Source organism: Leptonychotes weddellii, chromosome 9 (assembly GCF_054177405.1).
Source record: "Leptonychotes weddellii isolate Sample4059 chromosome 9, ASM5417740v2, whole genome shotgun sequence".
Classification (NCBI taxonomy): Eukaryota; Metazoa; Chordata; class Mammalia; order Carnivora; family Phocidae; genus Leptonychotes; species Leptonychotes weddellii.
In genome coordinates, this window is record NC_138377.1 from 22,219,186 (window position 1) to 22,289,610 (window position 70,425).

The 70,425-nt window shown below is 49.2% G+C and overlaps 2 protein-coding genes across 6 annotated transcripts; one reads left to right on the plus strand and one right to left on the minus strand.

The window, feature by feature from the left end:
* Positions 1-13,203: 13,203 nt before the first annotated feature.
* ZDHHC22 (zDHHC palmitoyltransferase 22) lies at positions 13,204-24,271 on the plus strand. Of its 2 annotated transcripts, none has more exons than XM_006750569.3 (3): positions 13,204-13,712; positions 15,573-16,112; positions 21,356-24,271. In XM_006750569.3, exons 2-3 carry the CDS (start codon positions 15,587-15,589, stop codon positions 21,619-21,621), a joined length of 792 nt encoding a protein of 263 aa, XP_006750632.1. In that variant the 5' UTR covers positions 13,204-13,712; positions 15,573-15,586; the 3' UTR covers positions 21,622-24,271. The 2 variants fall into 2 exon arrangements, with proteins under 2 accessions (XP_006750632.1, XP_030877725.1); XM_031021865.2 differs by lacking the exon at positions 13,204-13,712 and adding an exon at positions 14,228-14,774.
* A 13,706-nt stretch (positions 24,272-37,977) lies between these two features.
* On the minus strand, positions 37,978-57,173 carry CIPC (CLOCK interacting pacemaker). Of its 4 annotated transcripts, XM_081830168.1 has the most exons (5): positions 57,049-57,156; positions 55,424-55,499; positions 50,920-51,107; positions 45,031-45,200; positions 37,978-41,533 (listed from the first exon to the last, which is right to left on the minus strand). In XM_081830168.1, the coding sequence occupies exons 3-5, from the start codon at positions 51,053-51,055 to the stop codon at positions 40,664-40,666; spliced, it is 1,176 nt and encodes a 391-aa protein (XP_081686294.1). In that variant the 5' UTR covers positions 51,056-51,107; positions 55,424-55,499; positions 57,049-57,156; the 3' UTR covers positions 37,978-40,663. The 4 variants fall into 4 exon arrangements, with proteins under 4 accessions (XP_081686294.1, XP_081686293.1, XP_081686295.1 ...); XM_081830167.1 differs by lacking the exon at positions 55,424-55,499 and having other exon boundaries at positions 57,049-57,173; XM_081830169.1 differs by lacking the exons at positions 55,424-55,499; positions 57,049-57,156 and adding an exon at positions 56,904-56,985.
* Positions 57,174-70,425: the final 13,252 nt, after the last annotated feature.

Sequence of the window (70,425 nt, forward strand, 5' to 3'; positions counted from 1 at the left end):
TTCTTAGGGTTTCTCAATAACCGTTTTCTTCTTTCCCCCTTTAGGAATTGGACGCATCTGAAATAAAGACCATTTCCTAGCCTTCTTTGCATCTAGATATGATCATGTGACTGAGTTCTAACCAATGGGAGATAAATGGAAATATCATGAATAACTTCCAGGGAATGTTCTTAGGCAGTTGTCTTTCCTAATTTCCACTGGTGGAATGTTGACTAGATGGCTGGAGCTTGAGCAGCCATTTTGGACCATGAAGTAGAAGCTGCATGCTAAGAATGGTGGGAAAGGTTATAGAGGGGGCCTGGGTCCTGATATCATAAAGGGTTTTGCCAGCCCTAAAATGCCACCTCCACCATGAGGATGAGGACTACACCTGACAGATGACAGAACAGGGTACTGGGAAGAGCTTGAGTCCTTCCTAACACTGTACCATGTTAGCTCTGGACTGCCTGCCTCTAGACTTCATCCATATGTGAGGGCAATGCATATGTCTCATTTAAGCTATTGCTACTTTGGGTTTCTTGTCTCTTCACAGCCAAACCAAATTGAAGTGAAACTCAGAGTGAATTTGTTTGCTTCCTCAACCTTGCCCCAGTATGAGCAGGGCAGAGAAGACCCAGCTAAGCCTCTCTTGGTCTGGACCTTGGAGGCCATTTATCGTGGTTGGGGCCAAAGTCATATCTACAGTGTCCAGTCATGAAGTGGCCTAGGAACTAGAAAGGGAGAGAATGAGCAAGGATTCTTTCTTCTTGGAGGCCCAGAGGAATGGGATAGGGCCTGATGACTCAGAAACAAGATGGCAACTATGCTCATTTTATTGCCCCCCATGAGACCGTAAGTGAGTAGAAGGTAGAGACTGGCTCAGAGCCCAGCACATAGTAGATGCTCAATAAATATTTGTTCACTGGCTGACTGACTGTACTGTACTGAGGAATTTGGAGCGGAGACTGAAGTGGCCAAAGTCCCTGAAGGGGGATGGAGTGGTGGTGGAGACCAGGAGAGAGATCCCTGAGGAGAAGGTGACTGGAGGTGTGTGTGACAAAACTGGAGGCTCGTGGTCCACAGCACACCCCTGCCCCAATAGTGCAGCAGATCCTTCCAGGGTCATTGGGGAGAGTCCTGCATTTTATGAATGCAGGATACTTCTGGGCAGAGGTGTTTACAGCTAGTGAGGCCCGGCCATGTTCAGGGTAGCCTTTGTTCCTCACAACCTCGAGGGCAGGGATATTACTGCACTCTTTGTAGAAGAGAAAACGAGGTCCCAGAACTGCAAGGTCACTGGCCCAAGATCACTCTCTAGGAGACGCGGGAGCTGGGACTTGAACCCAGGGCTTCCAGTCACAAACATTACCTTCTTTGGAGCAAAGGATGCAGGTGGGGATTTCTGACTCTAATGTTTCTTTCCCCTAAGTTCCCAGGCCAACACTAAGGCCTTGGGTGTGGTTTATAAAACCGTGAATTGAAGAGGAGGTGGGACAAGGCTGGAACAGGGTGTCAGGCAACTTCTCAGCAGACTGGAGGGCTGGTAGACAGATGCACCCAGCGCCGCAGATAGTCCAAACAGTGCATTTGCACAAATAGAAAAAAAAGTGCTCTTAACTTAAGATACTTTACTGCCATCTGCTGGAGAATTGTCACAACAACCATACAAATCTATGTTGACCGAAGTGTGAAAAACGATGCCCTGGAATTGTAAAGTGCAGAACCTGAACAACTGCACAGGGCAGCCCTAGATGTATCTTCTCTTGCCCGAGAGAATGAAAAATACGGAGTCCCTGCTACCATGATAGTTCAAGTTCTGCCCTCTTCTTTCTTGCTTGGGGGTCCCTGGTTCAAATAATCAATAGTGGTCTGCCTCCCACAGGTTCTCCACCCAGACTCCTTCTTTCTATTCTGCTAGTCTATGCACATGTCCTGAACATATACCCCTAGGCCAGCTTCCATGCTGGGCACTGTGGGTACCTAGTCTCTACCCTTCCTAAGCTCACGGTCCAACGGAGGACAATCAACCAAGCTGTTCAAACTTGGTGTGATATGGTGGTAAAAGGACAGGTGTTGATCGGACTTGGAGGCTTAGGGAAGGTTTCCTGGAGAAAGTGACAGCTATGCGAGGCCTGAAGGATGAGTACAATTAGGCGGGCAGAGGGGCAGGAAGTGTGTTCCAGGTGGGGCCACAGCCCGTGCAAAGGTCTGAAGGCTCAGTGAGTGTGTAGCCTACAAGGCTTTGGGGGAATCCTGGCGCATCCCCGATGGGGACTTGGAGTTCCAGGAGTCCCCAGATTCTGCCCAGGGCAGGCTCCCTGTACAGGTGGGCACTGGAGACAGTGAGTCGGGCGCTGGCTTCTGACTGAGGTGACAATGGGGCGGAGACTTTACTCACTCAATCTTAAAACTGCTGACAAAGAATGATTATTGTGCCCACACTCTATGGCTTAAACTGAGGCTCAGAGAGGCTAAGTAACTTGCTCAAGGTCACATAACTGGAGAGTGACTGAGTCACATTGGACCCCGATCTGTGTGACTCTGGGATCTGGCAGCAATACCCCAGGAGCTGTGTGTGTCTCTGCTGACGGATGCCAGGGAGAAGAGCAGCCCAGCTCCTTCCTCACCGGCTCTAGGCGTTCAGGTCTCACCTCCCCAGTTCCAGATGTGGAAAAGAGAAGGAGGGAGGGGCAGGTCCTCACAGGAGAGGACAACACTCCACGGCCACCACCCACACAGCCCAGGCTAGAAGGTCGGTGCCCAGCACCTTCCCCAGGCCGTCTACCCTCGCGTGCCCCCCTCAACTCAGGCACAGTGCATTCTCCCCCTGCCTGCTCATGTCACAGAATCCTGTGGGGTTCTGCAGGCTCCTTGTTTCTTTCTCAAGGCTTCAGACTCGTACAAGGGTACAGAAATGTACTGAAGTATGTTTTCCCGTCTGGGTGTGCATCTCTCCTGGACTATTTGGGTCCTTCACCATTTACTAACGGTGACCTCTGGAACATTTTCCTAAGCCTCTGGCTCCACTCCAGTAAGATGTGGACGATATCTCACCAGGCAGTTTGAGACCTATATGAGATCACATATATCAAGTCCCTGGCATGTGATCACTATTTACCCCGTCCCCCGTAGTGGTCAGCTGTCACCTGCTGATGAGCGGGTGATGGAGGACTCAGTGGCCAACAATCTTGACCTGCTCCTGGCGCTGTTAGAGTCTGTTATTACACACACACACACACACACACACACACACGTGTGCACCAGGCGGAGGGACAGCTCACTCTGGGAAGGCAGAGGCTCTGACAACAGCGACCAAGAAGCAATGGACACGAATGCACGTAAAGCACCTAACACAGAGCTGAGCCCCAAGCAGAGGAGGGGTCCGTAAGCACTGCCTTTCGCCTTTCTTCCACCTTCAAGCCCTGGCTGGAAATGGATGCAGCCGAGGAGGACATGGGGGCCCCTCTAGCTCATGCCACGTTGAACAGTTGGAGTAACAGGGATTGGACCTTACGGGTTTCATTTACCTGCAAGAGAAGGCTTTCAGGCTATTCCTTGGCCAGGCCTCTGAAAACTTCCATTAGGGCCTGGAGCAGGGCCACCCAACCCTTGAGCTTCAGTTTCCTTATCTGTAAATTTAGGCCAGTAATATTTACTTTGCATCATCATTGTGAGGATTAAAATGCAAGAAGTACCTAAATTGTCTACCACGATTCCAGAAAGAAGATAAACACAAAACAAATTATAGCTGCAATCACAAGGATGGGACCCAGAAGGGTTTGGAGCTCTCTGAAGGATGCTAGTCTCAACCACCCCACTGCCAACCATTGTGGGAGGTTGCAAATGTGAGTGCCATAGCTGATGAGGAGCCAGGATACAATCTCTCCCTACTCCACTCCTCTCGTGGGAGGGAAGCTGGTACAAACTTTTAGGAGGGTAGTTTGGCAATAGGAATCTTTTTGACCCAGCCACTCTCCTACTAGGATTTCAGCCAAGGAAATAATCACAGAGCCCCACGGAGTTGTTTGTGCTAGGACATTGCAATGTTGCTAATAATAGGGAGAAATTGGAAATAATCTAAAGTTAGAGATGCACTCATATACACTTTGGCTGAACGCCAGGTGGCCAAGTGTTAAGATCAGTATGCAGCTGAAGTCTAGGCCAATGTCTACTATCACCTTCATGGAGCAAATGTTTTTGATAAAGGAATACATCTAAAATTGTAATTGAGATTATTCCTGATGATAATTTCATTGTTAATGAATTGCATTGTCGGTGCTGAGCAAGGTAACATGGCAGATACAGGAACAACACTCTCCTAGCCCCGGCAGTGGCTGGCTTGCTCCTGGACTATATATTATGCACGTTTGTGTTAACAAATCAATGCTTCCTTTTGATTGATGATGGTGGAGGAGCGTGATCCTCACTTTTTCCGATAATATTTTCTTCTCTTTATATTCTTTTCCATGTTGGGTCAAATATGATTCACCATGGATATTGTTACATATGATAGAGATTTTCTTCCTCATGAAACTGGGAGGTTGATTGACATCCAGTTTATCTTTACAAGATGAATCGTAAAGATATTCACAATTGGGCTTTTTTATTAAAGCCTTATGGTCTAAAAAGAATAAAGTAACTAAAAAACTGACATTTTTAAAGATTATTTTGTTTAACGTTACTGAATGCTAGTATCCCAAACAATTCTACAAAGATCAGAACTCTGATATAATCTTATTTCTTTTTTTTTTTGATATAATCTTATTTCTATCATTCTGCTTCATATTATTATTTTAATGTTTTATTGTTGTTGCCTCAAAAAGTATTTTCTAAAAGTATCTGGCTGACATGCTTCTCAATATTTGCGTTAGTTTCCAGGACACCTGGGTAGTTCAGTCAGTTAAGCATCTGCCTTCGGCTCAGGTCATGATCCCAGGGTCCTGGGATAGAGCCCCACATCGGGCTCCCTGCTCAGCGGGGAGCCTGCTTCTCCCTCTGCCTGCCACTCCCCCTGCTTGTACGCGTGCGTGCGCTCTCTCTCTCTCTGACAAATAAATAAATAAATAAATAAAATCTTTAAAAAAATTTGTATTAGTTTTCAATGTTTCCTTCTATATTTTAACACTTGAAAACTCTTAATTATTTCTGTACACTAAAGGAACAATATTTATAACTATCCTGAGTGATATAGCATTTTACTCTTATAATAATAAATATACATTTAAGCTTTAACTGGTTGATAGAATTTCAACAAATAAAGCATGAGAGAAGATATTCATTACAAGCTACATTTAGAAGGTTATCTACATTTGAAAGTGATTCTTTTCTTTCTTCTTTTTTTAAGATTTTATTTATTCATCATTTGAGAGAGCGGGAATGAGAGAGAGAGAGAGCACATGAGAGGGGGAGGATCAGAGGGAGAAGCAGACTCCCCGCCGAGCAGGGAGCCCGATGCAGGACTCGATCCCGGGACTCCAGGATCACGACCTGAGCCGAAGGCAGTCGCTTAACCAACTGAGCCACCCAGGCGCCCTTGAAAGTGATTCTTAACAGTAAATCCAGATAACATGCCATGTGTGTATCACAGAGGTTATTATGCTTGTTGGATGTGAAGATTATGTAACATGGTCACAGAATCCTGGATCATACACATGTCCAGGGAACCCAGAAATGACAATGAAGTCTGAACTAGCTATTCAGTCTTTCAAAGACCAAGGCTGAAGATGAAGCTGAAGGGTATATTTTGATCAGACATTAAGGTCAAAGCCAAATTTTGGTGTATCCTTAGTAAACTGTATCCTTTCTGTAAGAGAAACAATCAAGCTGGCCATTAAAAATGACATTGGGGGCGCCTGGATGGCTCAGTTGGTTTGGTGACTCTTGTTTTCGGCTCAGATCATGATCTCATGGGTCATGAGATCAAGCCTGTGTCAGGCTCCATGCTCGGCCGGGAGTCTGCTTGAGTCTCTCCCTCTGCCCCTCCCCGCTCGCTCGCTCTCTCTCTCTCAAATAAATAAATAAATCTTTTTAAAAAATGATGCTGGGGAAATGAATTTATCAACATGGGAGGATTGTCTTATATTGCAGAATTTTAAATGCTGATTATAAAAGAGGATGAAGATGTGAGCCCAAATTGATAATTAAAAGGACAAAGTCTGAATGAATAGAAGATTGAAAGACACATACAAAATATTAACGATTATTATCTCTGGGTTTAGGATCAAAGGGTTTCTGCTTTATTTTTCATCACAATTTAAAATTTTCATATGAAAGTGTTACTCGTATGGTTTTTCAAAATGAAAAATATCTGTGATGTAATGAGCACTAAGAATTATATAAGACTGATGAATCACTGAACTCTACCTCTGAAACTAATAATACGCTACATATTAAATAATTGAATTTAAATTTAAAAAAAGCATATTTTTAAAATAAAATAAAAAAATATTTAAAGTGTGTCTTTTCTGTCTCCCCTTTCTGTTGCATCCAGGGCCAGATGTCAAGCTTGCTGAGCTGGCCAGATGGCCTGGGACACTGACCACGGCTGCCTATGGTGCTCACTGCCCATGTTCATTTGAGGTCAAGGCTCTGTCAGGTGGGAGCTGCTTTTCCTGGGCCCGTTTCTGTGAGGAGAAATGCCTAAAGGAAGACACAGGTCAGTGGGAGGGTGGGAAAAGGCAGGGCTAGTAGCCCCATTTGACCAATGAGGAACCAGAATCTTAAAGAGACCAGGAAAACTCCTGCTTCTGTCCTGAGATTTGAGGGCTGGGTAACTTGATATGTCTGAACTTTTCCATAGTAGAAGAAACGATGCCACTGTTGGCCCCCAAGTTAATTTTCCCTTTCCTCTTTATTAATACAACCCACAAATTTTAACTGGTTGCATAGGTACCTGTAGCTAGGTGTGGCCACATGACTAAGTTCTGACTAATGAGAGGTAAGTGGAGGTGTTGTGTGCAACTTCCAGGAAATGTCCTTAAAGAGAGGGGCATGCCCTTTCTCTTTTTCTCCTTCTTGCTGGCTGGAATATGGACATGATGGCTGGGACAGGAGCAACCATTCTGGGCCATGAGGCAACATGCTCAGGATGATGGGACAACAAAACAGAAAGACTCTGGGTCCCAGAATGGTTATCAGTTTTACATGGGTCCCATGTAATCATAACACTTCCATACCAGCCCTGGACTGGCTCCCTTAAACTTCATTAAGAGTTGAGTGAGAGTGAAGTAAACTTCCATCTTGGTTTAAACCCGTGTTTAACTAATTAAGATTAGGTGCACTAGCTATCACTTATTTAATACTTACTATGCCAGCCACTATTCTAAGTGCTTTACAGATGTTATCTGGTTTAATCTATATAGCAACCCTATGAGGTGGGAATTATAATTAACCCCATTTTACAGATCAGGAACCTGAGGCACAGAAAGGTCAACTGACTTGCTCAAGGTTGCACAGGTGACTGGTGGAACTGAAATCTGAACCTAGATCATCCAACCCCAGAGCCTGTCCTCTCACTGCTCTTCAGGACCCTCTCCTTTGGCTCCCTTTTATCTGGTCCCATCTGACACTTCCATCCCCTAATGCACACTTGTTTATATTAACTCTATTCTCCATCCTACCCCATTCCTGATCTCCAGCAAAAAGCCCATTCTCTCTATACCCTGTTTCACTGAGAAAAGATTTTGACTGGCTAATTCATGCTAAAGTGTAAGAGATCAACCTCAGCATAATATGTTACTTTGCCATAAGGAAAACAGGCTCTTTATTTCTATGTCAGCATGAGGGTTTAGGTGTGAGAGACAGAAGGAACCACATTGGGTGAGACTTGGGCATTGGAATCATGTGACCTGGATTTTATTTCTGCTGCCAGCATGCTCTGCAATCTTGGCCAATCTCATAACCATTCTGAGCCTCTACTTCTCCCTCTACAAAGTCAGACTTTCATTAGACTGAGCTGTTGTAAAGATTTACTGAGTTAACCAATGCAAAGGCACCTGGCCCCCTATCAGCCTGACACATAAGGAATGTCAGTAAACACAAATCTTTATTAGTTGAATTCTGTTTATCCATTGCTTCCTATAGCCTCTTCTTCAAAGGTCAGATATTGAGGTGTAATTTACATATAGTAAGATCCACTCTTTTGAGAGATACAGTTCTATAAATTTTGACAAGCCTATAGTCCTGTAACTATCACCACAATCAAGGTATAGATTTTTTACAGCCCGAATAGTTCCCTCATGCTCTTTGTCCCCCAGACTCTTTTTTTTTTTTTTAAGATTTTATTTATTTATTTGAGAGAGAGAATGAGAGACAGAGAGCATGAGAGGGAGGAGGGTCAGAGGGAGAAGCAGACTCCCCGCTGAGCAGGACTCCAGGATCATGACCTGAGCCAAAGGCAGTCGCTTAACCAACTGAGCTACCCAGGCGCCCCGCCAGACTGTCTCTTATTTATTCTAATATTTATTGAGGGCCTATTGTGTGCCAGGCTCTGTGCTGGGTCTAAGCTACAGAAACAAAGCTGGTGGGCAAGTTCCTGTCCTTGGGGGGTTTATAGTCTATCTGATGAAAAGAAACAATAAACAAGTAAACAAACATACAAACAAGATCATCATGGAGGCAGTCCGTGCTATGCTGCAAGCAAGCAAGATCATTTGGTGGCCAGGAAACTGTTTCAGTAGAAAGGACAGGTGCTATTGAGTTGGCATCTTTGTCATGTAAAACTGATAACAAAATGCAAATTAGCTAAAATGCCCATTTGATGGGCAGAGAATTTGAGGCTCAGAGAAGCTAAAGAATGTGTTCAAGGTCACACAGCAAGTAAATGGGAAAACAAGGATTCAGGCCAAGGCCAGCAGACACTGAAAGCTCACATCAAAAGCTCTTGCTTTTTTTTTTTCCCAGTCACACCACACTGCCTCTCTCCTGGGCCCTGGGCCATGTCTGCTTGGAGCACTGGGGGAGATGGAGGCAGGGGGCTCAGGGCTGTGAGGTCTGGGCTGCCTGCTATTCTGTGACCACTATAACACACCCAACAATCTTACAAGCAGCCAAGGGCACTGCAGTGGCTCTCCTGGTCCCACCTCCCTCCTCCTCTAATTGAGATGTCAACCTTCTGCCTCATTCGCTCCCATCCTGGACACCTGGCCTCTCAGCGCTCTCAGCAGAGACAGCTGATTTCCCCCTGCGCCCCTGAGCGCCCTCCAGCATGAAGACATAAAGTGAGGTCATAGCAGACAGATGAGTGTGCACTCCATCAGCCCCTCTTCTTTTCTTTCCGCTCCCTTTTTCCCATCTTCTTCCCTCTGGCCTCTGCCTCCCTCCTCCCCCACCCCACCCCACCCCCGCCGCCGCCGCCCATGCCCCCTCTTTCTCCCTCCCTCTGCCTCCTGCAGGCTTTGAGACCAAAGGGCCAATTAATCTTGCTGCCACCACCTTGGCTAAGCTGCACACTGGTCCACAGGCAGAGACATCCCTACCAGGACTGCCGGCTTGGCCCTGGAAACCATGGCTAATTGGTAAAAGATCACATTTGTTTTTCCACAGCCTGAACACTCCAAAGGAGGTTCTGCCAAGCCAAGCCAAGAATTCCATTCTTCGGCATCAATCACCAGGGAGACTGCTGGGGTTACCTGTCACCCAGAGGGTGACATTCAGACCTGCTGTTCCTACCTTGACATGTGGGTTTTGCTGATGAGCATCACGGCTCCCAATTCCATACACACTCTGCAGCACCACACACAGCAGAATGCTCGAGAGCACTTGATTAATGTGCTGCAGGCTTGTTTTATTCATGTAATTTTACATAAATATCTCATATAAACATCATGCAGGTCTTTTATTCTGAGGGAGTATGTTACATACCTGCTTCCTTTATGCAAGTGAGATGTTCCAGAAAGTTAAGTATCAATGAGATTCTCCCATGTTAAGTCACATTTTTAATCGAACATAGGCAAGGCTTGCAAATTAACATGCAGCAAATCTCTGAACTCAGTTTCCTTACAAGAAAAATAGGTTTAATAATTTTTGTCCCAGCTAGCTTACAGGGCTGTTGAGAGACTTGTCAAATAAAATTTTAATTTTGTGGAGTTATTTCGTAAGCTGCAAAGCACTTTATTACATCAAAGTAATGTTGTTGTTGCTAAAATGAAGACGTAGTTGGCCAAGTACATTACCACCTCCAAATAGAGGTTCTGTTATTCCATGTATTTGGGTTGCTAAGACAAAGATTATACTTATATGTTTTTTGGATCCAGGCAGGCCAGGATGGCGTCTCACTAAGCCTTCTGAGACTTGGGGAGCACTTTGTGGTTGTCCCTGGCTATGACTTGCTATCTGCAGCAAAGAGCATCCTGTCTGAGGATGTCTATTAAAATCTTAATTTCAGGGCACCAGTTAACCTTGAGACCCCAGTTTATCTTCACCCTGATCAATATGAAATAATAAGAGTATGAGAATGAAGGAAAATCCCCAGAGCCTCCTTCGTTGGGGCCCCTTGCATCTTGGAATGTTCTCCATCCTAAACAGCTGGGAATTGTAGGGTGAGATAGACATGTTGGGGGGGGTGTTCCCCACCCAAGGGAGAAGCTGCTTGCTGCACAGAGTTCCTCTCTTGGTACACAACATTTTGAGGCAAAATTGAAAGATTGCCACTTGGGAGGGAATTTATTTTGTTCAAATAATAGCACCAAATAGCAAGATGTAAGACACATATTTCTGGGAAAGTGCTCCCCAGCAATCAGATGCCTGTCTGTGTTTGCTGTTCCCTTGGGACTGCCTGCAGTTACAGTCCCAGCTTAACTATATGAATATATGACAAGGGCAATGGGAGTGTAGTTTCTAAATTATTTTCTGATGCTGTTTATGGAGGATGAGACTGTAGTTGGGGTGGGTAGTGGCAGGATGCAAGATCAGTGGTGACTATGTCCTTATCATACATTTCAAAGACCTTGGGACATGGCTTTGCCTCTCAGAGAGAGACCAGTATCAACTCATCAGTCCATACACTTGTACTCAGTGACTCTGCTGGGCAAATCATCCTGTTAGGAGATATGGAAGAGACCCCAAAATATTTCCAACATAGACCAGGAGCTCTCACTTTGGCTGGAAAGGCAAGATGTTCTTGTGGGGTAAAGATAAGGGCCCAGAAGTGAGCTAGGAGGAGGAAGAAGCTAACACTGTCCCATCCCCTGCCCGGACAGAGGTGCTTAAATTACATTATCCCATGTGATCATCATCACCAAGAGGTAACATCTTCGTCCCATTTTAGGGGTGAGAAGACTGAGAGCGGAGAGGTTACATGACCTGCTCCAGGTCCCACAGCTGGTAAATAGCAATGAAGTGTTCGTTCTTAGTCTGCTTAATTCTGAAGGGTCCAGAATCGAGGTGAAGTTTTCAGATTGACCTCCCTATCGATTTTGTCAGGGATAAGCACCAATTTTAGAAAAACAAAATAACATTTGGCTGCCCTTCCTCTTATTCCGTTCACTAAGTGGGGGTGGGGGTGGGGGGGCACTGAGGAAACCCTCGCTCTAGCTCCGAAGCTTTAATATCCTTTCCTGTTGATAGACTATATTTCTATGTAAGTAATTGTTCTTATCCATTTGCGTTTCCACAGCCAGACTCTTTCCTGGCTGAATACTCCCTTCCCCCACTGCCATCTTCCTACGTGCATTTAGCTTCTCTCTCTCACCCTCCCCTCACACTCACACACACACACACACACACACGCGCGCGCGTGCGCACACATCCAGATGCACACCTTCCCACCACACACCCATATGCAAAATAAAATTAGAAATACTGCCCGACTCTCAAGGTATTTAGGGAATGGAGATCTTCGATCAATATAGCCCAAATCAAGCACTCCAGGCTCCCTCCCTCCCCAGCCAGTGCTGGAGGCCAGCAGAGGGCCCAGACAGCCATGATCTTGACACAAAGCAGCTCTAAAGGGGAAAAGGCCATTTGAGCATCCCTGTGTCTGCCCTGTAGCCGCTTGGAGTCACAGAGCTACCGGATTCTCAGAAACCAACCTTTCGCAAGCTATTCCTTTGCTTACATGTAAGATCCTTTGAGAACATGGAAAGCTTTCCCAGCCCCCCTTTTATTTGGGTGTACACTGATAAAATACCGAGAAAACAATGTCTGATGGTTCGAAACTATAGGCTGAGCTGCTAAGCATATGGTCCTCACGTTAAGGGATTGCCCTTGTTTTAATCAACCAGATGAGAAAGCAATAAACATTTTTTATGTTAGCCTTCACCCGGAGGAGTGGAATAGGTGGGACGAGTGAGCTCTGACAGCCCAGGAAACTGAGGCAGTGGTGGCACCATTATTCCTGTCTCTAAAGCTTTCTCTGCTCCGTCCCCATCCCCACTGACACGCACTGGCCAAGTGTACCCACCTCAGAATAGAGGAGTCAGGAAGGGGAAGGACTGGAATGGGGGGGTGGGGGTGGGGGTGGGGGTCCAGGCAGGAGCTTCTGGTTCAAGCTCTGTGTCTGGATCAGTTCTTCTGCAGAGGCGCCTGGGTGGCTTGGTTAAGCGTCTGCCTTGGGCTCAGGCCATGATCCCAGGGTCCTGGGATCGAGCCCCGCATCGGGCTCCCTGCTCAGCGAGGAGCCTGCTTCTCCCTCTCCCTCTGCCTGCTGTTCCCCTGCTTGTACTCATGCTCTCTCTCTCTGTGTCAAATAAATAAAATCGTTAATAAATAAATAAATAAATAAATTCTTCTGTCCTCTCTTCTCCCAAATCAGAGCTCCCCCTGGATCTCAGGGTGGTTCAAGTTGTATAGAGGCTGAAAGCATGTGCATTAGTTCGAATCCAGGCTCTGTCACTTCCCCGTTGTATGACCTTGGCCATGTGACTTAGGTTCTCTGTGCCTCAACCTCCTCATCCATACAATGGGGATGATTAAACTTCTGCTGAGAGGGTTAACAAAGCTGTCTTATACTAGAGGCTTAGCACAGTGCCTGGTGCATAACAAGAGCCCAGGAAATAGTGTCAATAATTATGAACTAATACTCAAATAGTGCTTACCATGGGCAGGCCCTGTTTAAGGGCTTTACATATATTGTCATAAAATTCTTACATCTCTGTTTTACAGATGAGGAAACTGGAATCTGAAGATCACACAGCAGTGAATGCTGGACATTGAGACCCAGGCAGACAGGCTCCAGAGTCGGGGCTCTCAACCCCTGTGTGCATAACGTCCTTGATCTTTCTGGGTGTTGCCACTGGCAAGCTGAGCTCTCAACCCCCCAGGCTTCCCTCCTTCCAAGAGAGTGGGGAGCTGGTAGGGTGTCAGCCACAGCGGGGAGGGAGGAAGCAGATGATGGCTAAGACATCCACATCAGCGCTGAATCCAGATCCCCCAGCTGGAATCGGTGGCTGAAGTCAGGCAGGGCGCCCCGGCCGGCTCCAGGGGAAAGGAGGGGGCAAGTCCACGATGCTGAGAGGGGTGGCCAGAGCGCCGCCCCCAGGAGGGGAGGGAAAGGTGGCGGGGTTGAGGGGTGCCCAGCTGCCATCCCCGCCGCCGCCTGGCCCCCACTCGCTGGCGCCCAAGTGGGAGGAAGGCAGCTGCCCGCTCCCTCCTCCCCACATCCCCGCTACCTGACCAGTTCCCCGAAGCGAAGCGTGCGGAGGCTGCGAGCCAGCGGGGCCGAGCGCACAACTTTGCAGCCTCGGGGAGGGCGAGAGCCGGCGTCCAGGGCTCCTCTTGTCCGCGACCTGAGCTCGGTGAGTTCATTTCCTCACCCCTCTGCGGCCGCGCGGGGGGCTGCTTCCCCGGCGTCCAGGAGGCGGTGGCCGAGGAGCCGGCGGCCGCCCGCGCCGCCAGCCTCGCTAGGGCTCCCGGCTGCGCCGCCCTCCGCCGCGGGCGAGGCCGCCGCCGGTGCCGAGCGGACAGCTCCCCACGCCCCCCCGCAGCCCCGGCGGGCTCGGCGGTCTGCGGTCAGGTGCAGGGCCGGGCGGGGGTGGGGGGCGGCGGGCGCCTCGCCCGCCTGCCCGCCGAGCGCCCCTCGCTCCCCCAGCCCCTGTCCGCCTTCAGGCGCCGCGCCGCATCTGGAGGCTGCTCCTTCGCCCCCCTGGCGACCGGCGTGGGGAAGACACTTGCTTCGCCCGAGACCCGAGCCGAGGGCTCTCTGGGGTGGGCAGCGCCGCCGCAGCCCCCGGGAGCGCCCTGTCGGGGGCGGTGCCGAGCCCCCAGCGACCACCCCCCGGCGTGCTCTGGGCTGAGCCCCCGCCGCGGAGAGAGGCTCGTGCTCCCTTTAGCGGCCGCAGATCCCCGGGGGCACTGGCACCTGCAAAGGGGACTCCAAGGTGATCAGTCGCCCAGTCCGGACGGGACAGCCTGGACCGAGGCCTCGTGACATTCGCCCATCCTGGGTGCAGCCGCCTTCCCAGAACTTTTTTTGCGCCTAGGGCTCGCCGACTCCTTAGCCCCTGGAAAAGTTCTCTCGGGCGCCAGGAATCCTATTTCCCGGTGGCTTCCGAAGCTGGGCAGGAACCAGGGCTTTAGGGGGCAGGGTACAGTGGGGATGCGGTGGGGGTGCTCGGCAGCCGGGGTAGATCCGCGGAAAGCCTGGCAAGCGTCCGCTCCTTCGCGCAGGGCGGGCTTGTTGGCAACGAAAGGGTTTCGGCGCCATCGGGGTTGTTTGGGTTTCTCCCTCCAGGAGGATGGGGGGAGGGCGCGAAGGGGGGATTTTAATTTCGTCGCTTCAAATGAAAACGCTCTTTGCAAAGAATTAGCCAGGGCAGCCAGTGACGGAGAGATGGGCTGACCAGGACCGGCTGATACAGGTATTTCGGCGGCGCCCCCCACCTCACCCGGTGCCTGAGTGCCTGTGTGAATGTATTGATTGTTTTAATTGATTTTTTTTTTAAGCCAGGTGACAGCGGCTGCGTGTGTGATACACAGATATATACATACACAAACATAGATACCCAGGCGCACACAGATTACACGTACAGAGTCATACACAAGGAACACCCCCACACACACACGTACTCACCACACACACACACACACACACACACACACAGATCTCGGACCTCCAAGCACACATACCTCCCAAGAGCCTTGGGTTATGGGTGTGGTCCCTGAGTATTGCCCAAGACTGGGTGGGGGTGGAGTGGGTCAGAGGGTGAGAGAAAAGGAGGTGAAGCAGGACTTCCAATAGGTCATTTCTTTCTGGCCCACTCCAAATTCTTTGCTTTCTCCTCCAAGGGGGTCTGAAGGAGAAATCCCAAACCTGGGCTGGCTTCCAATGCCATAAAGGAGCGGAGCCCAAGCCCCATGCCCCTCATGCCCTCCAGGCAGCGAATAAGCCCTGCCCTCGCCCTCCTTGGGCCTGACCCCAGGGCTCCAGGGCCTCCAGGTCGCTCAGAAACCGAGGGAGCGGGCACCTGGAGATAGGGGCTGACCCGCAGAGGCCGTTTCCGTCTCGGGGTCTCACACCTGCTCCGTCCTGGTTTTGGGAAGAGAGGAGGGGTGATCCAAGGGACAGCGTGGGGAGCTTGGGTTTGGACGGGGTGGAACTGACAGACTGCACCCCCCGGGCACCGCAGTGAGTCTTCCTCTCACCCTGGGCCCCTTAGGAATGTAATCGAGGATGCTGGCCCTGAGGCTGCTCAACGTGGTGGCCCCCGCCTACTTCCTGTGCATCTCCCTGGTGACCTTGGCGCTGCAGCTCTTCCTCTTCCTGCCCAGCATGCGCCAGGACCCCGCGGCTGCCCGGCTCTTCCCTCCCGCACTGCTCCACGGGGCGCTCTTCCTGTTCCTCTCCACCAATGCCCTGGGCAATTACGTCCTGGTCATCCAGAACTCCCCCGACGACCTGGACGCCTGCCAGGGGCCCTCGGCCAGGAGGGCCCCGTGCCCCCCGCCCAGCACCCACTTCTGTCGAGTGTGCGCCAGAGTCACCCTGAGGCATGACCATCACTGTTTCTTCACGGGCAACTGCATCGGCAGCAGGAACATGCGCAACTTCGTCCTGTTCTGCCTCTACACCTCCCTTGCCTGCCTCTACTCCATGGTGGCCGGCGTGGCCTACATCTCAGCAGCCCTTTCCACCTCCTTCGCCCACCCCTTGGCCTTCCTCACGCTCCTTCCCACCTCCATCAGCCAGTTCTTCTCCGGTGAGTGGGCCTTGGCCTGCAGGTTGGGCCCTACACAAGGACCCTCCACCCCCACCCCAAGTTTGCCAGATTTAGCAAATAAAAATACAGGATGCCCAGTTAAATCCTAATGTCAGATAAACAATGCATATAACTCTTTTGTATAAGCATGTCCTAAATATTGCATGGGGCATACTTAAATTTTAAAAATTTTGTGATCAAGGCACCTGGGTGGCTCAGTAGGTTAAGCAGCGGACTCTTGGTTTGGCTCAGGTCACGATCTCAGGGTCGTGAGAGCAAGCCTCGCTTCCTGCTTCCTGCTCTGCACTCAGCCTTGCTGATCCTCTCCCTCTGCCACCCGCCCCCACCCAGTGTGCTCTCGCTAAAATAAATAATCTTTTTGAAAAATAAAAAGTAAATAAAAATTCTGTTATCTATCTGAAATTAAAATTAACTGGGCTTACTGTATTTTTCCCAGCCGCCTCCTTCTCCACTCCCCATCCTCATTCATCACCTCCTCCTTGCTTGCCACTAACCATTTGCACATAGCATTTCCTGAGGATCCAGGCAATACACCTGCTCTGTGCCAGGCAGGCTGGGCGCTGACCATCCCTCCATGCAGTTTGTGAGGCACACCCATGCTGTGACCTTCGTCTGCCTGGACTCCAGTCCTGCTCACGCATTCCCCCAGGGATTTTGTCCTCCAAAGGTCTTGCCAACCAACCACAGTAAGACTGACCAGGGTGCCAGTCCAGCCCCAGCAGGAGGCTAAGCCCTGCCCTCCTGCCCACTATGTTTGTCCCCACCAGCCTGAAGATGGCTTGGAGCAGGGGGCACCCTGGTTGGAGATGCAGCCATGTTTAATGGCTCCATTTCACATCACGGAGCTGTGGGCCTGGCATGGGATGTGACCCTCCAGGGAGGCTCTTGCACTTGCAGGAGCCAGGCACGTGGGCCTTCCCGCTGGCACTCAGCTGCACACCCTGTGGGGACTGTACTTTATATAGTGTGCCCCAGGGAAAGCTCCTTCTTGGTTCCTGGCCTAGAGGGACCTGGCTCCTGGTGGCAGTTCTTACCACTTTATCTGGCCTTGAAATTTGTCCCTACCTCATTTCCTTCCATTCCATCCCTACCCTGGCCTTTGACTCCAGCTGACTTGGATCTTACAGTTGGTAGAGTGCATGCATGTGTGCGTACGAGTGAGATTGTTATCTCCATCTCGCAGATGAAGACACTGAGGCTCAGATGGGATTAAACGGCTTTCCCAGGATCTTACTACTACTGACCACCAGCCTTTGCCCCCCTTCCCCAGGTCTTGAAACAACCCCCAGCAGCACAGGGAATCCAGCACGTTTCTTTACCTAGTGACGTTTCAGGAACAAAGAACGACATTGCGGCTACTTCCATCCAGAGCCCAAGATTGTCTTGATGTGCCTGGGCTGGCCACTCACAAAAGTTCTGCTCCACTCTGGGGGAAGCATCATTTTGGTCTTTGGTGGGGCTGCAACCTGCTCCTTCGCAGGAGTAGAACTGTTGTGCCATCAGACAGTGGGAATTCAGAGGCCCAGGAAGGCCCCAGCTGTAGGGTCGCCTTGAGGGCTGATGGCTGAGTTCGGCCCAGAACTCAGAGCTCTGGGGCCTTCTGGATCCTGGCATGGGCACAGGAGGCTGCTGGGACCAAAATAACCAGGCCGGGGGAGGGTAGGTGGGCGGGCTAGGGGGTGGAGTGTGAGCACAGGCAGGTGGAGGGATGAGGAGAGCCAAGAGAGCCTGATTACACTTTCTTTTCCAAGTAGCTTCATCACATCAAAATGAATGGTTCCAAAGGGAGGATCTTGAAATGGTTTGATTTGAGATAAGCCTGGGCTTGAGGCCTGTCCATATGTGCAAGGTTTGGGAGACAGGATAGAAAGGAAGAGGGGCTCTTGCCTTGATCTGGGGGGAGAAGAGAGCCAGTCAGCACCTACCTTGGGGCCCAGATCCCTGTTGCAGCAGAAGGATGAGTCCCACCCCCTTTTACCTCCTCCCCATCCCCACCAGGGAAAAGGAGGTCAAGATTTCTAATCTCCAACTCTCCCATCCCATCCATCTTCCTCCTTTGCTGACCTTTCTTCTTCCTCCGGGGCCAGCCCTCCTCACTCCCCGCCCACACACGCACCTCACCTCTTCAGTTTCTTCCTTCCTGTCTCCTCTCCTATTCTCAATCCAAAGGGTTGTGGGCACACCCTCTGTTGTCTGCCCAGGAGGGCAGGTAGAGAGGAGGGAATGGGAAGGGACAAGCTGTTTCATGATGGAGCTGTCCCCAGCTGTGGTACTGCCCCAAGTCAGGTCTGCCAGCAGAGCACAGCATGGCTGTGAGTGTGGGCCCGCAGCTCAGGCCAAGGAGGTGGGAGATTGGCCAGTTTGATTTTGGAAGTTGTCCTTTCTTTGGGCTTCAGGAGATTGAGTCACCTCTCTGAGTCTCATTCGTCTCATCTGGGAAATGGAGACGCCATCATCTGACCTGTGTCATGGCATTTGGATAAGTGTGCCAGCATGGCGGGTGCCACCAGAAAGTCCAGGAGAGGGAAAGGGGACTAACATTTGCTGAGCACCTATTATGTGCTACCCACCCTGCAGGTTTCACTTCATTCAATCCCCACAACGAGTCTAGGAGGTAAGTATTCTCATATCCATTTTAAAGGCTCAGGAACCCAAGGCTCATCAAGGTTAAGTTGCTTCTTTTTCTTTTTCTTTTTTTTTTTAAGATTTTATTTATTTATTTGACAGAGAGAGAGAGAGGGAGCGAGAGCAGGACCACAAGCAGGGCCAGAGGGAGAGGGAGAAGCAGGCTTCCCACTGAGCAGGGAGCCCGATGCGGGGCTTGATCCCAGGGCCCTCGGATCATGACCTGAGCCGAAGGCAGACACTAAACGACTGAATCACCCAGGTGCCCCAGTTAAGTTGCTTCTAAACCACAGAACTAGTGTGACTCCAACCCAAGATTTAGACTCAGGGCTGCCAGCCTCTAGAGCTCATACTCCATTCACTGCCCCACACGGCCTCTCTCGAGCTGCTTCTTGATGAATGAGCCACTTTGGGAGGGAGCAAGGTTCTTGTCCCTGGATGTCTATTAAAGATGCCGGATGATGATCTGTCAAAGGAGTTATAGATGCTTGGTAAGAAGGAGGGATGAAGAAAGATTGGATTGTGTGACCATTCAGACCCTTTAGGAAAATTCTGTGATTTTCTAAAAGAAGCAGAACTATTATTAAATAATTCAGAGGAGCTGAGGCAGCCAGGCTGAGCAACTTCAAACACTTCAAGAGAAAGCACGTCCCCAGAATAGCCTTTTGTAGCTGCTGCAAGGGGCCAGGAAAAGGCCACAAGGTCTTTTCCACATGTCTTAATTTAGTGCCAGAAAAAGCCTATGGAAAACAGCTTCCATAAGCCCAGGCTTATCCCTGCGGCTGAGTTACAAGGCAGGCCCTGCGCTTGACAGCTCTGATGTCTCACATCCCAGCTCGAGGGCCATCTTTGTCAGCATTCCTAGAGCCCAGAGGGCACCATGGGCCCAGGATCCTTCATCCTGCACGTGGCTGCCTGAGCTAACCTGTGCCGACAGGAAGAAGTGGGTCAGAGGGATGGAACAGCCCTATGTAAGCCCTGTCCCACTGCCGCCCCCATGCCGACTGAGGGGCTGCTCAAAATGCCAGCTGGAGTGAGCTTTCCATCTCCCAGGCAGCTGGAATTATTTGTCCCCAACTTTGCAAGGAGAAACTGCTATCAAAACTCCGGGCTGAGGGCAAGAGGAGGCTGCTAATGAGCAAACCTGAATCCGGTCCACATCCTCCTGGCTGCTGAGTCCACTGCTGCTCAGGCTGGACAAGTTTTAAAAGCCCAGCCCTCAGGCGTCTGGAAATTGGGGACTGAGGAGACCAGGGAAGAGGTGGGCTGGAACTCGGGGATGCTGGAGAAGAAGAATATGGTTGAGATTCGCAGAGGCTGAATAGGTTGTAAGGTGGGGTCTCTGGAGTGGTTCATTCACCTCATTAGAAGGGGTGGTGGTGGGCTTGCCCTGCAGGGAGAGAGGGGCTGAGGAGGGCCTTTGAGTTCTCTCCTGGACCCACTGCCCTAGCTGCTAGGCAAGTCAAGCTAGGTGTCTCTACCATGGCTTTCAAGGCTGCAACCCATCCAGAACTCCAAGCCATGGAAGGAAGGAGAAAACTTGATGGTCTTAGGAGTTAAATGTGAGCCCTTCTTTGATGTAGTCTCCTCATCTGTGAATGACCCTCAGCAGGGAGCATTGCACTGAGTGTGAACCACAATGCTAGTCACTTTGTACACAATTTCCCTGAATCATGCAGGGATTACTGGAATCCTATGGAATCATTATTATTATACCCATTTTGCAGATGAGCAAACTGCAACTCAGAGAGTTTAAAAAACTTGACAAGACCACAGAGCTGGGAGATTCAAGGTAGCATGGACTAACCAACCCAGATCTGAACAAGAATGTGGGATCTCTTATTCAGGGGGTGTTTAAAACCAATAGTAGAGAGTGCTGGTTTGGAGGGGTTTGGAGAGGTCCTGCCCAAGGCAGGGAGCTGGACTGATGACCTTGGGGGCCTCTTTCAGCCTTAGTAAGCTCTGACTGACAGGACAGCTCTGGCCAAATGCCCTAGTGGCCACACTGTCCTCTTGTTAACATTAATGGCTGAATTATTCTCTAAGTCAATGCTCTGCACTGCCCTTGGAGCTTGTGATTTATTCTTCTTGATGACTAGGCCCTGTTCTCCATCATGCTGTCACTTTCCGGAGTCCTCCCAGCCAGTGTTCCCAGCTGCATAGGAAGATGGTGCTGCAGTCAAGGAGACTGCCCAGGAGCCAGCTCTCTCTCTCTAGCATCCTCAGCTCACCCCCCTCCCCTCCTGAGAAAACATGTTCTCCCTGTTTCCAGACCACAAAGAGAAGGCAGAGAGAGATGGCATCTCTGACTCTGAGGAAATGTTAGCATCTAGGCACTGCCCAGAGAAGCTTCCTTTTCTTCTGCCCCACGTCCCCAGTTCTCTCCTCTCCCTTCAGGAGCCATCGGCACTAAGAAAAAGTTAGGTCAACTAGTTCATCCTTCTCCTCCCTCGCTGCGGCAGCCCTGAGATTACTACAAAATATAGCTTCAGTCTCATTAATCTCCCTCTCTCCCTGGCGGAAAGCGCCTGCATGGATCGCTTTTCCGGACGTGGCCTGGGTGTAAAGCGAGTCTGGTGTTTCCCGGCCCCCTGCAGGAGCTGTCCTCGGTTCTGAAATGTTCGTCATCCTCATGCTCTACCTCTGGTTTGCCATCGGCCTAGCCTGCGCGGGCTTCTGCTGCCATCAGCTGCTGTTGATCATCCGGGGACAGACCCGCCACCAGGTGCGGAAGGGGGTGGCGGTGAGGTCCCGGCCCTGGCGCAAGAACTTACAGGAGGTCTTCGGGAAGAGGTGGCTGCTGGGCCTGCTGGTCCCCATGTTCAACGTCGGAGGTGAGAGCTCCAAGCAGCGGGACAAGTAGCAAGCATTCCCATCATTTCTCTGTGTGTGCGTCTTGACTCCTCCTGAACATAAAACTATGGCACTCTTGTCTCCACCCATGACCCAATACAACCTTGAGCTGGTAAGGTCCTAGCATCCATTTCTGGGTCTGTGACCTAGAGAGAACTGTGTTGCTGGTGGATCATAGCAAGAAGGAAAAATGGCCACCTAGGCATTGCTAGGCTCCCGGGAGCCAGCCCACTGTTAGGAGGCCTTTGCTTTTGTTCCTTCCCCTTGGAGCCCCTGCTTCCCCCTCTGCCTGGTTCATCCACTCTCTCCCATATCTCATGTCATCACTGCTATCACCTAGAACTCTTTCTCTCAGACGCATGTTAGGAGTGGAGAATGGATTCTTCCTGTTGGTATGATACTCCCCAAGATGCAGAGGCTGGCAAAAATGTTTAAAATTACCGTGTGTAAGAGGTAGCCAAGTTGGCTCTGCCAACTGCTTGTGAGGTTGAGAAAGGAGGGGTGTGTTCTTATCCTCTATGTGCAATTGTGAGCAGTAGAAGGGAAACTCAGCAGCTTACTGCCCCATCCCCAAACTGCAAGGCCCTTTCTCTGGGAGACAGCAGCCAATGGCCAGGGATTTCCAGGTCCTGTCCTCTGTCCAGCTTGCCCCAGCTGGCCACCCCAACCCAGTCTGGGACCTGCCTGGATGCTTCTTTTCCCTGGCACTCTTCCAGCTTTCCCCACCTTGATCTCCAGCCTCTGGGTCTTTGCTAGGTGCTGGGGAGGCAAGGAAGAAGGAAGAAGGAAAGAAGAAATACTGACAAATGAGAGAAGCATGTGACTGCATAACCATACAGAAGGGGACGTGTGTGTGTGTGTGTGAGTGTGTGTGTGTGTGAGAGAGAGGGAGAGAGAGAGAGGGAGGGAGAGATGGTGAGGAGTTTTGTTGTGAAATAGACAGAGAATGCCTAGGGGATGGGAAGAGAGAGGTCACACACAGGCTGGGCACTGGGATATTTGGGGAACGAGAATGAGGAGCAAGTGGGTTCATTTCTGAAGGACATTCTAGCAGCTAAAGCTGTTCAGTGTTTGAATGGCTGCCTGGGAAGGTAAAGAGTGCCCCACTGGAGGTATTCCAGCAGGGACTGGCCAGTCATCTGGCAGGCATGCTGTGGAAAGAATTTCTGCACAGGGTAAGGAAAGGGAAGATCCTTTCCCACCCCCAAGATCCTAGCATCCTCTTTGTGATTGCTGGTCCGGAGGCAAGAACTATAGAGATGCCTGTGAATTATTTGCTTTCATGAAGGGGGCGAGCAGGCGTGGTGGGGTCTGAAAATCATGATGCAAACTTTCAGGACCCTACCTAGCTACCAAGGAGGGAGTCTGTGGAGAGCCAGGACAACCTGGGTATTAATGCTAGTTGAGGGGGTTGGCATTTGAGGAAAGGGAGATGGAGCAGTGTCAGGGGCAGATGGGGACAGTGGCGGGGGAGCTGGAAGGTCATGCTCTGCTCTGAGAGGTGAGATGGGGAGACTTGAAGCTTGGGAACGGGGGAGACCAGAATATGGGGGTGCAGTTGTGAGACCAGCCCTGCTTATCTAACTGGCTCTGGATGGGAGCACAGCTCTGTGTTCTGGGACCCAGAGGATCAAATCTCTGGGGCATGTTTTGGAGTATGGACAACACAACTGCCCCTTCTGACTGGATCCCAAGGTCAGTTTGCCATCCATGGAGACAGCAGGGCTGAAGCCCACATCCTACAGTGTCTAACTGGTGGCCACAGTGACCCCAAGCATTGCCACACAACACCCTGAATTCTTGAGCAGAGTTTGGGAGGACTCTACCTTGGTCCTGCCTTCACGCCCCCTATAGGGCTAATGTAGAAATGGCACCCCTGGCTCATACTCCCTCCCATATTCATTCATTCATTCATTCATTCATTCATGCACCCTCCATATATTTACTGAGTGCCAACTATGTGCCAAGTCTCTTCCAGGCACTGGTATACAATGATGAACAAGACACACTTGTGATGAGCACTGGGTGTTATATGTAAGTGATGAATCACTAAGTTTTACTCCTGAAACTAATATTACACTCTATGTTAACTAGCTGGAATTTAAACAAAAACTTGAAACAAACAAACAAACAATGATGAACAAGACAACAAGATCTCTGCCATCAGGGGCATCTTGTCACTGCCCCCATGCACTGACTCCCACACCTTGAGAAATGGTTACTCTGCCATCTTGGTGTCAGCAGGGCAGGTCATTTGGAAGGGAAGGATATTTACAGAGAAGGCCGAAGAGGAGCCCAGGCTGACTGGATGGAAGAGTCACTGGGGAGCATCTTCACCCCTGGTTCTGTCCATACTTAAACAGTGGGATTGGAAAGGACGGGAAGAGAGGCCCTGGGCAGTCCAGGCCTTGGCTCTCTCCCAACTCCAGAGCTCAAGCTTGGAAGCTAGCCATGCCATTCCCAGCCTCCTGGAGGCTTGGCACTGTGAGGCTTGACATGGGGAAAGGAAATAAAAGGGAGACCTGCAGGGTTTGACTCCTGGCAGACTGGTCAGTGGGTGGTGATGGTGGGGAGGTTGCCAGGTGTGGGACTGGAGTAGCATTTGTACACATGGCCCTGTATTGTTGATGAAGAACATCAATAAAATATGTGGTGTTGAATTGGATTTGATGCGATCGCCCGGGCCCTGTGGCTGGTAGCAGGGCTGGCAAGGCTAGAAGGCACTGAGCAGTCCTAATAGCTGTTGAAATACTTAAGCTAAGTATTAAAAATACTTCTGTTCTAGTAAGTAAGTAACCATTGTCCAGACTCCCTGAGTAACTGCCCCTGCTGCCCCAGCTGCTCCAGCGACACCCCTCGAGCCCCTGGCTCACCTCAGAATCCAGTGATGAAAAGGGCAATGCCTTTACCTGCATGGAACCCCCAGGATCCTACTCCAGCCCATCAGCCAGTGTCCTTTGTGACCCAGCAGGGTTGTGCTGTGTGGTTGGGAAATGTGTGGATCCTACCCCGGGGTTGGTAGCGGGTCTGTGTGCTGGGATCTGTGGACCCACGGGGAGCAGGGGTAGAATGTCTAACCTGGGAACTTTCTTCCACTTCCTTCCACTGCTCTTCCTCTCCCACCCCTTTCCAGGTCAGAGGACAGGTGGGGAGAGAATGAAGAGGAGAAGCCACTTGGTTCTCCATCACAGCCAGAGCTGACCACCCTTGAGGATCAGCCAGGCTCTCTGATCTCTCAGCCTCTACAACACTTGGAGACTTTGGGCTACCCAGTTCTGGGGGCAGCTGAGAGGGGGTTGGGCCCTGAAGGGAGGGAGTGGTCCCTGAGCGGGTGAATGAGCATGACATCTGATGCATCCTAAAGACAAACAGGCCTAGACTAATGGAGGACATAACTACAAAGTGCTAGTTCCGCTTGGGCTGGTGAAGAACCTTCGGCCAAAGCCAGTGTTGTATATGGGTCTGCATTCCCTGGATACATGCCAATGAGCAACCAAGAAGGCAGACCTTAGGTATGCTGGCCAGTGGGTGGGGGATTGGAGGAGGTGGGAGGTGGGGGGGAGGGGATGAATGGAGGTGTAGCTAATCTTCAGCCCATTCTAGAGCATGGGCTGTCTACACTCCACAGGGCAGACACTCTGGCTTTTCACCATTGTATCCTGAATGCCTAGCAGGGGCAAGGCACATAGTAGGTGCTCAGTAAATATTGACCAAATGAGTGCTTAGATTTTGTGCTCATTTGCCCACTCCATATCTCTTCTGTTCTGTGCACACTGTGGGGCTGGAAGAGAGATGCGACAACACTGTCCTCCAGGGGTTCACATCCTGGAGAGGTTCCTGGGAGACCCCAGAGGAGGAAGAGAGCCCATCCCAGCTGTAGGGACCAGGGAGCTTCCATGTGAACTGCAGAGGCTGGAGGGGTGGATGACATTTGAGCAGGCAGAGATGGACAAGGGGGGCTTTCCAGAAAAAGGGAACAGGCCTGGAGCCTTGGAGTGATCATGGGATGGTGAGCATAGGGGACACCACAGAGAGGCAGAGGCAGTTAAATCTAGGAGTTGGGACCTGAGCAGAAGGGGCTTTGAATCCAACTAAGAGATCTGGAGTGAAGTTGATAGGGGAACAATTGCAGGTTGTGAACAAGCGAGCTACATGATTAGAACTGGATTTCAGAAAGTGGGGTTTTGGTGGGTAGACTGGAACGGGGGGAGCATCCAAGAGGAGGCATTTGTTATGAGCTGAGAGTGACATAACCAGGGCCTGGGTGGGAATACTGGCTGTGGGCCGGTAAGGAAGGGAAGTGTCAGAGCCACTTCACGGACACGGAGCATGACTTGGAGGGGTCCAGGGGGAGAAGGCCTGAGATGATCCTGAAGGTTGAGAGAGGATGGTCAAGATGACCTCAAAGGAAAGGCCATCAGGAGCACTGGAGTGGGGAGAAGATCATGACCCTGGGGTTCGGGGTAACTGGGATCACTAGCCTCTCTCAGTGGCCCATTGGTTGGCAATTGATGGTATCACTTTTAACTAACCACTCTGTAACCTCGAGTTGGAGGAAGAGAATCGGGGCAATCTGCACATCATGCCATGCAGCATGACCTTCTGGCTGCCAAAGCTGGGAGAAATCATCTGCCTGTGGCAATAGGGGTCACAAGTCCTTGAGGAGACCTGAGACCCCCATCTGCTATAATGAAGAAGCCAGTCTATAGGTCCCAGCAGCCATCTTTTAGTCAGTCTCCTTTCCCAAGAACATGGTTGTCTTGTCACTCCACGTCCTTGTCACTCCATGCACACACGCCATGCAGGATACTATAGTCAGTATCCTGCAACTGGCCTCATTGCTCCCCTCATCTCCCTCCTCTGGGCATGCCCTCCAGGCTGCTGGGGAGGCAGCTCCTTCTGCTGGGGAGAAAAGAAGGGGCTGCGCAGGGAGCTAGGATACGTTGCTCCTGCCTTATCTGAGATGCTTTAGAAATGAGGCAGAACCTTGGACCTCATCACCAACCAGGATGAGCCTGTTGGTGGGGTGGGGGGCCTGGGGCAGCTCAGTTGCTCCTGATATTGGTTTCTGCTTCTGTCCTCATTCCTCTCTCTGTGGGAGGTGCTGGCCCAGCTCCTCCATTCATTCCTCATTCATTGATGCCCACTCCATGCCAGGCATGATACCAGGAACCAGGAATGCAAAGATGAACGAGACCTATTACCTGACCTTGGGGAGCTCACAGGGAAGAGGACCAATTGCAGACAGTTATGAGGGAGAAGGACAGGGTGCTGCAGAAGCAGAGCACTCACTTGGCGGGTAGGCTTCCCAGAGGGGGCATCGTCAGGGTCATACAGGATGAATACAAGTTGCCAGACAGGAAAGCAGGCCTGTAGGTGGGGGTGGAGGTGGGAGGGACTGTGCAGGGGCAGGGATGCCACGTGATTCCTGGGAATTGTGAGTCTCCATTTAGGAGTGATGGTGGCCTGAGTAAGCAACCTGCCATCACAGTTGGAGAAGAGGTTAGTCTTCAGGTCATGTTCCCCATGGACCTGCCTCTTCCCTTTGATCCCTTTACAGGTTGTCCTGCTTGGAAAGTTGAGCACAAACTGATGTCTAGTTTCTCTAATGATCAGCAGGGTCCTCTGGGTTGGAAATCAAAGGCAGAGGGTCACGTTCATTCCCCAGGGGTTCGGTCCCAAGCTGTTGGAGAACTCAACTGGGAATATCAGAGATCCCTGGGCTCAAAGAAGAGCCTCTGGGAAGAGCTCCCCATCACTCTTTCCTTCCCATACAACTTCAGCAAGTGGGTTAGAAGGAAGCTGTTTCTACCAAGATGACTATCAGGGGGCTCACTCGGGTGAGCTTTCATGATGCACAAGCTCTCATCCTGACTAGAGAGGCCAATGTTCCCTTCATGACCCTCTGCAACACCCTCTCTCCACACCACCATCTAGTGGCCCCCACAGGCCTCTTCCATCAGCCCTGACTGGTCCAGCCCCCAGGGAAATTTTCCCTCCCGCATGGGTTTTGTCTCCCATCTGAACCTTGGAGGGCCGGAATGGCAATGGTGGAGTCCTCTGGTTTCCCCAGTACCTAGCAGATGGTATAGAGCAACCGACGCTATTGTTATTGCGTGAGTAATAATAAGTAATAATGACCAACATTTACTGAGCATTCACTACATGCCAGGCCCTTGTCATACACCCTTTACCTAGAGTAATGATTTATTACTCACAGCAACCCCTCCAGGTATGCTTTATTCATTACCCCTATTTTCCAGGTAAAGAAACTCAGGCCCAGAGAGGTCACATAAGTTGCCCAAAGCCTTGCAGCTGGTAAGTGCCAGAGCTGGGATTCGAACTCAGGCTATCTGCTCCTGAGTTTATCCTTTTACCCCAGGCGCTAGACTGTCTTTGTATTGTGGACTATTGTGGACATCCAATAAATTCCCTGCTGACAAGTAACAGTCAAGTTTTCATTCATGAATTCATTGACTGATTCATTCATTTAACCTACGTATGGAGCACCAGTTATTCAAGAGGTGCTGGTGGATACAGAGAAAGGAACTAGGCACAGCCTCTGCCTTCACAGAGCTCACAGTCAGTTGCTTAGGGTGACTCTGTGCAAGAAAACAAACTGGTTTCAGGACCTTGAGAACCTTGAGGTGTATCTGGTCCCTCCCAGACCGATGATCACGGGCAAGTTGCCCGGATGAAGCAGCTTCTTCCAGAGGCTAATCGTGGATGTCTGAGGACAGTCCAGGCTAAGGACCCTGCCCTGGGTCTCGAGGATGATGTCTAGCCAGGGGAAAAAGGCCTGAGCTATTTCTGGCTGCTGCCCGCCCCCACCCCCCCAGGCAGTGTCAGGGTGCCTGCAGGAGGGGACCAGACACTGCCAGGGGCTGAGCAGAGCCAGCACATCTCCACATGCACCCCCTGGAGACCAGGGCAGGGGGGCCACCACAGACCCTAAAATGGAGCAGGCTCTGGGGAGGAAAGCATCTGCCAAAGCTCATCTATGACATTGGGAAAAGAGAGGCCTCCGGAAGGGCTGCAGGGATGGCTGGTGAAGCGGAATCCCATGTTAATGCCCCTCCCCCCATTTAGGGCAACATTAGCACAAAGCTCTGCAGGCAGGAAACAGGGCAGTGACCTGGAACCCTGAGTGGAGAGCCACAGAGAACGAGGCTCTGAGGCCTTCCAGGGAGGAGGCAGTCACATGTGTGGACTTCTTCCTGGAGTCCCTGTCCCCAAATGCCCCCTTCCTGGCCTGCTTGTGTTGCCTGAAATCCCCACCAGTAATATCTCCTTAAAAATAGCATTGGTCCCCCAAACTCCTCCTTTCAAATTCTGGGATTTGCTTGAGCTGCCTTCTTTCTCTGCCTGACAGCTAGGTGAGAACTGGCCCAGAAGGTCTGCATAGAGGATTTTAGATAGAGAGTAGGGGAGCATGGTTCCCCCCATACTCTGAGGGGAAGGGGGCCCTGCACCAGCAGTGGGAGGGGTGAAGGCCTGGGACACTTCTCCGCAGCATGGGGCAGAACTGAGCAGGGGCTGCATCTCCCCATCCAGGAAGTGGCATCTTAGGTCACCACACCGAGGCCAGAGTGCCCGGTGGTCCTGCCACTGAGTCCCTGTCACCCTGGGCAAGTCACTGCCATCCTCAAACACTGGACTCACTCTTAGACTTAACCAAGAATTGGACATGCTTGACCTTCAATGGGGCACATTGTTTGAATGACCTCCAAAGGGACAAGCCACTCTATTTTGCCACAGACCCTACCCCTCCCCACTATACCACAGAGGGATACCCCACACTCTTCCCTTGCCTGTTTGGCCCCTGGAGGGTTCTGGTTTTGTGATTCCTGAGAGGCTAAGCTTCAGAAGAGCCGAGTCTAGTCCCAACTATCCCCTACATAGGCCGTGTGACCTTCCGCAAGTCACTGGGCCGGCTGGCCAACCTGCTTAGCGTGCTGTGCTGTGGACAGTAGGGGAGAAGGCAGGAATAGTACTTAAGAGAAAAAGCGGTGAGAAGTAAGATTCAGAGTCTGAAGGACAAGGGGAGGTGAACTGACGTGAAGTGGACTTTGATGGATTCCCAGCCAGCAGAGGTCACCAGCAGCAGGGGAAGGGCTGTGCCTGCTTTTACTCAGGCTGCAAGGACGGCTCGCATGGTCCAGGAGGAAAGGGAGTCAGGAGACCCGAGAAGGGACGCCGGCAAGCGGGCGGCCGGGTGAGCGAGCATCGAGGTCCCTCCACCTGAGCGCCCCCAGCCCAGGCGGAGAATTCCCGCGCTCGTGCTGGGTAGTTTAATCAACAGAGGAGCAGGGGACAGGACAGGCAGCTCGCTGGAGAAAGGATTTAATTAGCAACGCTTTCAGGACAGAAAATTAAATTACAGGAAACAATGGTGCGCTCCGAGGAACACGAAACCCTTGAATCGATTCCCCGTGCCCCCGCGCGCGTCGGGACCCCCAGCGGGTGCGCCAGGGCTCCGCGTACAAGTCGCCGGGCGTCTCGGCACCCGCTGCAGTGGCTCGGCGCCGCCGGGAGGGGGCGCCGCCGGGCCGCACACCCGACTCTCCCGGCAAACCGAGCCCGGGACTGGACCGGCGGCTGGGTGACTTGCCTCGCCGAGCCACACAGGGCTTCGGAGAGCAAAAGGGCGAGATCTGGGCTCAGACTCGTGCTGCTAACGGTGATCTGACCCGAGACTCATCCAGGGACATGGAGTCAGGGAGTGCGAGGACAGGGCAGCCTTGTCCACATCCCGCCCCTTCCCCGGTGCCTCGATTCCTGGGAGGTTCTTAGCGCTCACGACCCCGCTCTCATCCCTGACGGCCCCGCATCCCCCCGCGGGCACGACCTTGGCACCGTGTTCCTCCACCCCACTGCCTCCCTATCACCTGGTGGTATTTTTATTTGTAACAATAGCAACCATTCTTGAGCTCCTGCTAGATCCAGGCCGGAGGTGAGTACTTGGCCAAGGGAAATTCGCTGAATCACGACCACAGCCCAGATCTGCACACGGGGAAGCCGGACCTCAGAGAGGCCTAGGAAGTGGCCCAGGAACACACAGCTGGTAAGTCATGACATTGACATCACACCTCATGGGCCTGTGAGTTGTTCAGCAGCAGGGGAAACCCGTGTTTGATACCCAGCCCCTAGCGGGAAGCTTCCCTCCAGGGAGACACTCGGTAAGGATTTGTTGAATGAATGATGGGCGTTTTCTTGTTTGCCAGAGGGGGTGCTGATCGCTGAGGCTTGAGGCGGAAATGAGACGTGTGCGTAAAACTCCTGGTGCCACGCGTGGACCACCGTGAGCATCGAGTAAACCCCGGTGCCAGTGCTTCCCAGACTTCACCGTGTGCGGGGATCACCTGGGGATCCGGTGAACATGCAGACCCTAAATCAGCTGGGCCTGTGATTCTGCCTTCTGACGGGCTCCAGGGCGATGGCCACGCTAGGGATCACACTGCGGGCACCAGAAGCGAGCAGCGGGCCAGCTGAGCTGGTCTGGGTCCACGGTCAGCCTTTCTCTCTGTACTTACAGGTAGCTCCTGGCCGGCCTCCCATGCCCTGCTGCACCCAGCACAGAGCCCCTCCTTAGTACACACGCTAGTCCCTCCTCCCCACCAGCCCCAGTGCCAACATCAGTCCGGGGATAGGGAGTCCCTGAGCAGTCCCAGCCTTGTCTGCACGTGTGCAATCACCTGAGGAGCTTTACGAATTACTGATGGGGGTGGGGGAGGGACAGGTCCTACCTCCCGGAGACTACTAGAATTCATCCGGGGCGTGGCCTGGGCATCTGGATTTTACAAGCTCCCCAGAGGCTGCCACTGTGCAGCCGAGACAGAGGGCCACTGCAGGGGAGGTGCCTGAGGAGGGCAGTAGCGGGAGCCAGGGTGTTTGCCTGATGCAGGGGTGGAGCGTGCTCTGTAGGTGAGCCTGGAGGTTGAGTCACCTGCCGGGAGGCTGGGCGCTGGGCGGGGTGTGAGATTAAGGATCTTGGTGAGGGTGGGGCCGACAATCAATACTCCAGATTCCTCTCTGGCTCCCCACCCCCTGGCTGTGTGGCCCTGAACAGGGGTGAGGCTTGGGACAGGCTGGGGAGAGCATGTTTGCCAAGTACTCTGCAGGGAGTGTACTTAAGGAGGGGCTCTGTGCTGGGTGCAGCAGGGCGGGGGCGGCAGGCCTGGAGCTGGGCCGGTTTGCCGCTGCTGCCTGAAAGTACAAAGTGAAAGGCTGACCTTGAACCAGGGTGGCCCTGTCCTCACTCCTGGAACTGCATGTTTCCCCTGCAGTAACAATCTTATGACTACTGTTTCCCAAGCACCCGCCGTGTGGGGCCACTGAGGTACTTCATACATCACGGCACAATAATCTTTGGGAGGAGAGAGTAACCTAACACAGGAGGACACAAAGCCCAGAGAGGTTATCTAACTTGCTAGGATCACACAGAAACCAACTGCATCCAGACCCAAAGCCATGATATTTACAACCCACCATGATGCCTCTACTCATGCTTTGTCCTTCGCTGGCCCCTTGCTCTCAGCCCATCCAAGCTGCACCATATGCCAAGGCTGGGCTCAAATCTCAACTCGCCTAGAGTTTCTTTCCGGCGAGGCCGGGGAGAGCTCCTGGGCTCTGGTCTGTAGGGGGCCTCGGGCAGCAGGCCACACCCCCCGTACTGCTGCTTTCCCTGGGAGTCCCGTCTCCAGGCTCAGCTCTGAGGGCACCAGGGCCCGGACCTCAGGCGTCTTTCTGTAGGCCCTGGGCCTTCCTAAGTGTTTGGTGCTGCTGGGGCCGGCACTAGGGTGAGGCAAGTGAGAAGCCTACCGTGCAGACCTTCAGAAGGCTGCAGCCGGCAGAATGCAGATGCGGGTGCTAGGGTGGGTGAGATCCAAAGTCTGCAAATATGGTGGCAGATGCTACCTAGACTCACCGTGGGGATCATTTCATAATGTATAAAAATGTCGAATCGCTATGATGGACACCTGAAACTAACAGTATATTGTATGTCAATTATACTTCAATTAAAAAAAAAAAAAAAGCCCAGGGGGGCCTGAGGGGCTCAGTCAGTTAAGCATCTGACTCTTGATTTCTGCTCAGGTTGTGATCTCAGGGTTTTAAGATCGAGCCCCGGGTTGGGCTCTGCACTCATCAGCTTGAGATTCTTTCTCTCCCTCTGCCCTTCCCCAGCTCGCTCTCTCTCTCAAATAAATAAATAAATAAATCTTTAAAAAAAATGTCTGGGGCGCCTGGGTGGCTCAGTTGGTTAAGCGTTTGCCTTCAGCTCAGGTCATGATCCCAGGGTCCTGGGATCAAGCCCCTCATTGGGCTCTCTGCTCAGCGGGGAGCCTGCTTCTCCCTCTGCCTCTGCCTGCCACTCTGCCTACTTGTGTTCTCTCTCTCTGTGTCAAATAAATAAATAAAATCTTAAAAAAAAAAAAGTCTGAAGGTGAGTCACCAAACAGGTAGTCTACTTCTTAGAACTCTGCCAGCGTGCCTGAGTATTGAGGTGAACTTAACTAATATATTTTGCCTGCATCAACACTTCTGTTCTCAACTAGTAGTTCAATATTAAGAACCCTTGCCCTACGCAAAGGATGCTAAACCCAAAGATTATAAAAATGTTAATCTTTAAAATAAAAGTGGGGGCACCTGGGTGGCTCAGTCGGTTAAGGTCTGCCTTCAACTCAGGTCACGGTCTCAGGGTCCTGGGATGGAGCCCCACGTCGGGCTCCCTGCTCCACGGGAGGCCTGCTTCTCCATCTCCTCCCCACTCGTGCTCTCTCTCTCTCGCTATCTCTGTCACCATCTCTCTCTCAAATAAATAAAATATTTAAAACAAATACAAAATTAAATAAAAGTAGAAGCGAGCAGGACATATCACCTTGCCCAGACTTACACACCCAACTTTGGTTGTATAAGACCTAGTGAGACCCAAACTACCAGAGAGGTGACTGACCAGTTGATGGTCATTGCCACCCTCCCACCAGGATATCAGCAGAGACCATGTCTATTTTATTTACCACCCTACAACCAGGCCAGCACCTGGGACATAATTATGTATTTGTTACTCTGAAGAAGCAAGGACAATGTCTTGGGTCAGCTTTAGGAGTCAGGAAAACTTTCAGGAGAAGTACAAATGATCAGGCATTGAGAAGAATACAAATTTGGGGAGGAGTGAGGAGGAGGAGGGACAAATGGAGCAGTGAAGAGCCCAGGTTTGAGGATTTTTAAAGGTCTCCCAAAGTGGGAACTACCCTGGGGCACACCTGCGCTGTCAAGTGCCTGCTCACTTCTGACCCTGGGGGGCCCAGAGCACTTTTCCTCACGCACATATGCACACACACACACACACACACACACACCCCATGAGTGCAGCAGACATTTACGATTAAGTGGGAACTCCGGCGCAGCAGTGGCCCCCGCCGTTGGTGGGGCCAGGAAGCCGGTCCTGTCACTGTGGCCCAACCTCATTGGCACAACCAGCAATATTAGTAATGTCCTAGCTAAAGGATTCACAGCATAACCGAGGCTCCAAAAATGCTTCAAGAATGAAAGCAGCCTAGACTGCGAAGCACAACTTCCAAATATCTCGACTCGACAAGGATCACCTTAAAGGCTTCAGAAAAGGGTTTTCCCCTTCAAGCTATTCTGGCTCCCCGCAGAAGCATGAAAACCGTCGGGGAAAGCCGCTGTCTACACCACACCTGAACTTGGAGGTCAGCCGGGGGGCCCCTGGGATGTTGGTTTTGGTGGTTCACTGCCTTTCCTCTGTGTGTTTGGCTTAAGTGAACACTCATTTGCATTTCCTGAGTAGCCCGGTGACAAGCAAGAAGCCCGGGAGCCTTGCTGGAGAACAGAGGGGAGCCGGAATTAAGCACTGGCTAGGACCCGTGGGCCTCCAGGAACCGGGCTTTCCCGTCTTTGTCAAGTTTGATTCAGGGCCCACTAAGGGTGCAACTTTTTTTTAATTTGTGGGCATCTTTAAGTGTCTTCTCTCCCCTTAACTTTGGGACAGGTTACGAATTTGTATAAGGGATGGCTGAAGATGGGTGATTGCAATCCAGCCGTCGTCGGGACAGGTAGGGTTTTGCCATCTCCAGGTAGTCTCGGCTCGTGGTTTCTCAGCCTGGACCCTGAGCTGCCACGCTCCTAGCCCCAAATGGAGGGCGGGCTCCAGGCCAAGGGCTCCCATTGGCCCCACAGCGGTCAAAGGCTTTTGGGGGGGTCCGGAAAACAGATGGCCGCCTGTTACAGAGACTGCTACCAGAAGTAGCGAGCCCTCCACCAAGTCCCTGCAATTCCTGAGAGAAAGATCGGAAAACTGAAGGCCGCTCTTTTCACTCGCGCTCTCCAGCCGCTCTGACCGCTCCTCATTCCCGCACCCGGGCCGCGGGATCCTGCTTCGTTTCAGGCCCCCCTTCCTTTCCTAATGGCTTCCACCCACTCGCTGTGTTAACTTCCTACTCCACAGGCTTCTCTCTTTTTTTTTTAAAGATTTTATTTATTTATTTATTTGAGAGAGAGAATGAGATAGAGCATGAGAGGGGGTAGGGTCAGAGGGAGAAGCAGACTCCCTGCCGAGCAGGGAGCCCGATGCGGGACTCGATCCCGGGACTCCAGGATCATGACCTGAGCCGAAGGCAGTCGCTTAACCAACTGAGCCACCCAGGCGCCTCAGGCTTCTCTCTCTTGCTCACCTTCTCCAGCTGCCGTAATTTGAAGCAGGAGCCATACAGGCTGTTCTTCCAAGCAATTCTCTAATGGCTTGCATAACCGTCCTTCAGCGAGGGGGGGTGAGGGGTGGGGAAGCCATGTGCTCTAAGAACCAAGCAGGAACTCCGAGTGGAAGAGGCCAGAGTGGTCACAGGACACCAGGGACCCACAGGATGCCTCCTTCCGGGAAACCAGTCAAAGGCTGAGTTCATATTTGCTGTCTTCCCCTTAGTTGGAAGTGAGATTTTGGTAGAAGACAGTCTTCGTCATTCCAAGCAAATGACAACCCATGAGGGGTTGCTGGGTGTGCGTGCAAGGGGGCTGGCTCGCTGTGTGGAGCGGTTTTAAAACTTTAAAACTTTAGAGGCATCACTGTTCCTCACCTCACCGTAATCTCAGGATGCCAAGGGGACAGCAGGGATCGCTCCCTCCTATGATAAAGGAAACTGAGTTTGCAGAGATAAAGACTGCTTCCGGCTGCCACTTTCCCCCCTCCAGGTGGACCTCATCCCCACCTCTCTTCCCGCGTGCTTGCTAGTGGTCCCCGGAAGGCTGGGACCAGAACAAAGCCCTCAGAAAGTAGGACCTCATTTACATGGTCTGTGACCATTTACCTCAAACACAATGTTAAGTCAACCTTCTAACAGTCACAGAAGCATCCTCCCTAGCCGGGCGGGGGCGGGGGGCGGGGTGTGTGGATCTGGACTGAAATGCAAGCTCACTGACATGCCCTCCGACATATACAACCAGTTATCCTTCAGTTCAGATGAAAGAAGGGAGCTGTTTGCAGATGACTGACTAGGAAGGACGTGATTTGATTTAAGCCCAAACGAATCTCCTATGGGGCTCATTAATTCTTTGAGCACAGGCTTTTATATGGGAATTGGCAAGTTCATGTTAGCTGCAACCAGGCAATCTCAAGAAAGGCAAAACCAATGTGGACCGACAAAATGTTTCCCTTTGAGCCACATAGAAGTTAAAAATCCGATGGAACACTTTAAAATCATCTTACCAGAACACTAGGGGCCTACTTTGTAGACACCCCAGGTTGTTTTAAATCTGTTAATTTTATGGCTCACCTGTAACACAGCTAGGGATCTTTCAAATGGTGAAGGCTGGGAAGAACCGTGGGGAGAAGGACTTCCTATCCTTCGTTATTCAGCCAGGAGTGATGCCAAGAGAGGCTCAGTGACTTACCCAAAGCCACCCAGTTTATGGGTAACAGAGGGGACAGGTGCACGCAGGTCTTTAGACCCTGTTGCATCAGGCTACGATCGGCCGTGATGCCATCCACGGGGTGGATCAAACAGGCGTCCTAGGGGCACAAGTATTTCCCTGTACAGGAATCAGGCCAAGGGGCCGGGGCCACAACTCAAATAACCCCATTCACCTTAATCCCTCAAAGACCCATTTTGTGTGGTCTGCCTCTCTTGGATACCACTTCTTATGGGAAGATGGTTCTCGATTTCAGGAGGGGCCCTATCTAGCTATCTTGACATTTCATTTAAGTGGTCATACAGCCATACATTATAAAGTTGCTTGGAAAATTGTGTAGGACAGAAATAATGCTGTGAGGGGCGCCTGGGTGGCTCAGTCGTTAAGCGTCTGCCTTCGGCTCGGGTCATGATCTCAGGGTGCTGGGATCGAGCCCCGCATCGGGCTCCCTGCTCGGCGGGAGGCCTGCTTCTCCCTCTCCCTCCCCCCCACCTGTGTTCCCTTTCTCGCTGTGTCTCTCTCTGTCAAATAAATAAATAAAATATTAAAAAAAAAGAAAGAAAGAAAGAAAGAAAGAATGCTGTGAGAATTAGACTCCGGCAACCCTCTAGGCCTTTACATGAGAATAAGCTTTTATTTTTCCAGCGTCTTAAAAATTGGGAGGGGTGGTTGGACTGGCCTTGGGGAGCAGGGAAGAGCAGAGCATGAGGAATCTACTCTAAGAAGCACGGAGGGTGGCCTGGAGTTGTACTTGCTAAGGACCTCCGTGGTAGGAAGAACTTCATTTAATGTGGCATTAGTTTATACCAGCAGACAACTGTCGTTTTGACATTTGTGAAAGTGTCAGATCAGAAGAAAGAAACCATTGGATTGAATCTCTTAGTCCTCCCAACCTACCCAATGTAAACCTCCAAAACGCCAGGGAACGCTTGACTATTCATTTGCCTTAAGATTGCCTGCATTTCAAGTTCACACCAGTTCAGTATCTAATCCCAACATTTCCAAGTGACCTGAGTACATATGTTTGAAACTTAATTCAAATACAGTTCAGCCTTGAACAACACGGGGCTTAGGGTTGCCGAACCACCCCCCACCTCCACCCCCGCGCACAGTTGAAAATCCACGTACAGGTTTGGACTCCCCAAAACCTTAAATACTAAAAGCCTACTGTTGACCAGAAGCCTTACCAGTAGCATAAACAGTCGAGTAACACCTGTTTTATATGTTCTATGTATGACACGCTGTATTCTTACAATGACATAAGCTGGAGGAAAGGTTATGAAAACCATAAGGAAGCAACATGTGTAGTGCTATACCGTCCTTATCAAAAGAGATCCATAGAGAAGTGGATCCCTTCAAACCCATGCTATTCAAGGGTCGACTGTACTTACTCTAGATTTCACTTAGTATTTTCAAGCACTTATAAAGCAGAAAGGCCAAGTAGTTTTCAAGTAAGGGACTTTTATTTTTATCTGACATTTCACAGTCAATTTCTACAAAACTTCATATTTCCTCAAAAGAATTCACATTTGGTAAATAAATCTCTACCCTAAAGAATTCATAGCAGGAAAAACACTTCAATATATGCACAAGAGTTACTTTTCTGTTGCAGGAATCATAGTAAAGTCAGACAATACTATAATCAATAAAGAGCCATGAGTGTAATAAATTACAAATGTTTAATTAAACTCCGTTCCTATAACCAGTTCCATCAGCAGCTTTTTCTAGACGTGTGTCACCCCTGCCAACAAAATCTGCCAGAAGTTTTCTTTAAGTGTTGGTCTGAACTAAGAACTGCTTCTCACTTTCAGAAAACGGAAGCTCTGCCGCAGTACTTCATACCAGATCAAATCATGCCCGCTAAGACCATCACTACTTACAGCCTTGTGCAACCACCAGAGATCCTTCTGGTCTACTCCGAGGTTCCTCCATGTGCTGATCTGGCGTCTGGCCCCAAATGTCTGGGAGCCTCAGTGGACCTCTTCTTCCAAGAACTAGCTTCCCTAGTTGGCTTCATCTGCTTACAGCTCCACGAGGGAAAGAACACCCATGCTAACAGCCTAGAGAGACTTCCAGCACGAAGTCACACAATCAGAGGAGCCGGGAGGTGCTGCTTCCCCTGCCACTCAGCTGTGCAGATCAATGGTGGCTTTCATCATCTTTTACCATAACAGGAAGGGAAATGCAAATCTTAACTAGGAAGAGTCCAAGAGGCTGATAGCTCCACAGAGGGTTTTTCCGATGGAATAAATTTGGTTCTCAGCAAGTATGTTCAGATTTTTGACACTCAGTAAGACTCATGACTGGCGCCCAGGCTGTTCTGAGTGCACCTGTCTCGGTAGCTTTGCTGCCAAATACTTTCTGCCAAAAAGGAAGCTTCCTAGCATGGTGCGCAGAGCAGAACTGTCGTAGTACCACACGGATTCAGGGGAGGCAAAGGGAGCGGGCCAAGAGGAGAATATGCAAAGGAGCTGAGAGTCTGCTTAAAGACACATTTGTTGGGATTTTGAAACTCCTTCAGAAAGCAAATTGCAGGTAATAATTCTGCACTGATCAGGAGAGTGCAGAGATTTTACCAAGCTCTTTCTAAATTAGTCGTATCTAAATCATATATGTTTAGTAACAAAGTGAGGGCAATCTGAAACCTTGAAATTTAAAAACTATGTGAAAGTTCTAACTACCAGGTAAATGTGAGCATTAGCTTCTGGCCCTGGTGAAACTTCCACAACATTTTTCTTTGCAGAAAAGATGAAGCTGGTCATACAGGATTTCTTATTAAGGTAATTTGCATGGAGATTTTCAAGAGGATGAAATTTTTAAATGAGATAAAAAGTCTGAAATGATACTACTTAGAAATCCCATTTACCTTTCCCATGAAGCTCAAAGAATCGGTATCACCTGGAAATTGTATCACACCCTCCATTTCTAGATGAGCTTCAAACAACCAACCCTACACCTCTGGCTTTGCTGCCGACATCCAACGCATGAAGGAAACACAAAAGACTCTGCCCCGCAAGTGCTCCACGTCACTGTGACATGCGACAAATGAAAACTTTGGATAGGCAAAGAATATTGGTACGAAGAATGGTTTCCAACGTTTTGGGCACTTCAACATCATGACCTCAGGATGGTTTCAATTCAAAGTGGATCAAGCTTAGTGATCACTCCTTTCCTCTTTTACAAAAACAAAAAGGGATAAAAAGGTGGCAGCAGAGAGTTAACTTACGTACATTCTCAGAAGCCACAAAGCTGTCTTTTGAGATGTTCACACATAAAACAGGTTGCATTGTTTCAAAAGAAGGCGGGGGGGGGGGGGGAAGCATACACTTCCAGAATCCTCCAACTCCCAACCAAGAGATGCTGGCCATGTCTACTTTCTTCAGTCTAAGTCAAAAAAGCAATTCAGCAATTATAATTCCAGATGGTACTGAATCCATTCCATACTTTACAAATCTGAAGTATTTTGCCTACCAGTTTAAGTGAGGAGAAATCTGGCTTGTGATTAGAGTGGAAGAATTCAATGGTGCGACCCTCCCGCCTCGACTTTCCAGTTTAGGAAGACAGAGCGTCACATGCTCAAGTGCTTGCACCCTCGGCCCAACCTGTGCCCAAGGCATTTTAGCGTTTGCCCAGATGGCACGATGACTTATGGAACGCAAGCACGCCTCCTCTTTCTCTCTGTGACTAAGACATTCAAGGGAAGCTCCACAAAGGGATCCTTCTGTCACCTACTCCCTGGCTTGACAGGTGTCACTCTGTGTGCTCCTCCCCATCACTGTACCCTTGATCACAGTGAGTGTGTGGGACGGTGGGAGGTGATAGCTGCAAGAGCCCACACAACCATCTCTCCGGCTTGGCCCCGTGACCCATCTAAGTGCCTGTGGGCTGAGGAAAGGGGCCCCAAGGGCGCTCCGAACGTGAGGTCCTCAGAGGGACGGGGACGTATGTAAACTGTGCACAGACCACAGGTTAAGACAGCGGCCGGGTATGGGCATGTGGCTTCCTAAGTGAACTGCCCAACAGTTTAATTGTAGAAGGAAAAGCTCTTACATAAGCTTTGGGAGACAGGAGTAGAAACAGCCAAAGTGTTAAAAAGAACCGCTCAAGTGACAGCGAAGCTTCCTGGGTTACAGGTCTGGGTGGTCGGAGAATGCTTCCAGGGCACTGCCGCTATGCCTAGACCCCGAGGTTAAAGAGGCCTGCAGCCTGGCCCAGGCCTGGGGAGCCCTGCTCCTGGTGGCCTCGATGAACAGCCGGGTCTGCTCCTTCAGCTGGTCTAGCTCCACCTGAGTCGCCTGGTTCTGACGAATCAACTCCTTGGTTTTCAGCGTGATCTCCAGCAGACCCGACCTGTGCAGGACGAGCAGCGTGTTGTGAAAGCGCCGGCGCTTGCTCTGCCGCCGCTCTTCGAAGAGCTCGGGGCTGCGGCAGAGGCGCCCGGCGGCCCCCAGGGGCGAGAGCGGGGAGCTGCTCTCGCCGCCGGGCGGCGTGCTGTCCGACGCGCAGACGGGGCTGGCGGGGGAAGCGAAGGTCAGGCTGGGGGCTTTAGCCACGTGGCTGCTGGACACGGGCTGAAGAGTCTGCGGGCTCCCGCCCGCCGCCAGGGAGGGCACGCCCTGCGGAGCGGAGTCCTCTGCCCGCTGGGCGCCGGGCGGTGCGGGCGCCGGCGGGCTGGGGGGCGCGGCGCCGGCCTTGGCGGGCTCCCTGGAAGACCCGCTCGGCCCCAGTCTCTCGGCACAGACTTTCTTCTGCATCCCGCTGTCTCCTCTTGCTTCTGAGCTGACGGAGAGGCCCCTTTTGCCTGGGTGGGGGGCGATTTTGGTGTAAGAATTTAGGATGGGCAGGTAGTTCCTGGAGTCCGACTTCTTCTCGCCGGCGGGACACGGGCTGGCGGGAGGCGGCGCGGGTGGATGAAGGAACAGCAGCTGCGGCTGCGCCGAGATCACTTCGAAGGAGGGCTGGACGGTCCACGACTGGAGCTGGGATGAGCTGCTGCCCTGCGAACAGAGGAGAAGAGCAGCACGCTGCCGTGACCTGCCGGGAGGGGAGGCCCCGCGGAGCTTGCCTCACCCCCGCGCTGGCCCTCCTCAAGAACGGGCCGGAAAAGCGGCCGGAAAATCCATCTGCGCTGGACATCAGTGGTTTGGGTGGTTTGTGTGTGTGTGCGCTTTTTACCTTTCTTAAGGGAACACTGAAGGAACGCCATCATTTTTATCCAAGTGCTAGCCCTGAGAGAGAGAGATCGTAGACAGGGGAAGTAATGACAGGCTTCAGGTCACAACCGAGGCAATGAAAATACTGACAGTGCGATGTCCTGACGTAAAAGGTGCTCATCTCAAGACTATAAATGTGTCTTCACACCAAAGTCTGTCTTCATTTAGTTACATCTGGGACCTCTTGCACCTGAAAACGACTTTTGATTTGAGAGGTACATATTGTCGGCACCCCTGTTCTTAAGTCGGGGCCGCCGGGTCACCAGAAAGCCATTCAAGAGAACAGTGCCTCGGCGGCGCTAAGTGCGCGGGGGGCACTGCGTGCGGCGGTTTATGTGGGTGCTCTGATCTCACCTCGCTAACACCCAGGCCGAGTTACTGTTTCTGCTCATATAGAAGAAATAGAGGCTCAGAAAGTGGAAATAACTTGCTTTAAGCCTCTGAGCCACTAAGTGATGGAGCTAGGATTCCATCCTCGGTCTGACTCTAAAATCCATCCTAACCATTCACTACTCAGCTTTTGTTATGTTACCCCTCGATTGTACATTTTTATTTTTAAAGTACTGATTCAGTCTAATGATGGAAGTCTAATACAGAAGGGCATGTCTTGGGGTGCCTGGGTGGCTCAGTCATTAAGCACCTGCGTCCGGCTCAGGTCATGATCCCAGGGCCCTGGGATCGAGCCCCACAATGGGCTCCTGCTCGGCTGGAAGCCTGCTTCTCCCTCTCCCTCTCCCCCTGCTTGTGTTCCCTCTCTCGCTATATCTCTGTCAAATAAATAAATAAAATCTTTAAAAAAAAAAAAGAAGGGCATGGCTACTTGTCCCCAATATTTAAAAGCCAGTCCATGGGGCGCCCGGGTGGCTCAGTTGTTAGGCGTCTGCCTTCGGCTCAGGTCGTGGTCCCAGGGTCCTGGGATCAAGCCCCGCATCGGGCTCCCTGCTTGGCGGGTGGCCTGCTTCTCCCTCTCCTGCTCCCCCTGCTTGTGTTCCCTCTCTCGCTCTCTGTCAAATAAATAATAAAATCTTAAAAAAAAAAAAAAAAGCCAGTCCAGTTCTGACTCGGTCCCAAAGATACGGGTATAGATGAGGCTAGGAAGAGAGAACCCGATGGAGGTTCTTACCCGTGGTGGGGCCATTTGATTTATCTGAAGAAAGCTACGGACTCTCTTCCCATATCTGCACAACATGTTGCACACGTTTCAGCTTCTTGGATGCCTGGCTAGGAACTTTAGGCCAAGTTCAACTACAGTTCATCTGTACAAAGGCCAGGATGACCCAGAGAGTCCATTCTGGAGCCCGGTTGGTGTTTGAACATACCCTGGGGTGTGCGTAAGCAAGCAGTACCGGGCCTAGCAACCACACTTCCTTGTCAGAGGTCCAAAATTAGAGGTCTTTTGAAGTAGAGATCAGCCTAGTCCACTCAGTCAGGAGCAAAACTTCACGCTATCCCCCTAGTCACTTATGCCATAAGGACAAGACCTACGAGGCAAACAGATCCACAAACTATCTAACTCATTACTCTCCCAAGATGATTTCAGTGGATCGTTCTTCCTAATGCGGCTGTATGCTCACCGCCTTCATAGATACTTAGCTTATTTGTTCTAATTATTAGATTTGACAATGTATTATTCACATTGAAATCATCTGAGGGAACACGGGACAAGATTTTCGGCTTGGATAGGATCTCAGAATCATTTCACAAAGCCTTCATGTTAAAGATGAGCAAACTGAAGTCCACAGTGGCTAAGTAATGATGTGCAAGATCACATGGTCTGGTGGCAGGGAGGGAATCAGACCCTCACAAGAAAAATACCTAAAAGCAAGCAGCAATAATCAAGACATTGCACAATATGCAGAGATTTTTTTTTTAAGTGTACAAATTATTTTAATTTTGGCATGTGCTGGATTCAAGCATGTCTGAAAACACAAAATAAAACTCCTAGACTGCTTCTCTAGGTCAGCCTGCCCCGCCCTGAGCCTCCAAGCTCCTGATCCAGCCCAGCAGCCTTCCTTCCTGGAGGTCTTTGTCCTGAAGAATGCCGCTCTACTGGAAAAGCCTACTCACTCCTCCAGCCCTCAGGAGCTGCCAGTCTTGCCTACCACAAAGAAGGCACATAAACACAGACAGACACACGAGAAAGAGCCAGAAGGAAGCAGGAGAGGAAGGCGGGGAGAGGAAGAGCCTGGAGGAAAAAAAAACAAAAACAAAAAAAACCAGAAGCAAGCGGCACTGGGGGGGCCTGGACAATAATCTCATGTGGGATCCATCTCATGTCTTTATTTCCTCTCTTTGTCTCACTAAGGACAACTGTGTATGCTTCCAGCTGAGATGTGATCTGCCAAGGAAAAAAAATCTTCAAATTCTTAATTCTTTCCCCCAAGTCACTAGGTTGCCTTGGTGAAAATCAGTTTGTGTTCCTCTGTAAGAACGAAGTGAACAGTTCAGGTCCTAGGGTTTCCTGTCAGGCTCTCGCCAGGTTCTTCCACCTAAGGTGGGAAGGTCAACAACACAAAGCCAGATCTCCAACTTCACCAGCTGCAAGCAGCCTCATCAGCGGACCCACACGGGAACTGATAATGCTTTCGAGCAAAGAAGGGTAAGGTTAAATGTTCTTTAGCCAAGTTAATGTGATTGAATTCTCTGTTTCAAGCACTGGGCTGAGCTTACACTTTCATTTCTAAATCTTCTTTTCTTTCATATCCAGACAATAGTCATGTCATATGAATAGTTATGTAATAAAAGCCCAAAACGGGGTACTTTTCAATTCCACAACAATGCTGTGTGGACCCTCCCGGGACCGCCATACCCAAACCAAAGAGCTGCTCTCTCGCTAATGAAATGGTTTTGAGAGAACATGGAAATTGCCTCTACTGCTCAAACAAATAAATACATCCTACATCTCTCAGTTCAAGGGCAACTCAAATTAAAAAGAGATTCTTCTGTTTCTACCCTCAATTCTGCCATATGTTAGAATGCACTGAGGAAGTTACAACATTTCTACTCTGTTCCTTTATACATGACTAAAGAATTCTGGGGTCCCTTTGGACAAACCAAGAATACAGAAATAAAGTAGTCCTACTGTCCGGAAAATGGGAACACGGGTCATGATTACTGCAGTCCTTCTGAAAACACTGTCCCCAGGACAGAAGCACACATCAGTGTGGTTCCAATGGGCTGCTTCTAAAATCTCTTCCTTGATGGAGAGGGAGAGGCACTGTACACAGGGAGCTCAGAAACTTTAATGTGCAGACACATCAGGAGACAGCAGGCCTCCTCACCTGTTTGACCAGCACATTCTTCATGACAACCATCGGTGACAGTGCAGGGAAGGCACTGCTCGCAGTCTTGGAGGTCTGCCTTGGCCTATCTTCTCGGCTCCAGCCTAAGGCGCTCAGCATGTCCTCGGACTCCATCTGCTCCGCCGAGCTCAGACACTCTGAGCTCCCATCTGCTGGGCAGAAGAATGGTCAGTTCGCATAGGATCTAGGCTAGGGGCTCCTAAGCAGACCTTCTAAGGAGTTAACAGACTTCTCGAAATGGAATGCAACATTTGTGATATACATTTTTGTGAATTTTTCTGAATGAGTCTTTAGCTTTCATTGTATTCTCAATGGAATCCACACATGACCCCTCCTAGCCCCGAAAGATTACAAATCACTGCCCTAGGACAGCAGACTTCCTTTCTAACTCTATTACAGACAAAAGCTTGCATCAATTAGGGTTTATGTGAAAGTAATCATCACCAGCCTACAGGAGAAACAGGATGAAGGTTTCAAAGTTAGATCATTACTTTCAAGAATCTGCTGCTGAGACGGGAGGGGAGTGTGTGTGTGACCGGGGCAGGATTAAGACCTTTAGAGGCTTATTATTATATCTCAAGATATAATAATAAAAACAAAACCAACCTTATGTAAACCTCAAAACTTACATCCATGCTGAAATTTAAATAGCTCCATCCTAAATTTTCTAATTGCACAATTCTGTGTAAGTTCATCAAAGCTGAAATTTAAAATGTGTCTGTTACCCGCCTCCACCCAACACCTCCAACAAAGGAGGCGGTCGTATCCTAAATGCACGCTGAGTGTGCCTCCTGGGGATCCTGCACAATGGGAGATAGAAAGATACTCTCTGAGGTAAAGAAAATGAGGTTGCCCGATGTGAAATCCATGCAAAAAGGATTTAATTAGCTACCTCCTAGAGTAAACCAAGAGACTGCTCTAACCCTGCTAGCGAGGAGTCTGGGAATACACTAAATGCTCATCAAGAATCTCAGAGTAATTTGGCTGAGGCAGGACGGAAATGTGACTATAATTTAAATGAGTGTAACTGTCAACACTTGCATTTAATCAGAATCTCTAGTGATGTTTTTTAGAATTTACAGATGCTGGGGGCCTCCCCTCAATCTACTGAATGACTTATCTGGTGCCCAGGCAAGTGGATTTTCACAAAGCACAAGGATTCCGAATGTGCACCTCTAATGAAGAACCAGGGCCAGAGACAAAGGACCTCAGAAACAATATGCATGCCTAGTGCATGGATCTTGGTTTCTAAACGCCATTCTGCACAAAAAGAAAAACGGATCCTTGGAGAAACAGCTGAGTTCAATTCAAGTCCTTGGCAGTGAAAAGTACATGATGAGCCTGGACATCTTACTGTCCCAGAAAACAAGAAAGTGCTCAAACACAAATGGGGTCAAGTCGAAAAAACACAGAACTATCTAGAAGGAGTTCCCACTGGCCAAATTTGGGACAATTATATAGGAAATGAATTACAAAAGAATTCCATGAATCCAGTGGTACCCTGCTGTACAGAAGAGTGTCAGCTAATAAAGTGTACAAGGAGTGATAAATCAGATCACCATTTTTAAGCCAAGGATGTAGTAATTGATTCAGGCAAGGATCATCAATGGTTGCTAAAACCACTGGTCAAGAGTTTTTCGGAAACAGGATAGTTACGCAGTGTCGAAGTATCATCCCATAAACTATGTACTAATTACAAAGAGAAAAGGATACTTTTATAATAAATAAATCTCGTATATGTTTACACACTACCTTAACCACGTGATCAGCCAGGGAGGGCATCACCAAGAACAGACAAACTTTGGAGTCTCATTATGTGCTGCTATGGGAAAGGTGTAACATCAAGAGTGTAGTACTCTGGTAAAGAAAAAAATGCTTATCCTGATTCTAATAATGGGGAAACTACCAGAAAAATCCAGAGAGTGAGACATTCTACAAAACAACAGGCCTAATTCATTCAAAAATGTCACTGTCATTAAAGAAAACAAAGGGAAGAAGGGGAGGAAGGAAAAGGCAAGGAAAGATGAAGATGCTGTTCTAGACTAATTCAGACTAAAAAGGACAACTAAATGAAATGAACACAATCCTCAACTGGATCCTGGATCCAAAACAAACACGCTGACAAAAAGATAAACAGTTATAAAGGACATTATTGAGACAATGGGGAAAATCTGAATATGGACTGTGGCTAATTAATTAACTACATCAATGTGAAAATTCTTGGTTATGACACTAATGTTGTAACTATACAGAAGAATGTTATTTTTTTAGGAAATTCGTACTGAACTATATATGTTTATATATAGATATGTATGTGTGTGAACAGAAAGAGGTGTGTATGTGTATAAAGCAATAGGGCAAAATGGTATCACTCAGTGGATCTGAACGAAAGACATCTGTGATGTTTGTTCTGTTTTGTGTAGATTTGAAATTTTTCAAAACATAAAGCTGGGAAAATAATTCAAATGGGAAAAACTACCTTGGTTTTACAAATCCCATCACGCTCCAAGGTAACTGGAATGGTAACTCGGGGAACTGATGAACTCACTCCCTGGCACGTGGCCCAGGAGAAGCCGGAGGCATTCACTGGGGCCGCTTTCTGAGGCCTAACGATGATTTTTAATCCCACCTTATGTCTGAACAACACAATGCTCCTTAAAGTGCTTTGACATAGAGAATAAGGCAACTATCAGAAAAACTCTCCAGACTTTGGGACATACTACAAAACACGTGGCCTGACAAGGCTGAGGTTGTTGGAAGGCATACGGAAATGTCAATATCCTAGCAATAATCGGTGGTAGGATTACGGATATTTAGTTCTTCTTTGCATGTTCCTAAATTTCGAAACTTCTACAATGAGCACGTATTACCTTCATGATATGAAAAAGAGATGAAAAACAAACATGATACTAAAAGAAAAAAAAGAGACATTAGGCCTACAATGTTTCCCAAACCGGTCTGATCACAGAAATCACCAGAGACACGTGTAAAAAGCAGTAAAACCCACCTTTCAGGCCCTCCCCGAGACCTTCACTATCGTAATCTCCAGGAGAAGAGTCTGGGGATCAGTGTTTTTTTTTTTTCTTTTTAATTCTCCCTCAGAGAATGACCCCTGCCCACACCTTGATCTCAGACTTCCAGCCTCCAGAACTGTGAGATGATAAATGTGCTGTTTCAGCCATCCGGTTTGTGATACTCTTATGGCAGTTTGGCAAACTCATACACCATCCTAACCAATAAAAGTCTGCCTGGAATATGGAATAAACTTAGCTCAATCCACGGCAATATTCTTATCATTCAGATAACAGGAACTGCACAGGTATCCACGTGCCCCCGCCAAACTTCAACCATAATCTTAGCCCAGCCCCTGATGAATTTGGGCCAAAGGTCAGCATATGTGGAATGCCAAAGTAAGGGAATCTTGTGACTGTCTTATAGAACACCAAAAAGTGTGGACAGCTGCACCAAATGTAGGTATATTTTGTTTTATATTTTTTAAAGATTTCATTTATTTGTTTGAAAGAGAGCGTGCGCTCAAGGGAGGGAAGCACGAGCAGGGGGGAGGGGCAGAGGGGAGAGGGAGAAGCAGACTCCCCGCTGAGCAGGGAGCCGGGTGCAGGACTCGATCCCAGCACCCTGAGATCATGACCCAAGCTGAAGGCAGACACGTAACCAACTGAGCCACCCAAGCATCCATGTAGGTTTATTTTAGTCCCCGCACAGAATATTTTCACTCCAGTGTAGCAACTGTGAGCATCTCAGCCAAAGTGTATTCCTCATCACTGACTACCCCTGATCAATTATTGAATGAATAAATGAATAGATGAGGTGGATTTGGCTGACTCAAGAATTTCATCAGACCTTGCCAGTAAGTACTGGGCTATAGTGTCGAAAGATAGGGCCTCTGGAATCACACATCCCTGGATTCAAATCCCAGCTCTACCACTGACCAGTTACCTGATCTTGGAAATTATGTAATTTTTCTTTTTTAAAAACATTTTTTTAATTTTTAAAAGATGTTATTTTTTTATTTATTGTAGAGAGATTGTGTGTGTGTGTGTGTGTGTGCGCGCACATGCAGGGGAAGAAGCAGAGGGAGAGGGAGAAGCAGACTCTGTGCTAAGCAGAGCCTGAGGCGGGGCTTAAAGCAGGGCTCAATCCCAGGACTCTCAGATCATGACTTGAGCCAAAATCAAGAGTTGGACGTTTAACGACTAAGCCACCCAGACACCCTGGAAATCATGTAATTTTTCTTTGCCTCAATTTCCTCATCTATAAAATGGGGAACATAATAGTTACTTTCTTACAGAATAGTTGTTATGATTTATTTTATGTGAACTACTTAGCATGATCCATGCCACGATGTGTTGCGGCTGGTTCCTCCCAGCTCATTCAGACTAACAGTATACATCTTTTCTAATTCCCCAAATCTTCCCATCCCCACATTTGGTAACATCGTATGAGTAGCTTGAAATTAATTGGTCCTGGTGACAGTGTATGTATCATGGAAACTGGCAGACATTATACATCAGGCGCTGGCTTGCCAACCAGCCACTGGTTACAGAGAACTTATATGGTAAATTCTATGTAAATGTTAACATCATTATTATTACTCAATAGGTACTCCAACTCCCTTGTGAGTTTGAAAAGACATTCCGGTAATTAAATGAGTAACACTGATGCGATTCCTTTAGCAATTGATGACCTCAGGGGAATCAGGACATACCTGGGTGGTAGTGATTGGTATTTTTAAAAAGAATCTCAGGTGAGCCTTATGATGAGTCAAGCCTGGGAAACAATGCTGAGAGAAGAAAAACCCAAAGGGCTAATAGGCTCGCCCTCCTTCCCTGGACTGTCCTTTTTCTAATCGTTCGATCAGTTGTTACTCTATTCCTCCCTGAGCAACAATCTATTTTTAATTTGGCTTCTCATGCAGTATGCCTACAGGGAGAAAACACACCAATCTAGGGATGAGAGAGTTCTAATTTTCCTAACAGCTGCATTTCGTACTGTAAATTAATAAATCAACAAGATGGACTGATTAGTCTTTGTGAAGCTGGATAACATAAATCTTCCTCTAGGAGAGGGGCTCTACTCCCTGAATGCTGACCCAGCCAGAATCCCCTGGCATCATCTTTCTGCGTCCTCTCGGCCAAAGATGTTGACACTAGAGCCATATTTAAGCCCTTACCCTCAAACCTGGAAATACAAGTGCCCGGCACAAAATTAAAAGATTCGCTGTGTAGGCAGCTCGCCCTTTCAGATAAGGTTTAAAACAAACTAGTGAGGAAACCTGAAAACCATTCTACTTGCTTGTCTCTAATAGGGTCTCCAGTTTGGAAGTGTACTGGGGGGTCTCCATCCAAATACAGAATGCACAGATCCTGGCAGGGATGGGTTGTGGGGGGAAATGTTTTTAGACATGGCAAAATTACTTTCCTAGCGAAAACAGTTATCTTAAATTATATACTACTTTTGTTTTTCATTTGCTACACGGTGACACCACGCAGTAGTACTTTTTTTCCGGCAATGTAGCTATTCCTATGAAAAAGGAGCTAAGACAACAGAATTGTGAGTATTAAAATTTTTTTTTTCCAGTCACCACTTGCAATAGTTGGACATGTTAAGATTTAAAGTTGAGAGAGTCTGAGTTGAAAAAAGATGGCAGATCATCCCTTCAGAACTAACCCCCAATGACTCTGATGGGTAGCCCAGCATATGGCACCAGAATTACCATTTTAAGAGATCAGATAGTTATTTATCCTGTACATGAAAGCTTCCCACGTTTATCACACAAATGAGTTTTAGGGAGGACATTTTTCAGGCAAATCATTCATTGCAATGTGGAAGGAATAAGGTATTTTTAACCTGAAAATCCAGAGTCCTTATCTGACTCAGCAGCTGCCATGCCGAGCTGACGAGCCGCCTTCTTCATCTCTGTGCCTTTGCCCAGTTTGGCCGAGAGTCTTCTGGGGCTGTCTCTGGACGGGTTTTTCCTCTCCATGTTTTACTGGGCTGGAAGCGGATTCATGGGTCCTCCTTTCATCTGGATGGCCCTGGGAAAAACAACAATTACGTAAGAAGACAGTGCCTCGAGAGCTGACACAGGTGATCCAGCTGGTGAGAAAAGTGAGGGCAGAGAACACTGGCCTAACCCACTTCCTCCGTATCTTCTCAGAGGCCTCCACTTACACGGGCTTCAAGTTTGCTACACAGGAGAATGGTTTCCACCCAAAAGGAGGTTCACTGTCCTCTCCTGCCCTCAAATTCCATTACAAATTCAGGGCACACAAACCACGCTCAGTGGAAGCTTTGTAAACTGCTAACAAAGGCACACTTGATTAGGCTTTTTGGAAGGGGTAACTCCCCCCCACCCCCGGCTCCCCAAGGAAGGGAGGAGAGGTGATGCCCATCTTGGACAAGGCTTGCCTTCCCAGCATGCACTGGCAGGCTCCGGACTTGGTGCCACCTCCCACAGTAGAGCTGCTCAAATTAACCTTTCACTTTGGATGAGGTACTGAACAGAGTAAACACAACTCCTCATATGTGCAGGCTACATTTTGGCTTAAAAAGAACTTTTCTGCACAAATAAGACCATGTATAATTGTGCTTTGATTCTGTACAAATCCACACACAACATTACTGCTGTAAATGTCCTCCTCAGTTGCTCTTCCATTTTACAGAGGAGGATGTTGAGGCTCAGGTTAAGTGACAGTCATTTGGAAATAGTTATCCAGTGCCCACTATGAAGCAGGCATTGTGCTAGGACCAATACAAAGTGCACAGAATAGACATGGTCGCTACCTTGCTGGAGCTTATGGTCTAGAGAGCCAGACACTAATCAAGTAATCATACAATTACTTAATCACTATTTTTTAAAAAGATTTTATTTATTTTGAGAGAGAGAGAGAGAGAAAGTGGGGGGGGAGGGGCAGAGGGAGAGGGAGAAGCAGGCTCTCTGCGGAGCAGCTGAGCAGGGAGCCCGATGTGGGGCTCGATCCCAGGACCCCAGGATCATGACCTGAGCTGAAGGCAGACATTTAACCGACTGAGCCACCCCAGGTGCCTCACTTAATCACTATTTTTTATAACAGCTATGAAGGGGAGGGGCTAACAGTCTGGGGTGGGAGGTACTGGGCAAGGGAAGGCTTTCCTGAGGGAGTGACATGTACCTGGGATCCAGAGGAGTTAGCCAGGGGAAGGGGGATGAGTGGGACGTGGCCCTATGAAGGCCCTAAAGGAGCAAAGAATCTGACACATTCAAAGAGTTGAGAGGCCAGGGAGGCCAGAGCACGGTGCAGGGGTGTAAAAGGCCATGCACTTGCGCCTAGAGGAACTGGTGGGTGCCAGATGGGCAGTTCCTTATAACCCATCACCAATAAGCATTTTCAAAGCATTTTGGAGGCTGGACTGAGATTAAAATGGAGAGAGGCAAGAGAGGCATTGAGATCATTTGGATACTACCACGGTAGCCCAGGTGAATTAAAGTGGTGGCAGTGGGGATGGAGAGAAGGGAGCACACTGGAGATATATTTAGAAGGAAGACTTGATGGGGTTTGGTGATTCCATGTTGGGAGGTAGATGGTGGGACCATTTCCTAGGCTAGGCAGCCCAAGAGGGCACAGAGGGACTGGGTGGCGTGGCTAGGCCGGTCCAGTCTTGGCTATGTAGAGAGAAGTGACTGTGGGTCACCCAAGTGGAGATGCTGGAGAGACGGTCACATGTACAAGTCAGGAGCCCAGAGAAGCTAAAGAAGCCTAGACTTGCCCCAGTGACACACAACGAGTCCACAGCAGATCCAGAGCTTGGCTAACAGTGCAAAGAATGAGACAAATGAACCCTTCAAAGAGCTGGCAGAGGCTGAGAACATTCCAGATATTTTAACAAGGCCATCTCAGTCCCTGTGGAATGGCAGTGATAAGGATGGCATGATAAGAACACAAAGGCTACTGCAGGGATAAAGAAAACAGGGAAAATGGCAATGACGATGACAACTGGGTAGGCGCTATGGTCTGAATGTTTGTGTCCCCCCCCCACCCCAGAATTCAAATGTTGAAATCCTAACCCCCAGAGAGGATGGTATTAGGAGGTGGGGCCTTTGGGAGGTACTTAAATCATGAGAGTGGAGCCCTAGTGAATGGGATGAATGCATTATAAAGGAGACTCCAGAGAGACCCCTTGCCCCTTCCACCAGAGGAGGACAGTGAACACTCTGTGACCCAGAAGATGACTGTGCTGGCCCCCTGACCTTGGACTTCCAGCTTCTAGAACTGTGAGAAATACATTTTTGTTCTTTATAAGCTACCCAGTCTGTGCTGTTTTGTTACAGCAGCATGAATACACAAAGATACTAGGTATAAGCAATGCCTGGTGAGGTTTTAATTCACAGTCCACTTGCGACTCCATCCATTTGTCCTTCTGAGTGGAGAGGAACACGAGCTCCCTGCCAAAGGGCACTGTATCTGGAATACCCTGAAATGCCACGTCTGAACACTTCTCTAGCAGTGGATATAGTGAAGAACATCAACTACTCCAGAAGCAGAGGAGCGATTCAAGATACAATTAAGACAAGGATGTTTACAAGCATCCTTTAGCAACCCTCTTGCTCATACTTTTGCATTCAGTAGAAGTGGACTTAAAGGGAACTTATCCAAATGAGACTGAATTTTAAACACAACTCCGAGTAAAAATTATTTTGTATCCTATCTAACTCATTCAAGGGGACTGGCTTCCCCCATTCAATCCATGTCAAACCAAGCACTCTTGGTCACAAGTTAAGTCCTATGTGCATAAAAGATAAACAATGGCACTGTCCCATTTTGCACAGCATGATGGAAAAGCAACATCTCTATTGGGTGGCTATGAAATTGGACAGCATGAAAAATCCAGTTTAAAAAGGAGCCCAAAATGTAGAACTGTATGTCTCATTAAATCAGGATCCTTTTGTATGGAACCCAACAAATGTGCATAGTTTCATTTTCCTGAAGTAATACCATCGAAAGGGAACAGGAAGCTTCTTCAAAATGGAAGGAGATGTAGCTTGTGGATGGGCAATCAGATTTAAGCAAGTCTGACCCTGCTGTTGATTTAGATCAGGAAGGTAGCTCATGTTAGTTGCAACTAATTGAGCGCTTGGCAAAGTTTTCACATTACCTTACTAGATATGAATTATTTCACAGGTATTTTAGATAAAGCATCCCAATTTAGTCTACAGTCCTTTTGATAAGAACAAAAAAGGTCTTGCTACTGTTACTAAAGTGTGCTCAACGGAACTACAGAAGATACACAGGCGTTTTCTGGCTCATTGAGAAGGTGCATAATTGTGGAATCAACACACAAACGTTGACTAATAGGTTAAAAGGAGAACAGACGCAAAAATGTTAAATCCTAGAGAACTGGTGGCAGTTGGAAATAAAGAACGCATAATCCACTTTAGAATAGCAAACGGACTACTTTGGATGTGAAAGTGGCTAAAAATATGAAAGCCTCTGTCCGAAGTGAAGTTCTTTTTCAGCAACAGAAAGCCTTAGTGTCTTAGGAAGGTGGGATGGACAACGAAAGGCTACATCATCGCAGCTTGACCTCTCTTCTCTGAGAGGAGAGGCAGCGCCTTTCTGGGAGTGGCCCTGGGGACATCAATTAGCCAGTGAACAAGAGACCCACTCCTGCACAACACCATATGAGGCCCGGGACAGCAGAAAAGCACGCAGTGATGGCATTTACCACCACTGCTCTCAAAGCCAGGGCCGGGCAAACGGCAGTCTGAAAACCTCAAGATTGTTAGTCCTCCTCAATATTATTTTACAATCAAGGTAGATGCTCATAAGCTGACTAGCGGTTGAAATTGGGTTACTAAGCTCTTACCCAGCACGCCATCTCCTGCTTCCTGGCACAGACTGGAAACCACTAACGCTGCTTTACAAACATCTGAGCTCCTCACATGTCTGACTCTCTGCTAAAAGGGCTCCAACTTAAGTTCCCCCAGACTGTCAGAATCGACCTAATTGGGCCTCTTCTAGGTGCACACGTGACACATTATCCAGAACGTTCCCAGAGGGAATAGTACACATAAAACTCATAATGGAAAGTGAATCAATAAATATAGAAGTTTATATAAATAGGAATAACATAAAATTTTAACAAGTGCTCCATAGCACTTGGCTCTTCTATTTTTACACTCCTTACATTACAGTCTGGTTATCTGTCTCCTCAACCTCAAGAATTGGGGTGTTTTTTGTTTTTTTTTCATCTTTGCAACCTCAACCCCCCACAACTAATGTGTGAGGTGCTCAACAGAATAATACATTCCAACAAATCTTCTGTCCTGCTGAGTCCCGCTGACAGCCTCGCAGCTTAGCTGTCACCGAAATACCTGAACAGCTTGAAGGTCAAGACTGCATTTCCAAACACCATGGTCATCTCAAGATCTAACTTCCAGGTCTGGTCTCCTGCAGGAAACAGGTATCTCATTTACCCCTTATTTTAAGGTGAAACCTCAGGGATAAATCCACCAACCGAATTAAAGGTTGTCTAATCCACAAGCTTTATGGAGATTTAGGCTTATGATAAAAGGGAGACCCAAGGTTTACAAGGAAAGGATCTGAAATGCCCCTCAGATCTTTCCTTTTATAGACACTTGGCAACTTTCCCAAGAGCTCAAGTTCCCTTTAAAATGTATCACGTGGATAACATGCGTGCCTGGACAGAGGTGTGAGGTAAAAGCCCAAGCAGAGGCTTAAATACAAAAAAGCACAAGGCCATAGAAATTAAGACCTTACCACCCAGAAAGTAATGAGTAGTCCCAGTCAGAATTAGAAATGCATCACTAGCTTTTCCTTCAAGTTATTTTGTCTTGGTATCCATGTGGGAGATACCATTCTGGGGAAATGTCTGTGTGCTTTAACAGAGGGAGGACACCTCCCCGCAACCTAAATCTCAAATATTCGTTTTCCCCTTCGCATCCATTTCCATTCTCCAACTTGGCTTCAAATTTATGTCAAAGATCCTGAACCCCAAATCCATATAATGTCCTCTGTTTGGAACCAGATATGGCTCCCTTCATTCTACTTTTCCAAAGAGATAAAATTAGTGAAATTCTCCAAATCCCCAGCTTCCAGAAGGGTTCACAGTAACAGTGCCCACCTCCCCATTCGCACCAGCCCACGCCGCATCTGTGCCAGGCAGCAGGGCACCCTCCAGGCATCCACCAGCCTGCCAGCTCAGCAGGGCAGAACTGGGCAGACCCTAGGACCGTGCTGTGACTGGCACACCCCCAGACTCCCAGGGCAAACGCCCAGGCCATGTGTGTTGCCAGGACTTGGGCAATAACAGGGAGCCTGGCTGCGGCCTGTGCCCTGGGCCTGGCTCAGAAGTCCCCGAAACCCACCCACGAACCACTAACTCCTTACTTGGCACTGCGCACCTTCTCCCCCACCTCCCCACGCCCTGGCGCCATACCTGGCAAGCTGGCCACCCAGGAGAAATAACCAGCCAAATGGGTGACAGCAGGTCTCTGCAAAAGACAGCACACCTGCGTCCCGCGCCCAGGACAGGGCACTATGTCCACCCCCTACCTGGAGGCCCAGGACCCTCACCGGGTTACCAGCCCTGCTCCCATTCACCTGCCCATTCCCTGCCCCTCTGCTCAGAGCCCTGCAGGCCTGCGGGCTCTCCGCCGCTGCCTGGACGCCCAGCAGGGCTAGTCTGGGGCCCACCCGCCCTGACTGCGTACTCCACTCGCTGCCCATGCAAGTCCCCTCCCCACACACAGCCCCCAGTCTCCCGCGATCCCCTCTCCCACGCAGCCGCGCCCCTCCAGCAAAAGAAACCAACTAAAAGGGGAACAGACGCACCACCTCCTGTTCCCACCATTTGGCCCTCTGTCCCCCGAAAGTCCGGTCCTCTCTCTTGCCTACGTCGCTTCCCTTCTCTCCCCTACTCCTGCCTCCTTTCCCCGCGCGAACCCTCTGCCCCCGGGCCCAGCCCTCCCTCTCTCACCTAGGGCCGAGGTCGCCTCTCCACGACCGGCCCCGCGGGTCAGGCGGCGCATGCGCGAGCCCGGCCCCGCGGCTCCATGACAACCCCGTCGGCGCCCGGTCTCAAGCTATTCCTCCCGCCCCCTGCTCCCGCCTCCCGCCCATTTCTCCTCCCTCCGCCTCCGCGGCGGCGTTCTCCGGACACGTGACTCGGCTCGGACGACCCGGCACCATGGAGACTGTCGAGGTTCTCCTAGAAGGCCCCCCGCCACCGGAAGGCGAGGCGGGCACGCCTCTCAGGGAGGCGCGGACGTCCCTGAGAGGCCTGCGCTCTCTCCGCGGAAGGCGGGCGTCTCTATGGTTGGTTCCCCGGATTCGCCGCCATTTTGTACAGGGGACCTTGAGCGAAGAGCCGCGGGGGCACGGCTTCGAGGCGGGGTTTTGAGGAGCAACGGGTGGGCGGGCTTCTAGCAAACCGGGCAGGAGGCGTGATTCTCCTGCGGGAGCGGATGGAGGTTGGCCGGGATTGGCTCTCTCGGTCTGTGCGCAGGCACACCCTTAGGGTTGGGGACCGGGACGGGCCTACGGCCGGGCACGTGAAGCCGAGGCGGTGGCGTCCGGCGTGGGAGGGCAGGCGGGCATCCTCGCCGCGGTCTGGGCCTGGCGGAGGCGTGCCCCAGCGCCCCGCGCGCAGCTCACGTTTTTGCCACGCGTGTCGCGGCGGTTGGCTGGCGTTCCCGGCTACCTCTCCAGGCAGCCCTCCACGAGGCAGGGACGCAATCAGTATTTCTTTTGGACGGTTTCACCTTCTTTGATGTGTGACTCCCTTTGTCCCGTGCGACTGTCCGAGCTGCTGGGTTTTATATTGGTACTGTCTCTCCTGCCGGCTTTTGGTGAAGTGTCACAGTGAGCACACCTGTAATAGCTAAAGAAAAAGGGGTTGGGGATCAGTTCTCTTGCATCCGACCAGTGAGGGTTACTAATTAGGTTAGAAAAAAAGTCCTTCTCAAGTGAATTTAAAGAGACCGACACGTGGAGGCAAGTTCTAGAGCTGCCCTGGCCAGTCCAGTAGCCACTAATCACTAGGGGGTACTGAACTAATTAAAATACAAAATTTCAGGGCGCCTGGGTGGCTCAGTTGGTTGGGCGACTGCCTTCGGCTCAGGACATGATCCTGGAGTCCCGGGATCGAGTCCCGCATCGGGCTCCCTGCTCGGCAGGGAGTCTGCTTCTCCCTCTGACCCTCCCCCCTCTCATTCTCTCTGTCAAATAAATAAGTAAAATCTTTAAAAAAAAAAAAAATACAAAATTTCAGTTTCTCATTGGCACTAGCCGCATTTAAACCCTCAGTGACCACATATAACCAATGGCTACCTTACTGGACAGCGCAGATTATAGCACATTGCCAATATACAGAGTTGTATTCATTCAACCGCGCTGATCTAGATCACGAGACGGGGAAATCGCCCTGTGTTGGTAATCCAAGCCTTTGTAAGCGCTGCTAGGTCATGGTTAATCACGTTAGTCCTCTAGACACAGATAATGCTAATGCATTATTGCATATGAATGTATTTATTAGCATAAGCCCCACCAACAAATAATAATTGAATGCCTACAGCATGTAAAGTTTTTGTTGAGGGGATGGAGGGAGTGAAAACAATAGTTAACAATTATGAAGTAATTAAGAGCCAGGCAGCTTTACATTAATTCTCTTACCATGCTTCTGCAAATTTATGAGGTTGGTGCTAGTATCATTTGTAGTTGATAGATGAGAGCACTGAGGTTTATGCTCATGAGACGCAAAACTACTAAGTCCAAGATCTTAACCATTAACCATACTGCTGCTTTTTGGGGCAGAATGAAACAGTCTTTGTCTTCAGATATCTTAGAATCTGATATGGGAAGGACATGCTCTAATAAACTATATGAGAATGTGGCAAATGCCAGAGGATTCTGAACATAATCTAATTAATAAAATCAAGGAAGAAAAAAATAGCCTTCAGTTGTTTTTTGTTTGTTGTTGGAGAAGGAAGAGAGCAAAAGGTACAACTTGAAGAAGGACAGATAAAAGTTGGATTTACAAGGATGGAAGTAAATGAAGGCATAATGCACACCAGAGAAAAGACAATAAATGAAATAAGCCAAAGCATGAGGATTATTTTAGTCCTCCACAGGTGCAAGTAAACCAGACTTACCTGATTTTACCTATCTTATGAGCACCCATGCTGTATCAATAACTTTAACTTCAAAGGCAAGTTTGCTAATGGAACCAAATGAATCAGACCAATTTAGTGATAGGTGTGATTTTTATTGAGTATGATTCTATATCGTTAGTGATATAACCAATTCATGAAAGTGGGTAATTTTTTAAAAATGGGTAATATTTTTATAGCCAGACCAATGTAAAAAATTTTCTTCCTGGCTTTGTTAATTTGCCAGGGTTTGTAAATCAGCATCTTGGTGGATAGTTTCCTGCTGGCATAACTTCTTTAATCTTTACTGTCACACTCACATTTAGGCTCAGGTTCCTATGATGGAGAGTGGGTTTGGAAGCACGTCTTCTTGCTGTAGAGTCCTTTCCAGTTGGAGTCCTCAGTACCCGTTGTGTGGCCCAAGACTCTTTGCCACCACCACTGCCAGCAGGGGGAGACCTGCTCCCTTAAATGCTACACTCAAGGCTTTGCGAATTGGCTTCTTTTCCTTTCTCCTGGTCACGGAGTGCCACAGTCTGGAACCAGAAGCTGCACTTCCACCCAGCCTATTTCATTAAGTTGTTAACTCCCCCGTCCATGTGAGGATTTGCATTTTCAGTCCTGCATAAGGATGCCATGAAGAGTCAATCTTGTGCTGAGTTTCATTTGAAGAAATTTTCAAGTATACAATATGGTATACAATTTAAAAACTTGTAAATAGTTGTTTAATACTTATTTTAATATTTAAAGTTGAATTTAAAGTTAAAGTTCGTCTAGGAACACCTGGGTGCCTCAGTCAGTTAAGGGTCTACCTTTGGCTCAGGTCATGATCCCAGAGTTTGGGATCAAGTCCCACATAGGGCTCCTTGCTCAGCGGGGAGCCTGCTTCTCCCTCTCCCTCTGCCTGCCACTACCCCTGCTTGTGCTCGCTCGCACTTTTTCTCTCTGACAAATAAATAAAATCTTAAAAATAAATAAATTAATTAAAGTTCATTTAGAACTATTTTAAAGTAGTTTAAAATAGCGTAATGACAGTGAAAGTATTCAAAAGATCAAGTTTCAAATCCCTGCTCCTATCAATACCATTTTATAAAAGAAGGGCATTTTAACATCTTCCCCCACATATACACAGGAAGGATGATAGGCCATCATCTCATGATTTAAAAATTAAATAATTTCTCCTTTATGAAAAATTCATTGCATGATTCTTATTTTTCCAGTTTTGCTGAGGACCAGTGAAAATATCACCCTAAGGACTGGCATCAGTTCTTGGACCAGCATTTGAGAACCATCTATTTTATTTTTCCAAACCTTAGGCTGTCCAACTGTAAAATAGTTGTCCTCTAGTCTGAATCTAGCCTTATTAGCACTGACCACTTCACAGTGCCTTAAGAGGCTTTGCTGGGAAGGTAGGTGTGTGTGCACTCCGCAGTCCCAGAGCCGGGAGTCCGTGAGAGGAGAGGACGGAGGCCCCAGCCTGTGCGTGGGCAGAGGGATCTACAGATCCCAGGCTGGCAGGGGCAGAAGTGGGTGAAAGCGGGATGCATGCTCCTTTTTTTTCTTAGCAGTCCGGTGACTGGGCCCCCCATCAGCCAGCTTGGTTAGGGGCTCACATTCTTTTTTTTTTTAAGATTTTATTTATTTATTTGAGAGAGAGAATGAGATAGAGAGAACATGAGAGGGAGGAGGGTCAGAGGGAGAAGCAGACTCCCTGCCGAGCAGGGAGCCCGATGCGGGACTCGATCCCGGGACTCCAGGATCATGACCTGAGCCGAAGGCAGTCGCTTAACCAACTGAGCCACCCAGGCGCCCCGGAGCTCACATTCTTAGGGGCTATCTGGAAGAGCAGGGACAACAAAGGATAACATTTAGGTTACGAGCAGGACGTTAATACGCAGGTACAGGTTTGGTTTCAGGGGCAGTGGAAGCCCCTCCCAAATAGCTCTCCATCTTCTTGCCTGTACCTGAAATTCCTGTAAGAAAAATTGCTTGACATGCAAATACTCTAGAACCCAAGACAGATTTTTTTCTCATGACCACTAACCCAGAGTGCTTCCTATTTGCCGGACACTGTCTCAAGTGTTTTGCCTAGATTTACTAATTTAATCCTCACAGAGTCCCATGAGATGGTTGTGGTATCACTCTCCTCATTTTACAGAGGAGTAAGCTAAGGTAGAGACGCCATGTCATTTGCCAGGGTCCCTGGTAGTAAGTAGTGGCTCCAGGATTTGAATTCCACAGTCCTTGCTTTTAGCCATCTGCTGGGCTGCCTCCATGCTAGCGAGGAGGTGGTACCACCACACCCTTTCCTGCTGTGCTAAGGGGGAGGCCAGGGGGGAGCCAGAAGGCACGGGGTACAGCCCTTGTGCGGGAAAGGATGCCGGGAATGGACACTGCACACCACAAAGGCAAACCTTGCAGACAACACCTCCATCTGGTCGACTGCTCTGCCCGTGGGGTGGGGTGGGGTGGGGTGGGGGCGGGAGGTAATGCTGATTTCAAACCACTTAACCTTTCTAAACCACAGCAGCTGCCTTTTACCTGTTAGATCTACCTAGAATCTTTATAGGGGAAATATTTTAGCTTTTTTTTTTAAGATTTTATTTCTTTATTTGAGAGAGAGTGAGAGAGAAAACGAGGAGGGGAGGGGCAGAAGCAGACTCCCCACTAAGTAGGGAGCCTGACATGGGGCTCAATCCCAGGATCATGACCTGAACCAAAGGCAGACGCTTAACTGGCTGAGCCACCCGGGCGCCCCTATAGTGGAAATATTTTTTAAAGTACCCTCTCCCCGCACTGAATATGAAGTTTTTGACATACACTCAGAATTTCTCTTTCACTTGATGGCCCAGAAAGCTGTTCAATTTCCCCTTTGTGTGGAACCCTTTGATTTTTAACTCGTAGTTTCTCCCAGGCCACATCTCATATCCTGCCTGATGGGCTCCTCTCCCTTCTGTAACTGGCCCTCGGATCCCAGCTGTGTTCCCCAGCACGGGGTTGCCAAAGTCAGGGAACACAGGCCACGGCAGCAGAAAGCCCCAGGGGCCTGGGGCTCTTCAGCAGAACCTGACACTTCAGGAGTAGGAAGCTGACTACAAAGCCCAAGATCAGGAGCAGCCTCTGCACAGACATTAATTATTCCCCAGATGAAACACTTGCCATCTCTGGTGACTTGATCTAGACTGGTCTGCACGGTAATTTCTTGGGTACCTATTGGCCTTCCCCACTGGAGTCTAAGCACCTTTAGGGCAGGGATTACATCTAATGTTTCCTCCCACAAAGCAAAAAAAGCCACAGAGTAAGTATTCAACAGAGTTTTTTCAGTGGGACCCCTGCTTCCTGAAAATTTAACAGTGCACTCACACATTAGAAAATTTAACAGTGCACTCACACATTTCCTAGAAAAGGAAACCTGCACCAGCCAGGGGAGGGAGCCACCCATGCGGCCACTGGTGCGACCAGCCTGCAGATCTTCTCATTGTCAGTTCCCCTCTGCTCTGTCCCACCTCCGAGCCTCTGCACACAACAGTATGTATCACTGGGGCTTGTTGAAAGGCAGAGTGAAGGTCGCTGCTGACCGGTTTCGCTCCACACTTAGTAATTCTGGCGAAGAAATTCCAGAGCCTCTGTTTTTCCTACCATACCCCCGCCCCCAACCCGCCCCAGTCATTGGAGGTCTCTCCTGTTCTGGGCATTTGCTCAACAATGCCCTTGAATCCTCCTTCCTAATGTTTGATTTGGCTCTGTTGGAAGGGCTGACTTTGTCTGGAATTCCATGAAGAACCTTCTAAAACCCAGTAGTCAGGAAAGGCGATGGATGCAGTGAGTGGCTCTACTTTGCAGAGACAAGCCCAGAACGTCCGTCACACACCAGCACTCCTCTTCCCAGCCCCGGCAAGGTAGGGCTGGTCCTTTGGACGGGCTTCGCTGGGCGCGGTTAGCCAGCTGGGCTAGTTTAAGTCAGCATCACAGAGGTTGGATAAATAGGCACCAGATGTCGGGTTGAAGCCTCACCCAACTGGTTATCAAAACTACCTGGTTGATTTCATCTCAGTTCGGAATCTGCTCTCTCCCTCCAATTGATGGCCTGATCCCAGAGTCCAAAATCTCAAAATTCAGTCTCAAACAGGAGACTGAAAAGCAAACAATTTCTGAAGAAGTTTCAGATATATTGGTGGGATTAAGGAGTGGGCAAATATTCTTTTTTTTTTTTTTAATCTGGGAGGTGGTCCTTTTAAAACTGCCTGTGAGAAAGATGAGTCCTCTTAGCCTTCCAAATTGGAAGCGGCATTTAAATTAGATTTCCGTGTTTCCTAACGTTAGAGAAGCTTTGAGACATTCCTTATTCATTTTCCAGCGCGTTGTCGGGTTTTCAGCCTATTTCAAAGACAATGCTTGTCAATACCTACAGCAGAGTGGAGTCTTCCCACAGACTCATTTGCCTAAAAGGTCTGGGAAGTCTCGTCCAAACGAAGAAATTACTAAGAGCATTTTCTTCAGGTATAAAAAAGTGCAGTTTATTCACCCAGAACTTCGGTTTCTTTGAGATGTTGAGTGTTCCTTTTAAGACTTAAAAGGCTGCTTTTATCTGGTAAAATCTCATCCCAGCTGGAGTCATGGGACCTGCCCACCCGGAGGCCTTTCCGGAATTGACAGCCATCGGCACGCAGAACTATGGGGCTTTGGTCTCCTGCTTTCTGGACAGGGATAACAGGAGAACCCACAGCATTTACCCACAGGGCAAAGCCAAGAAAATTCACCAGAATGTCAAGTGCTAATAGGTTAACGAAATTCTCCCTCCAGCACTTTCTGACAGGGCGTGGGGATTTTCTTGTGTCATCACACTTCAGGAGGGATTGTCATCCAGGTGCAGGGGTTCTTGGCTGTCCTTTACCTGTTGTCTCCTCCTGTCACATACAACCAAGAAAGCAGATGACAGGTTCATCTCTATTACACAGGGAATTACCGAGTGGTTGCCTAGCAACTCAGCACTATCAACACGGTCTCTTGTTGTGGAATGTAGGGTGGCTGGCTTTCCAGAATGACTGTATTTGCCTATTTCTTTGGGGCCTCTAGAAAAAATAGGTATGTTTTCCTGGATTTAAGGCTATTAGAGTGTGCTTTTGTGTGGCTTTACCCTAGTATTCCTTTTATAGTAGCCATTACTGTAAAAAATGACAATTCTCTGATCAAATCATTAATACAGCAATTGCTTCAATTAAATTCAATTCAGTAAGCATCTTCTGTGTGCTGGATCCTGTACTAGATACGGTAAAGAGTTAGGAGGAAGAACAAGTATGGTCCCTGTCTCAGGGAACTTCTGTGATTAGTAGATGCGTATTATATATCCTTTGTTTACATGTGTGAAACAGACAGCTATGATGTGTAGGGAAAATAAAGGTATCTTTATTGGGAAGAGTTCCTCTGTGTTTGATCAAAGGATTTTTCACTTTCATTTAGATTCCTTCCTTTATAGCTTATAGCCATGATCAGTTCAAAAAGCTGCAGTCAGTTCAAAATCACTTCTAAGACATGGCTCTTACTGGAATCGCAGCAATTAGCAGCTCTTACGCGGCTCTTGTTGGAGACTGACACTAACAGGGTTGTAGGGTTGGGGGATGCTACCCGGCGTCTATACCACAGGCTTTCTGCATACTTGCTGCCAAGGTGTTCACAGCCTCCCCACCTCCATTCTGCACCTTCCAGTCGAAAAGAAGCCCCTTGCCTTTCTTTGTCTACTTTGCGGTAATCTCATCCGCCTCCCTTCACTTAAGGAGGGACTTTAGAATGTTCCAGATCTTGCATTAGGGAGCTGATCACTTGAGGGGAGTTCTTTCCCACTGGGGAGATGGTTGCTAGACAGAGCCTGGGGTTTGACTAGCCCCTCTCCCTGGAGTTGATGTGTTTGGTGGATTGGTTTCCCACCTTCCTCAGGAAGGTACCAGGGCATGGTGCGAAGTAACTGTTCCTGACAGCTTTGGCGCACAATCCTGCACACACTCATTAGCCACCCCTCCTGAGTGGCCTAGATCCAGAATCCACAAGGAAAAGAGAAGGCTCTTGAGGACAGCTGTAGCGTGGTGCCAGAGTTCGGCCTGCATCTTGTTCATTGCCTGCACCGTCTTGTTCCCACAGATCCTTTGCCATTCTCAAGAAATCATCCAGGCCTCTTGCGTTCATACAGAGCGCCTGACCTTTGCTTTCAGACCAATGTCAGGCAGAAGAAAGGGGACAGAGGGGACAGGAGGACTGGACAAAGCAGACACTCGATTGATGTTTGCCTTATGCTTCTTTATTCCACCCTCACACCTTCTCCTTAGCCCCTCCTGCCCGTTCCACAGGTGGAGCTCCAAAAGTGTGAATACCTGTCACACTTACTGAGTACTAACATATTCTCATCCCAAGGCGTCTTTTCACTTACGATCAAACCAACCAACATTGACTATGAGCTATGTGTCTCCTAAGGGTCAGGGACACAGTAAAGAGTAACACACAGTTTCTACCCCTGAGCAGGTCACAGATCGGTTCTGTTACGTGCTGTAATAAGGACTGGGAACACAGAGCGAAGAGCAGTGAATTTCGGGGGGGCGGGGAGTTCAGGAAAAGATGTGTAGAGGGCCATTAGGCTAGACCTGGGGGGCTGGCAGAAAAGGGAGGTCTCTCTATTTACCTTTAGAAACGGGCCAAGAGTGGAGCATCTGTTTCCCTTCAATGTTGGGAAATCCTTCATTGCTCTCATCTAAAGCCTTTCCCCTGCAGTTTACACTGTATTCCCTCTCATTCCCATGTCAGATGAAATAGCAAAAATCTTTGCCTAATAACTTAGTCACTCAGAAGCCCCTAGCACATCATATCTGGTGCTCTAACCTAACATGGAAAAAACTATTTCCTCCCACCCCAAAACTCTGCAGCTAGACTTCTCCAGCCACTACCCCCGGAAGAGTTTCCGAGCAGTACCCTCCTACTAGGGCTCTGCCTGGACAGGTGGGGGGAGACAGGGCAATCAGCTACCGGGGGCTCTACCCCAGATAATGGCACTTGGAAGAGTCTGTACTGTAAGCATGTTTCATGGCATCTTCACTAAAGACAGAATTTTTGAAGTTGAATGACACATAAAGTCCAGTATTTCATGGCATCCTGCTACCAGACCTCACCAGCCTATGGGTTGTCATATTGACATCCAGACCTAAATTTCATTAGTTCTGAGCCCTCTTGAAGGCCTATCGAACTTTCTTCTGGTCCCCCCGCCTTGCCGCCACCTCTTCCTCAGTGATGTGAGCATGCCCCTGAGGGGTCTGGTTCATGGCAGATCCACGAGGCTCTCCCATTGCAACCTCCCCATTGGTGGTTTACCCCTCACACCCCCTTAAAAAGAGGTACCTCATCAGCATGTGTGTCCTCTGTGAGAACAGTGTTCTTCTAATGGTCACTCCTTGGGGCGCCTGGGTGGTCAGTCAGTTAAGCGGCCAACTCTTGATTTCGGCTCAGGTCATGATCTCAGGGTAGTGAGATCGAGCCCCTCATCGGGCTTGACAGTCAGTGGGAGTCGGATTCTCTCCCTCTCCCTCTGCCCGTCCCCCTGCTTGCATGCTCTCTCTCTCTCTCTCTAAAATAAATAAATCTTTAAAAAAAATAGTGGTCACTTGTGTTCTGCTGGGCATAGCATTCTCTCTGGGGCCACCCTAAGTCACCCTAAGTCACTTGCCAAAGTGGAGGGCAGGATGGAACAGCGGGGGACAAATGAACTTACAGGTTGGCTTACAGGTTGGCTGTATTTTGCTACCTGTGTCCTGGAGCAAAACTGTTTGTATCTTCAGTTGCTCAAAGTCTTACATGATTATTCATCTTTCACCCAATCTCGCCCCTCACTGGGGCTAGAAATGAGTCTCTCAGGCCAAGTCATCAGGGGCTGATGGTTCCTTAGTTCCTTCCTCTCTCTTTCTCCACTGGGAGCTCTTCACCCAAACAAAGCAACTCCCACAAAACAAAACAAATAAAACTCGAAACCTTTCTACTTCAATAAAAAATAACAAACGTGTGTCCATTGATGCAAACAGATACTAATACTTGGGGGGGTGCTGTTGGTGCTGTTCTGTAAACTCCATCCCATAATTCATGAAACTCAGGAGTACTGCCTTCTTGTATGACTTGAAAATGAGGTCAAGACTACTCACCCCCTTCTTAAAGGCACCTCTTAAGTCCCTAAGGGATATAATGCACGAAGAGCTCCCATCTCATGGGCAACCTGTGAGAATGCCATTTTAAGAGAAATTAGCAATGGTTGCAGTTCAAAGGTTAACATTGTTTTGTCAGTTGGGGTTCTTGCTCTACAAGAATTTTCTCTGTAGACTCTAAGAAACATCTACACCATCACCCTCCACTTCCATCCCCTCAAAAATGAATGCAAAACAAGCTATAGTTGACCCTTGGACATCACAGGTTCAGACTGTGTGAATCCATTTATATATTTATTTTAAGGTTTGGGGTTTTTTTTTAAGATTTTATTTTTTGAAGTAATCTCTATACCCAACATGGGGGTTGAACTTACAACCCAGAGATCAAGAGTTCCATGTTCTATCAAATGAGCCAACCAGGTGCCCCTACATGAGTCCATTTATACACAGATTTCTTTTGATAAATACAGTACAATAGTACTGTAAATGTATTTTCTCTTAAGATTTTCTTAATAACATTTTCTTTTCTCTAACTTACTTTATTGTAAGAATACAATATATAATATATACAATATATAAAATATGTGTTAATCAACAGTTCATGTTATTGGTAAAGCTTCCAGTTAATAGTACTGCTATTAGTAGTTAAATCTGGGGGGAGTCAAAAGTCATACTCAGGGACGCCTGGGTGGCTCAGTGGGTTAAGCGTCTGCCTTTGGCTCAGGTCATGATCTAGTGTCCTGGGATTGAGTCCCACATCGGGCTCCTTGCTCAACAGGGGGTCTGCTTCTCCCTCTGCCTGCTGCTCCCCCTGCTTGTGCTTTCGCTCGCTCTCTCTCTAACAAATAAATAAAAATAAAACCTTAAAAAAGGAGTTATACTCAGATCTTTGTTCAGGGGTCAGCACCCCTAAACCCCTCATTGTTCAAAGGTCAAATGTATTTAGATCCAGATAATGTAAAAAACAAAAATAGAAATGGGGTTGCCCTAAAAGTAGACCTCATTGCGCAGTGGATGGAGCCCAGGGTGTGGCATTAAAGATCTCAGTTGAATCCAGGCCCTGTCACTTACAAGCCAGAGTCCCCTGAGAAAGTCCCTTTACCTCTCTGAGCTGCTATTTCTCATTTATAAAATGGAGCGATGATGATGTCTGCCTTCCTTCCCAGGGTTGTGAGAATGGAAGGGGACAAAATAAATATAAATAAAAATGCTTTGCAAACTGTAAAGTATCTGTTATTCTCTAGAGGGAAAGCTGGAAGAAATCACATCAGCTCAGTCCCATCACCGTGGCTTTCGTAGGCTGGTGGAGTCTTTCCTGGGAGTGGTTCTGCGCCCAAGCATCATGCCACCTTGTGTCTCCAGCACAAAGATGAGGCCTGGTACTGACAGAACCCATCCTGACGTACTACTTTGTCTTAAGTTCTGGTGGAAAATTCAGTCTGATGAGGACCAGTCCTAGAACCAGAGAGAATGGGAATGACGGTGGCTAGATGAATGTGCATGGGCTCACTGACATCTAGCATCAGTCAAGTCCCCTTTGCCATTGGAAGCCAACTCCTCTGAACCACTGCTCATCTCAGGATCATTGCTGAGTGTTCCCCAACAATATCATTCCTCCTACCAAGAGCAGTGGTGATGCAGCGTATCTTGAAAGAGTGTTTCACTATCATGCCTGGGATTTTTTCCAAGCCATGGACACTTTCTTCAAGTTTGATGCTGCCACTTTCTTGATCCTACCAGAAGGATCCTTCATATGCAGGGAGTGACAAACAACAGTACTGCTGAAACCAGGAAAAGCAGAGCTCCTGCTCTTGCCTGCAACCCACTCATCATTGGCACAAAAATATATTGTGACAACAAAAGGCATGCTATGTTGTGTCATATCCTTGGAAAGTCCAGCGGGTGTCACCCAATGGTCATGACTTTGGCACTAACAATGTTTTGTAGCATGAATGGCCTCCGCCAAAGTCCCAATCCCAGTGGCAAAGACTGCGCTCAGTCTAGGCATCCCTCACCCATCTCCCAAACTTCGGGCTGGATCCATCCGAGTGTGGGGAGCTTTGAAGCTCTCTGTATTGGGTGATGATTAGAGTTACAGTAGCAGATGGATTGGCTTGCTTTCTTTTTTTTTTTTTTGTTAAGATTGGCCTTAAATTGATTTTGATATAAAGGGTCTGTTGACATGCTGCCATTTCCCATTTAGAACCTTGTCCCTTTTCCTGTTTCTGTATAATAATGTTTATCCAGCACATCTTGTGGCCTGTTGCTCACCCATTCATGGCTACCTTGCTGTCCCCCTGTCTCATGGTCTCTCAGCAGCCCCCAAGGTGAAGTTCTTGGCCCCATGGGGGGCAGTGGGCATCACCTCCTATGTTCCGCCAGCTAGCCGTACTTAGCTCGCCTCCGTCACACCCCTCCCCTCCCAGGCTTTTCTCATCCTCTTCCTCCCTGATGCCCAGGCCACCCATTGGCTCTGCCCCACCGGATGACGTGGACCTGAGGGCCTCCGACCGGAAGCAGCCAGGCACGGCGGGGGCGGGGGGCAGGGGAGGGTGCTGGCGAGGATGCTCTCCTACTGCCTGTGCGTGTGCGCTGGCGTGGCTGGCACAATGCTCTCTAGGACTGGGGTGAAAGTTGGTGTCTGTAGGCACTTGACCCGCACACTGTTGCCTTGGAAAACGGGACTTCTCGGCAATGGGTCCGGCCCAAAGTCTGGAAAATAAGTCAGCAACTCACTTTACATCTTCTTCAAATGGTGAAAGAAACTGTAGAAACTGACTTTTATGGTCTAAGTATATTTTAAGTTCAAAACCAAATGTTCTGTTACCACTGTTACTTGTTTAAAATCCCTCTTTCAGCATTAGCCTTTGGCCAGTGAGGGTGTTTGGGGCTGGAAATACATGGAATCTCTATCGAATGAATACAAAACATCACTTCTACACACTATGCGATTTCCAGAACAGAGAAGAAGCCTCAACAAGCATCAAGCAATCAGCAGTCTGTGACAAAATCAGGTCAGGGCTGAAGGAGCAC

What these genes read in the sequence shown, in the direction of transcription:
- CIPC (XM_081830167.1), bottom strand. Translation starts at nt 51,055, where the DNA reads ATGGAGAGGAAAAACCCGTCCAGAGACAGCCCCAGAAGACTCTCGGCC. An exon ending in TAAGGACTCTGGATTTTCAG is followed by an intron (nt 45,201 to 50,919) that starts GTTAAAAATACC and finishes TCTGCCCAGCAG; the next exon opens with ATGGGAGCTCAGAGTGTCTG. An exon ending in AGAATGTGCTGGTCAAACAG is followed by an intron (nt 41,534 to 45,030) that starts GTGAGGAGGCCT and finishes CTCTGTTCGCAG; the next exon opens with GGCAGCAGCTCATCCCAGCT.
- ZDHHC22 (XM_006750569.3), top strand. Translation starts at nt 15,587, where the DNA reads ATGCTGGCCCTGAGGCTGCTCAACGTGGTGGCCCCCGCCTACTTCCTG. An exon ending in CATCAGCCAGTTCTTCTCCG is followed by an intron (nt 16,113 to 21,355) that starts GTGAGTGGGCCT and finishes GGCCCCCTGCAG; the next exon opens with GAGCTGTCCTCGGTTCTGAA.